This window comes from Hemitrygon akajei, chromosome 22 (genome assembly GCF_048418815.1).
Source record: "Hemitrygon akajei chromosome 22, sHemAka1.3, whole genome shotgun sequence".
In the NCBI taxonomy this organism is placed as follows: domain Eukaryota; kingdom Metazoa; phylum Chordata; class Chondrichthyes; order Myliobatiformes; family Dasyatidae; genus Hemitrygon; species Hemitrygon akajei.
The window spans coordinates 16,083,492-16,155,580 of NC_133145.1; the positions used below are offsets into that span (position 1 = coordinate 16,083,492).

Below are 72,089 nucleotides of genomic sequence, written 5' to 3' on the forward strand. Positions count from 1 at the left end.
CCCTATCTAACCAGTGCCTTAACAGGGGTGGAGTTCCTCATGTCCTCATCTACCACTCCATGAGCCACCTCACCTAACACATAATTCTCCTCTCCTATCAGATTCTTTCTTCTCCAGCTCTTTACCTTTCTCACCCACCTGGCGTCACCTATCGCCTTCTAGCTTGTCCTTCTCCTCCCTAATCTTTTTATTCTGGCATCTTCCCTCTCCCTTTCTAATTCTGATAAAAGGTCTTGACCCAAAAGGTCCACTGTTTATTCATTTCCATAGATGCTGTCTGATCTGCTGAGTTTCTCCAGCATTTTGTGTTACTCTGTATCTCCAGCTCTGCCCCTTCCAACTATTGTCCAGAATCACAGTTGATCTACTACTGAAACCCTCATCAACACCTTTGATAGCTATTCCAACAGAATGCTGGCCAACCTCCCTTATTATGACTTGATGGAATTCATAACTCTGATGTACATGATCATAACTCCATGTCAAGATCAATTTCAATGCTTCGTGACATCTATTAGTTTCCATTTTACATTACTTAAATTGTTTTCAAATGATTCAACCCTCCTCTCTTTTTCTCCACCTGTAAATTCCATCTCATGGTCTTATGTTCCTCCTTGTTGCCCCTCTTTTGCCAAGCCATTGGTCATTTGCTCAAAAGTTCTACGTGGTTCCAGCATAGTTTTTTCCTCAGCACACTCATGTGACATGTTGTGCGCTGTTTTACTAAATGAAAGATGCTATATGAACTAAAATTGTTGCTGTTGTCCCATCCAAAGTAGTTAAGTCTTTGTCAGTTACTTTGTAGATGGGGTTGATATTGGTAGACCATTCACACTGAGAATAAGCAGATGGTGGAACAGACTTGATGGGCCAAATGGCCTAATTCCACTCCTCGATCTTCTGGTCTTACGGACATGGTTTTGTCATTCTTTCTATATCCTGGATTCATGGAAGATTCCAGAAGAGGTGGGAGAGTTTTCTCTGCATGTGTTTACATGAAATACGAGCAGCAGCAGGCCACTTGGCTCTTTGAGACTGATTCACCATTTGAAGCTGTGGCTGTAAACTCAACTTTGCATTCCTTCGTAACTGTGTAATAAACATAGAATCCTGGCACACACGTGCCCTTTATTAAATAAAGGGCAAGTTGTCTCTGACAATTTAATGACCACACACTGTCATTAAATTCTCTTCAATTTAATGACAGTTCAACTTTAATTGCCATTCTACCATACATAAATACAGCCAAACAAAACAACGTTACTCCAGGGCTAAGGTGCAAAACACAGTACCAACAATCATATATAGCCCAAGGCACACACAGCACATAAGAGATAGCAGCAGAAATACAGTCACACAAAAAATATATCATCCAAGTCCAGGAGTCTGTGAATGTTGCAGTAGTCTGCAGTCGAACACAGCTTGTCTTCTGCCGAGCAAACATTGGAAAGCAACACCGACTCCAGCATGGACACATCACCTCCGACACTTTGGTGGAGCACCCTGACTCTCTCCTGGGCAGCTGTAAACAGGCAGTACCACAGCTTGAGGCCTTCTCCTCACTATGCTGTCTGCACCCACCGTTTGCCATTAAAACTGTAAAGCTAACTTGCAGCATTCCACATTATCAATGTCTGACAGAGTTTTGCAATCACAAGAAAAGATGATCACTCAAGATTGGACTGCACACCACCTTCAAGCACCAACTTCTCTCCGTCACAGGTAGAAGTACATTTCGCACAAAGTCCAGCTCCTTCAGTATGTCCACCAATGAGCAACTTGCTGATGGGACAAAATTGCAAAACTTTAAGTTCTTAATTTCCAGCAGGGTCTTGAGATCATAAAAAATATGTTTAAAAAAGACAATGACACTGTTGGTTGGCCCATAGTAGAGCTGCATCTGAGTGCACTGCCATCTTAACGGACAGAATGAGATTCTTTCAATCTCCTGAAGCCAAACATGGCTATTAAGCATAAATAGAATTACAAGAGCCTCACACTAAAAAAACTGCTCTCCTTGAAGAAAATCTATTGTGCTTTGATGAAAAGTGTCTTCCTCAGAGACCCATGCAATCAAAATGCGCAATGGGTTTTGTAATATATTTCTGATAATGTGCTTTTTTTTCTGAGAAATTGCTTTTGAGACATTTTACAAACTTCCTGAAGAAAGATATTTGATTCTTTTTTTCTTTCCTGGATTATCAAATCTTATTGCAGAATTCCTGGATTTTAATTCCTTGTTAAGTGTGGAAGCTGCAGCAAACTAAGGATTAAACATAATGCCCAAGCAAGGATAACTGCTGGCAGGGTGTAGGCAACCTATACATGAGGCGCATTGAAATGAGACCTTTGAGGAAAGGTCTATGAAGAGCATGACTTCCCTTTGTATAGTAGGGTGCCAGACCCAATTTGCTCACTGGAGATGAATTAAAAATGCAATAGAAAGTTTCAAGGAACACACACCAATAAAATGACAATTGCTTTACTAACTTCAAAGTATCACCAGTTGTTGGCTTGTAGTTTCTATTGACTTTTAACACCTGTATGAATGGCAATTGATTTTGCAAGTAAGGAATTCAAACATACACGGTTTACCTAATGTCAATATCTACAATTGCTAGTCAATACTGCATAAAAATGTATTACTTTGTTCAGAAATGAAAGGAAGTTTAGTGACAGGATCCATGCTGTTCTCCTTGTGCACATGTAAAACAAAGTGTGTTTGAGGAACGAATGCAATCTTTCACATTTAATCAGCAATGACAGGGTTAAGTTCTATGGGTGATACAAAGTTTTTCATTTTGGACCCAAAATCCAAAAGGTCCAAAGTGGACAATCGTCAAATGAGAGCCGATTTAGTGAATGACAGTTCAACCACAGAAGGCATCATTACTGTGTCAGGCAGGATTAGAATTTGTCCAGCCTTCCTTTAGACATCAATGATGCACTGAAGCATCAGTCATTCTACTCAGTCCCCCCACCACTGGAGCATACAGTGAAATGCATTGTTTATGTTAACAACCAACACACCTAATGATGTGCTGGGGGGGGTGGTGGGGGAGCAACTCACAAGTGTTGCCACACATTCTGATGCCAACATAGCATGCCCCAAATGCTCAGCAAAGCAACACAAAACACAACAGAACAGAACGCAATAAACAACAAAACAACAGCAGCACCAGGTCACAGCACCTCAATTACACATCTAAGCACTGGTTAAGTGTGGTTGGGTTTCAGCCCCTGTCTTCTGTCCAGGCAGTGAGCTCCAGCTCTTCACCACTTTGGTATTTCTTCTACCAAAGTGCACTTCATGACACTGTATTCTATCTGGTACTTTGTCCATTCTCCTAATCTGTTTAAAACCTTCTGCAGCCTCCCTGATTCCTCAGTACTACCTGATCCTCTAGCTATCTTTGTATCATCCACAAACTTGGCCACAAAGCCACAAATTCCATCATACAATGTGAAAAGAAGCAACACTGACCCCTGTGGAACACCACTAGGCACTGGCAGCCAACCAGAAAAGGCTCCCTTTATTCCCACTCTTTGCTTCCTGCCATTCAGCCAATCTTTTATCTCTGCCTGTATCTTTCCTGTAATACCATGGACTTTTAACTTGTTAAGTAGCCTCATGTGTGGTAACTTGTCAAAGGCCTTCTGAAAATCCAACATCAACTGATTCTCCTTTGTATATCCTGCTTTTTATTTCTTCTCAAGGAAAGAATGTTGACTTCAATCTAATTTGTCATGTGCCTCCAAGTACCCAGAAACCATATCCTTAACAATTGACTCCAACATCTTCCCAATCACTGAGGTTACACTAAATGGCCTATAATTCCATTTTTCTGCCTTTCTCCTTTCATGAAGAGTGGAATGACAGTTGCAATTTTGCAGTCCTCTGGCCCTACCAGAATCTATTGATTATTGAAAGATCATTACTGATGTCTCCACAATCTTTTCAGCCATCTCTTTCAGAACCCTGGAGTTCGGACTTGTAAATGACATCCAGGTGTTTTATCTACTTTCAACTTCACCCATTTCTTCCCCCTTACACCACTGCTAACATCTTCTACATTGATACAAAATACTTATTCAGTTTGTTCATCATTTCCTTGTCCTCCATTACCACCTTTCCAGCACCATTTTCCAGTGGTCTGATATCAACTTTCACTTCTCTTTTTCTCTTTATTATCTGAAGAAACCTTTGGTATCCTCTTTAATATTATTGGTTGGCTTACCTTCGTATTCCATCATTTCCCTCTTCATGACTTTTTAATTGTCTCCTGTTGGTCTTTAAAAACTTCCCATTAAGTTTTTGCCCTATTGTATTTTTTTGCTCTTTGGCTTTTATGTTGGCTTTGACCTTTTACGGGCCACGGTTGCATCATCCTGCCTTTAGACGTCCTGTCTTTGGGACGTATCTATCCTGTGCCTTTGATTATCCCTGAACCTCCAGATATCGCTGCTCAGCTGTCATAACTGCTAGTGTCCCCTACCAAACAATTCTGGCCGACTCCTCTCTTATGCCTCTGTAATTCCTTTTATTCCACTGTAGTACTGATACATCTGACTTCAGTTTTTCCCCCTCAACTTTCAGGGTGAATTCTATCAAATTATGGTCACTGCCTCCTTAGGGCTCCTTTATCTGAAGCTCTCTAATCAATTCTAGTTTATTGCACAACACCCAATTCAGAATATCTGATACCTTAGGCATTCTGCAACTCCCCCCTCTTGGGAACCAGCAGCAACCTGATTTCCCCAATCCACCTGCATATTGAAATTCCCCATGACTATTGTAACATTGCCCTTTTGACATGCCTTTTCTATCTTCTGTTGTAATTTGTAGCTCACCTCTTTGCTACTGTTTGGAAGCCTGTATATAACTCTCATTTGGGTCTTTTTACTCTGGGATCTTCCAATTCTATGTCATCTATTTCTGAGGATTTGATTTCATTTTTTACCAACAGAGCCACCTCACCTCCTCTGCCCACATGTCTGTCCATTCGACACAATGTTAAGTTCCCAGCTCTAATCTTCTTTCAGCCATGATTCAGTGATGCCCACAATGTCATACACGCCAACCTGTCACTGTGCTACAAGATCATCTAGCTTATTTTGTTTACTACGTGTGTTCAAATATAACAACTTCAGTTCTGTACTCATTGCCCTTTTTGATCTTGTCCCCCTTTTACATTGCAACTCAACCCATTGACTTGAATTTTGCCCTTTTATCAGCCTGTTATTGCTAGCAGTGCACACTGCCCCCATTTGTAAACCAACTGCCCCATCCTCAGCCCTATCACTCCAGTGCCCATCCCCCTGCCAAATTAGTTTAAACCCTCCCAAACAGCTCTAGAAAACCTGCCTACAAGGATATTGCTCCCCCTTGGATTCAGGTGTAACCCATTCCTTTTGTACAAGTCGTACCTCCCCTGGAAGATTCCCAATGCTCTAGAAATCTGAACCTCTGTGTCCTGCATCAATTCCTCAGCCACACATTTATCTGCCAACTTATCCTATTCTTATCCCCCACTAGCATGTGGCATGGACAGCAATCCAGAGATTACTAACCTGGAGGTTCTGCTTTCTACTTAGCTCCCTAAAATTTCTCTTCTCTTTTCCTACCTGCATCACTGGTGTCAATATATACCAAGACTTCTGGCTGCTCACCCTCCCTCTTGAGAATGCCATGGACCTGATTCAAGACATCCATGACCCTGACTCCTGGGAGGCAACATACTATCCAAGTGATGCTATCACGCCAACAGATCTCATTTCTATTTTTCTAACACTACTACAGTCCTCTTCACCAAAATGCTCTTCTGAAACACAGCGTCAGACTCAGTGCCAGAGACCCAGTCACTGTGGCTCCCCCCATAAGCTCATCCCCTCAACAGTATAATTATTGAGGGGAATGGCCACAGGGCTATCTGTACTGGCTGCCCGTATCCCTTCCTTCTCCTGACAGTCACTCAGTTACTTGTTACCTGAAACCTAGGGGTGACTACATCCCAATAGCTCCTACCTATCATTTTCTCAGTCTTCTGTATGAGCTGAATGTCATTGATCTGCAGCTCCAGTTCCTTAACACCTTCTCTGAGGAGTTGTTGCTTGGTGCAGATGTGGTTATCTGTGAGGCTACAGATCTCCCAGAATTCCCACATCTTACAAAAAGAAATAACACTGCCCTGAGGTCATTCTCATTGCTCAATTATGCCCTAACAGATGAGGAATGAAGAGGAAAGAAGAAGAAGAAGAAGAAGAAGAAGAAGAAGAAGAAGAAGAAGAAGAAGAAGAAGAAGAAGAAGAAGAAGAAGAAGAAACTTACTTGATATTTGCCTCACCCAAGCCTGATGAGCCAAAGCCTCCCCACTCTAACACTGGCCACTCAGACAATGGCCACTTTGCTTGCCCTTGTCTTATTTTTATTCGCCTTGATAATGAATCCCATTCACTGATTGGCTGCAGTTTGAACTTCCAAAACTGCTGCGAAGTACCGCTTTTTTAATCTTCAGCCATGAAAGTATCTAATATGTCTGCAGCCATGGCTTAATAAACAAGGCTGCAGACCATCAGGTCCAAGGCCTTCAGCTCCATTAGTTTCCAAGTAGTCTCTCCTTACTTACCTGTAATCTTTGGGTTTTTTTACTGTCTTTCACTGTGAAGACCAATCCAATGTAATTATTTCACATTTCTGCCACTTCTTTATTTCTCCTTATTATTTTGCTTGTCTTGTCTCTAAAGGACAAATGTTATCTTTAACTATTATTTTCCTTTCTATATCCCTGTCTATTTTTATGCTATTTGCCATATCACTTTCATACTCCATCCTCTCCTTCTTTATAATATTTTAGTGTCAATTGTTATAGGTTTTTCAAACATCTGGCCTCTTGCTAATTGTTTCAATGCTGTGTGTCTTTTCTTTCAACTTGAATCCATTCTTAACTTACTTAATTGCATCCTTCCCATAGACATTTTCTTCCTCACTGGAATATACACCTGTAGAAATGATAAAATATCTCCATTGGGGTCCACAACTGCTGATGTTTGACAAAGTATTAATAGAAGAGGTTGCCTTGTCAAAGCAATGCCTTAAGTGGCCTCCCACTGTGAAGTAGAGCAGGGGTCACCAACCTTTTCTGCACCATGGACCAGTTTATTCTTTTTGTAATTTATTTTTTTATTGAAGTTCATCAAACAAACATTTCCATAAGATGTATTTCAGACATTGTACATATATATCACAAAATCTCCACGAAGTATTTATCTGGGGTATACAGTTAGAGAAAAGAGTGGAAAGAAAAAACAAGCAAAAGGAAAAAACTATGTACAAGTAGGGAGTGATCTTTTTTTTACAACAGATTCATTGATTTGTGAGAATAAAATCAGGCCTATGAGGCATTATGTAGTTAAACCATTTTTCCCAGCATGAATCAAATTGTTCCAGCTTATGATTAACAGATGCTGTTATCTTCTCCATTTTGTAAATGTCCATTGTAATTTCCATCCATGTATTTAAAGTTGGGCTCTCCTGTGATAACTATTTCCTAGTAAGAGTCTTTTTACCAGCCACCAACAGTATATTCATTAAATATTTATCTCTTTTCAACCATTCTTGAGGTATATATCCAAAATATATGGTCTTACTCTCCAAGGGTATTTCACATTTAAAGATGTCTTGTAGGGCATTGTGTATCCCCCTCCAATAGTTTTTGATAACAGGGCAGTCCCAAAAAATATGATAATGATTTGCATTTTGATTTCCACAATTTCTCCAGCAAACAAGGAGGTTACCATCATAATGGGATTTCTGAGAGGGTGTAATAAAATATCCTATCAAGTTTTTCCATCCAAACTCCCTCTGTTTCTGTGAATTGGTACACTTCCATTGATATCTCCATATTGTTGTCCATTCTTCCTCAGATATAATTATCCCTCCTTCCTTCTCCCATTTTGTTTTAATGTATGAAGTCGAATGTGTTTTAAGATTTGACAACCCCTTATACATGCTTGAAATGATTCTACTACCATTATCTGAATTATATGCTTTTCTAAAGAGCTCTATGAAGCATGTATTTGCCTTGGTTACATTTTTAAGCATCTTATTAACATATTGTCGCATCTGTAAATACCAATAAAAATCTTGTTTTTCTAATAAGTGTTTCTCTTTAAGCATTTCAAAACTGAACAGTGTTCCTTCTTTCATTATGTTGCAAAGAACTGTTATTCCTTTAGCTGTCCAGTCCTTAAATCTAGCATCCAATTTATTTGGTGTAAAATCAGAGTCATATGCACACCATTTAAGAATTGCAATATCTCCCTCCAGATTATATTCTCTTTTAGTAGTTTTCCATATTTTAAGAGTCAATTTCACCCATGGGTTATCAACCGCGGACCGGTTTAATATTGAAAATATTCTTGCGGACCGGCCGACGGGGGGGGGTGGGGAGGGGGGAGGTGGTGTGGGTGTTAATCACGACTGGAATATAGGTGATAAGTCAACTATTAGTCACTTATAAATGGCTAATACACTCAATTTCGTTTCTAAAAGGGTTTATATGAACATATGAAATCATTGCAACACACTAGTGAGAGGACAAGGTAAGGGCCGGAGGTCCCTGTACCAGGGCCACGGTGGTTGCAGCCTGGAGAGTGCCCGCCCCCCCTTGTAGGATCTATTGGCCGACAAAAGTTTGGCTCGAGAGATGACTTTGAGTAGATTGCAGCGAGGTAGCTGCTCTGCTACTTACGAAACACTGAGCCCGAATTAGGTCATCTGGGAATACTTTAGCACCAGGCTCCCCACGAATATTCGGTGTGCTAAACAGATTTAGAGGCGGCACCCATCTGTCCGTGCTCCAGGCCAAACAGGAGGCATGCTCTAGGCGCAAGGCAGCCGGTTACCCGAGGCCAATCAGTGATCCCTGGCGCGAGGGTATCACTGCATTTAGGCGACTGATGACCTCACGTGCGTTCAAGTTCAACAGTGGGCGTGACAGGGAATGAGGAAAGGTGCAGCTGACTCATATCATTTCATATCGCCAAATCATATCATTTCCTCGCGGCCCGGTAGCACATACTTTGCTACATACTTCGGTGGTTGGGGACTACTGAAGTAGAGGCCTGTGATTATTGTACTAGTTTCTTGATTAGAATGCAGGATATCTTCACTAACTTAGAGTGCGAATAAATGTAGATGCTGAGACTGTACCTACCAACAGTTTGGCAACTCTTTCAGATAGCCTAACATTTTCATAAGCTTAACTGGCATGTTCGTATCATGCCAGGTGAATAGCAGTGAGACCACAGATCCAAAATCAATACCAGTTAATATTTCTGTGGTTAAAATCTACCCCCAATTCTTCCACCTCCAGATGTTCAGATGGATGGAAAGGAGGTTCCCTCTCAAGAATGCTCATTCTGACATGGATTAGGCCAGGTAGAATTAGGGAACTGAGGCAGAAAATATTGTGCTCTTTAAAACCCATGTTCTTTGATAAACAGAAGAGTCAAACATATTTAATTTCCCAGTTCAACATTCAACATCATAGTTCCATCCAGGCTCAACAGGAAGTTCAGAGACCTCGGCCTTGACCCTGCTTTGTGCAGCTGGATCCTGGACTTCCTGTCAGATCACCAGCAGGTGGTAAGAGTAGGCTCCCTCACCTCCGCCCCTCTGACACTCTGCACAGGTGCCCCTTTGGTCTGTGTCCTAAGTCCCCTCCTTTATTCCCTGTATACCCATAACTGTGTCGCCACCCATAGCTCTAATCTGCTAATTAAATTTGCTGATGACACTACATTAATTGGCCTAGTCACAAAAATAATGTGAATACAGGGAAGAAGTCATTTCTCTGACACAGTGGTGTCAAGAAAACAATCCCTCCTCAATGTCGCAAAAACAAAGGAGCTGGTTGTGGATTACAGGAAGAATGGAGACGGGCTCACCCTATTGACATCAATGGATCTGGGGTTGAGAGGGTAAACAGCTTTAAGTTCCTCTGCATCCATATCACCGAGGATCTCACGTCATCTGTACACACCAGCTATGTGGTGAAGAAGGCACAACAGCTCCTCTTTCACCTCAGACAGTTGAGGAAGTTTGGTATGGGTCCCCAAATCCTAAGAACTTTGTACAGGGGCACAATTGAGAGCGTCCTGACTGGCTGCATCACTGCCTGGTATGGGAACTGTACCTCCCTTAATCACAGGACTCTGCAGAGAATGCAGACAGCTCAGTGCATCTGTAGTTGTGAACTTCCCATGATTCAGGACATTTACAAAGACAGGTGTGAAAAAGACCCAAGTCACCCCAGCTGCAATCTATTCCAGCTGCTACCATCTGGGAAATGGTACCACAGCATAAAAGCCAGGACCAACAGGCTCCAGTACAGCTTCTTCCACCAGGCCACCAGACTGAGCTTGTTGGGCAGCATGTCACAACACCACACAGCTAGTGGAGTTTCCACTCTCCTGTAGGAGTGAAGTTTTGAAAATCTCATGGTGCTTTTGATTGGCATTCTTCTGAAATTTGGCAGAGAGATAAGGAGGCAGGGAGATCTGAGCTGAATGCTGGTGTCGTCGTCAAGGCCACATTTCCAAATGCTCTTGACTAGATAGTGATGAGAAATCACTGCAGTTCTTTTGGTGAAGATGCTGTTGAGTAGGGAGTTCCAGGATTTAGATACAGCAGTGAGGAAGGATGATAAGTTTCCAGATCTTGATGATGCGTGTTTTTTCTTGGAGGTGCTCCAACACAGATTAGTTTATTGTCATATATATCAGGGTGAAATGGGATTCCTTTCCTGTGTGAAGCTCACATGTACATGGCAATAATGAATCAGAATCAGAATCAGGTTTATTATCACCAGCATGTAACGTGACATTTGTTAACTTAGCAGCAGCAGTTCAATGCAATACATAATCTAGCAGAGAAAAAGATAATAATAAATAAATAAAATTAAACAAATAATAAATAAACAAATAAATCAAATACATATATTGAATAGGTTTAAAAACATGCAAAAATGGAAATACTGTATATTTTTAAAAAGTGAGGTAGTGTCCAAAGATTCAATGTCCATTTAGGAATCAGATGGTGGAGGGGAAGAAGCTGTTCCTGAATCGCTGAATGTGTGCCTTCAGGGTTCTGTACCTCCTACCTGATGGTAATGGTGAGAAAAGGGCTTGCCCTTGGGTGCTGGAGGTCCTTTAATAATGGACGCTGCCTTTCTGAGGCACCACTCTCTAAAAATGTCCTGGGTACTTCATAGGCTAGTACTCAAGATGGAGCTGACTAGATTTACAATCTTCTGCAGCTTCTTTCGGTCCTGTGCAGTAGCTCCACCATACCAGACATATGCAGCCTGTCAGAATGCTCTTCAAGGTACAACTATAGATGTTTTTGAGTGTATTTGTTGACATGCCAAATATCTTCAAACTCCTGATAAAGTATAGCCATTGTCTTGCCTTCTTTATAACTACATCAATATGTTGGGACCAGGTTAGATCCTCAGAGATCTTGATACCTAGGAACTTGAAGCTGCTCACTCTCTCCACTTCTGATCCCTCTGTGAGGATTGGTATGTGTTCCTTCGTCTTACCCTTTCTGAAGTCCACAATCAGCTCTTTCATCTTACTGATGTTGTGCCAAGTTGTTGCCACGGCACCACTCCACTAGTTGGTATATCTCACAATGTGCGCCCTCTCATCACCACCTGAGGTTCTACCAACAATGGTTGTATTGTCAGCAAATTTATAGATGGCATTTGAGCTATGCCTAGCCATGCAGTCATGTGTTTAGAGAGAGCACAGAAGTGGGCTAAGCACTCTCCCTGAGGTGCGCCAGTGTTGATCGTCAGTGAGGAGGATCTGTTATCACCAATCCGCACAGATTGTGGTCTTCGGTTAGGAAGTTGAGGATCGAATTGCAGAGGAAGGTACAGAGGCCCAGTTGCTGAACCTGTTCAATCAGGATTGTGAGAATGATGGTATTAAATGCTGAGCTATAGTTGATGAACAGCATCCTGACGTAGGTGTTTGTGTTGTCCAGGTGGTCTAAAGCCATGTGGAGAGCCATTGAGATTGCATCTGCTGTTGACCTATTGTGGCGTTAGGCAAATTGCAGTGGGTCCAGTTCCTTGCTGAGGTAGGAGTTCAGTCAAATCATGACCAACCTCTCAAAGCATTTCATCACTGTCGATATGAGTGCTACCAGGCGAGTCATTAAGGCAGCCCACATAATTCTTCTTAGGCACTTGTATAATTGTTGCCTTTTTGAAGCAAGTGGGAACTTCTGCTTGTAGCAGTGAGAAGTTGAAAATAAATGAAGCAATAAATGAAGTGCAAAAGCAATGGATTAGTGCAAAGTAAAGTAGTTTAAACCGAGGCAGTGATAAAGTGACAGTAATGGAAGGAGTAGAATTAAGGTGCCAAGACCCTGGAGCACCACTGGGAAGGGTATGTGGACATAGTGATTGGTTCAGAGGTCAAGAGTGGGAAAGAAGCTGTTCCTGGGTCTGGCTGACCAGGATTTCAAGCTCCTGTATTTTCTCTCATGAGCTAAAAAAGAGAAAAGGGAAAAACCAGGGTTGCAGGCATATTTCCTGAAGGACAAGCAGCTCTTGTCCTTCGATGTTGCTCCAAAGTCCTTGCTTCTGAAATGCCTCAAGAAGACACTCAGTTTCATAGTGACCGCAATGCTAAGTATAGAAAGAAACTTGAAACCTTGGATATACTAAATCTGCTTTCAGCCCAAGTGAAGTTGCAAAGTATCTGGAAACTTTTGGGCAACTGTTGTATACATTAGAAGAACTATTCCACGGATAAGTCAAACACCTGACATAATTGTTTTCACTGAATGTACATTACGTTTATTGCATCAGGTTCGTATGTGACAGACCCAGCAGAGATGACAGCAGAGGTGAGAAGGGTAGCCCGTGGATTCCTCAACGTTGAGTCCGAACCCATATATTCTCATGGTATTAAGTCAATAGACAATAGGTGCAGGAGTCGAGCCAGCACCACCATTCATTGTGATCATGGCCGATCATCCACAATCAGTACCCCATTCCTGCCTTCTCCCCATATCCCTTGACTCTGCTATCTTTAAGAGCTCTATCTAACTCTCTCTTGAAAGCATCCAGAGAATTGCCCTCCACTGCCTTCTGAGGCAGAGCATTCCACAGATCCACAACTCTGGGTGAAAAAGTTTTTCCTCAGCTCCGTTCTAAATGACCTACCCTTTATTCTTAAACTGTGGACTCTGGTTCTGGACTCCCCCAACATCTGGAACATGTTTCACAAGTCAAACCAAGTCCAAAAATTTCCTTTTACCTAAATCTTCCCACAGCTGATGAAGCATTAATCCTTTGTGTTGACCCAAACTGGAAAAAGCACTGAATGTAGCAAGGGTATATTGTGGGTGGGAACTGCAAGGTTCATTACCAAAAGGTGCTCAGTACTCACTGAATTGGCTAGGTCCTGACATAACTACTACTACATTGGGTCTCAAGCAGATGGATTCAAATTGACAAGGGACAAACCTTGTCATGATGTTGCCTGACACACTGAGTTCCTCCAGCAGATTGTTTTTGCTCCAGATTCCAGCAATCTGCCATCTCTTGTGCCTCCATTGATGTAGAAGATGTTGGACCAATTGCTGAGTAATAGGATTAGTTCAGATAACCAGGATTTACACCATGAGCTGAAAGACCCCTTTCTATGCTATATGACACTGATTTCTCTCTCTCCCTCTCTCTCTTTCTCCCTCCCCCTCTCTCTCCCACTCTCCCTCTCTCTCTCCCTCTCACTACTTTCCTTCCTCAATTCTTCCTCCCTCTCTTTATGCCCACCATTGGTAGCATCTACAGATCTATAGGAGGCGCTACCTCATGAAGGCATTGTCCACAATCAAACGCCACCCACCTTCATCCAGGTCATGACATCTTCTAGCAGCGGGCAGGAGGGTGTGAAGCCTGAAGTCCCAAACAACCAGATTCAAGAACAAGTACTTCCTTTAATCGATTCGGTTCTTGGAACAATCTGCACAACCCTACTCACTGTCTTGGTATGGTCACTTTGCGCTACAATAGACATCCTGCTGTTCTAATCGTGCTCTCTCTTGCGTAATTTTATATAACTGATGCTGTTATTTTATGCTTTTTTAACCCGTGAATGCTTTGTATCTGATGTACTGTGCATGTGGTGCTGTGACAAGGTTTTCATGGCACCTCTGAATACACATGCTTGTGCACGTGATAATAAAATCACCTTTGACTTTCAGTTTTGCGCCTTCATGCTTCTCCAATCCCCTCGCCTCTCCATCCCGCTAGTCCCTTTCCCGCTCTAATCGCTGATTTCTATCAGCAGCCGGATGACGCGGGATGCCCAGGAGACTTTAAATGCGGGGGAGAGCAGCGGGGCTGAGCAGAGAAACCGCAGAGAGGGAAATCCGGTGATCACTGGCAGAGGAACAATGGTGCTCTCAATTCGGCAGGTATCCTATTGCAGCGATTTCGCGCGTGCGAATCAATTTAATTTCAAGAGTTTGTGTAACTAATTATATGGGCAAACTTAAATATTTAGGTTTGTTTCGAGATGTGGAAATATTTCTGTTATAAGATTTTCTTTTTCGGGGTTTTAAATTCCGGCAGGTTCACGTTTCATCGTGTTCTTCCTGAAAATGGAAAAGTCGGAAAAATGGCAAGAAAATTCTTCTCAACTCGTTGGCTCAGGAACTGGATCGACAGAAAATCTGAGAAACCAGTTCGGTAAGGAGTCAGTGGCTACTAGCATTCTACAACCCGAGTGGGAGATAAACCGAACATGCCCAATTGAAGTGCAGAGAGAAAACCGAGGGAACTGAAGATGAATGGAAATAGAAAGGGGAAGCAGAGGAGGAGAGATAAGACCGAGGATAAACTTAGGGTGTTAGACTCGGTTAGTTTTGAAGGTTGAATATCGAACCTACCTATTGCCTGTACACACCCATAGATTATCCAACACCAGTAATTTTATTCAGCACATTGATCGCGCATTGATAATCAGGTAAAATATATATAGTATACCTCAGTAAGGACCTCTAACTTTACCGGCAACCTTCTGCAAATTGGTGTTAATCTCCGACTTTCTGGATTTTTGTGAGGGAGAAAGCTTTGTCCCAGTTGCACCGTAAGCTGATATATCAGGAGAAGCTGCAGATAGGAGGCTTGCACAGAGATGTAAGTTCCATTGCTCGTAGTTAGACATCTAAAACAAGGTGGTTGAGAATAGCAGAGTAGGAGTTTTGCTTTTTTTCCCTGTCTCCTTACAGCACTCAGCTCACTGAGTCTATGTTGACTTGGGGTAGTCTCATTAATCCTTTCCCCCACATCCCCTATAACCTATTCTATCTCACATGCCTATCAACTGCAACCTCCACCCCCCATTTTGCTTACCACCCACCAACACTAGGGACAATTCACAGTGGTCTGTTATCTACCAAATCACACATCTCAGAGACGTGGGAGAAAACTGGAGCATCCAAGGGAATCCCCCTCCCCCTGTGTTACAGGGAAAAGATGCAAACTTCAGGGATGGAGGTCAGAGTTAACCAGGTCCTTGGAGCTGAGAGACAGCTCCATTATCCACAGTGCTTCTCTGGTGCAGTTGGGGATGACAGAATACATGTCAACCCCAAGGGACAGGAAAAGCATAGGATGGAAGTGGGTTTGGAAGAAGGAAACAGAAGGGTCAGGAACAATAAACGGGATGAATCAGATGGGGCAGGAGATAGAATAGGAACAGTGTAGGAGCTGAGATTGGTGTGGGACTGAGGAGTGGTAGGTTGGCTTCTGAAATGTGCTCCATAAGAATCTAATCAAAATCAATGACTACCATGATTAATGGTAACAAGTTGTAGGAAATTGTTGAGAATAGAACTATGTTTTAGCTGCTCCTATCTGATGGTCTATCAGCTGCTTACTTACTGAAATTGAAATCTGCACCACATATTGTTTGAAGATGAGGAAGACCGGGAATTATGGAAAGTTAAAAGCAAAAATAAAACTATCCTGCTGGAGGAGGATAGGAATAGCCTATGTGCTGAATAGCTGTTGCTGGCAATGAAGAGCAGATAAAATAAATCGGCAATCCTCCTATACCATTCAACATCTCAATAGGTCAAGTAAGGAATTTTGAAATGTTACCTCTGTTTTAATCAAATACGTACAAAGCAATTTCTAGTAAAGAGTCAACAAACAGATAACATGGTTTAGTGATATTGGTTGAAGGATTACTATAACAAGACTAAAACTCCCTTGCTTTCTCCCAACTCTAAGGACCTAGTCATCTCTGAACTCTGTTGCTGGAGTTTGCATCTTCTCCCCGTCACCCCCTTGAGGCTCCAGTTTTCTCCCACTTCACTGAAAGGATGAGAAAGAGGCAGGTTGACACCTCCAGCAGCACCTCAGTACTGCCTCCTGATTCATGAGGAACAAAATGATTGCAACTCCAGATCCAATGCAGCATAAAAACCACAATAAACCTAAAAAAACACAATAAATATAAATATGGAAGCAATCCAATAACACACAATGTACAATCATTATTGGGAGCCATTGCATCTCTGCACACTGCTATTTTCCTTATCACCACTGGACTATCAGTTTACATTCAGTTTAGGACTTTAATCTTAAATCAAATTCAGTAGCAGGGGATGGTATTTAGCAATGATAATTAAGTGTGGATACCATATTCTGAAAAATATGGGAATTCACTAACTCATTGACTGGTTCCGTATGGGACAGTTTGAATATTGGGTTTTAGATGACTGGGATGAACTAATGCATAAGTAAATAGAGCTAGTATAGTGGAGCTCAGCAAATCTGAAGAGAAATGGACAATCGACGTTTCAGGTTGCGACCCTTCATCTGGACTGAGAGGGTAGATTGGGTGATATCTGGTGTAAGAGGGTGGAACAAGAGCTAGTGAGCAACAAGTGAATCCAGGTGACGAGGGGAGAGAGGCAGATGGAAGACGGAGAGAAGAAATAGTGACAGAGACTGGGAGGTGATAAAAGGGCTGCAGATGGTTGAACCTGATAAGAAAGGAAGGCAGGGCATTGGAACCAAATAACAGAAGCAGGGAGGGCAGATGGGAACAGTGGTGGAAGGGGCCCAGTGGAAGCAGGAGTGTGTGGGTGATGGGCAAATGGGGTGGGTGGGGGGAGGTAGAGACTGCGTGGTGGGTGTTGGGATGTTTAGGAGGAGCTTGATAAATCAAGAGGAGAGAGTAAGTGGTAATATAGTAGTGATGATCTTTGCCTATCAAACAGTAATGAACTACAATAGACTGAGTGTATCAGCAGCATAACAGATCAGTGCCGCGAGCTGCGGTGGGAACACTGGTTTGCACCAAGTAAAGCCTTCAATGCTGGGGATCTGTATGGTACATTTTGATTTTCTGCTCTTTAAATCTTGTACTCAGAAACATCAGGAGTTCTTGGGGATTTATTTCAGGGATTTTTCTTCGAGCAGCAAACACAAATCCAGGAAGACCCAAAGGATGTTTTGCTTGTGAAATGCCAGTTATTTTCCAAGCCTATCTTCCCTCTGATAAACATCATCTGACCAATATAATAATAATAACTTAATTTATATAGCACTTTTCATATATTAGGATACAGGCTAAAAGTTCTTTGCATTGATTGTAAAGATAAATCAATATAGTTGTAAGAATATGAAAAATCATAAGTAAAGACAAACATTATATAGAATAACATGCAATCCAATATAGCAAATTATATAAATCTAATCAACATCAACCATCAGTAAGTAATCCTATAATTAGGCCAAATTAAATGTTTCACAGATCCCGGCATTTCTCAGTCAGTTGAGTATTCCAGATTTTTGGTGCATAAGAGCAGAAGGCCACATCACTAGTTCTCACATGCTTGGCTCTAGGAATACTAAGCATGCCAGTATTCTTGGATCTAAGATTACGATCGGGGATGTAAGAGGATAAACATTTCAAGACATGTGGAGGAGCTACAGTAGATTATTCAGAGTCTTGTTGTTCCTTTCTGCGCCTTGTGATGTATCGGGTAGCAATTTTGCAATTTCTTCAGCATCTGTCTGTTATTTTATGAGGCCAAGTTGCTAGCTCAACAGTCAACCTAGCACGGATGAAAAGATGTGCAAGGAGCTGGCCAGATTTGAACCTGGGACCATTCGCCTTGAAGTCCGGGGAGGATGCCTCTACACCACCAGTCAATTCAGAGTATTGTAAATTTGATCCTAAAGGACACAGGCAGCCAGTGTAATGATTCCAAAACTGATCAAATGTGCCCAGATTTTCTTTTTTTTGGTTAAGATTCTTGCTGCTGTATTTTGAACAATCTGTAGCCAATTTATATCTTTCTTAGGCAGTCCTGAAAAGAGTGCATTACAGTTGGCTAATCAGCTAAATACAAAAACATCTTGAGATGTTGTAAGAAATTGAACCCGTGCAATGTTCCTTCAATGAAAAGAATGCAGTCTTAATAATCTGGTTAATATATGATTTAAAATTTAGCTCGGTCAATAATAATGCCTAAATTCTTTACCTCTGGCTTGATGTGATTATCTTACATTGTAATCCATTATTTTGATCAAGTTTATTTCTAAGATTCACACTTTTTTATTGCTAGCAATAACCAAATTTCTGTTTTTTCTTAATTAGTTTAAGGAAATTTGAACACATCCATTTTATTGCTAGTAAGACACTGGACCAGAGGGTTTAAAGCCCCTGGGTTATCTGGTGTAACAGACAAATACAGTTGTGTGCTGTCTGCATAGCTGTGGTAATTCACCTTTTGATTTAAGATAATCTGACATAATAGGAGCATGTAGGACAACAACAGTCAAGAATTGATCCTTGCAGCACACCAAACACAAAACACTGGCCACAGATCAGAAAGGAGCAGTACAGGGAGGGCGGGGAGAAAAATTACAATATCAGTGACAGTAAGTTAAAAGCAGATCAGAACATGAATCATTATCACAGTGTGAGTCTGAGTGGCTCTGGAAAGAGCAGCATTTATTGGTCATCCCTATCGCCTCTTTCTTGAACCACTGCAATGTATGAGGATGTTTCCACAGCATTAACGAGAAGCTGAGGAATTTCCATCCAGTTTCCATATCGTGATAATTTTTGAAATGTGGCTGGTGTGTAAATTTGAGATGATATCTTTTCAAGCTGTTCATCATTGCTTAAGATTTCCAGAGTATACAGAATCTCTTGTGTCTCCTTTGCTAGTTTGTCTTGGGGAAGAGTTTGCAAAGAATCACCCAATGATTTGCCTGACTGTAAGTGTGTTAGTTTGTGTATGTGCACTGTACTGTATATTGGAAAATATAAAATTTCTTGCACCCATATACAGCTAACTCTGTATTTAACTGAGTGCATACCTAAGCAAATTGCATGTGCACCTTATTAGTGTCCTGATGGGTCTTGGCCCGAAATGTCGACTGTTTATTCCCCTCTGTGCACCTTAGGTTGAATTATGAAAAGAAAACATCCAAAAGAGAAATGGAATCATGGACATTTTGAGATTCATCACTTCCTTTCCAATCAGCAGAACCCACTGTTGCCTATTCTCACATGAACATAACCAGCTTCCATTTCAATGCATTGCTACAGCTTTTGTAATATTACTTCCAGTTGTAGGAAGTTCTACGTTCCCCCAACATTCTTGATAAATAAGAAGACTGGTGATTATCTTACATTGTAATCCATTATTTTGATCTTTCCTATAACTAGAAATATTTCCTCTACTCTATCAAAAGATCATAATTTAAAGACCTCTATCAATTCACCACTTGGTTTATTCTTTTCAAAAGTAGAAACCCATATAGTTTGCCCCATTCTACATATTAATATATACCCAATCCCCTCCTTGTAAATCTTATTTACAACACTTACATCCTGCCCATTGACATTTAGGGTGGCAATGAAAGTCCTTCATCTATGTCCATACATGCCATCGCACACAGGTTCTTCATTGCTGTTTCCATAACAATTTGTTTGACCAGTCAGGGTTGTTAGCCCTAAGCTGAACCCACAAACCAGGAGAACTGGTGGACCACTCTTAATCTGGCCTCTATCCTTTGACCTGTTTGGTATGGGTGACCCTACCAAGAGCCAAAGCATAAGCCAACAAGGCTCTCCGGGTCACTTGCCTCCAAATACTATGGCAAAATTGTGGTCCTTGCAGAGGATTTACAACCCTAGTGCCTTTGTATTCTCTTTAAAGAATGTTGGTCAGAAATGTATAAATGTGGTCCAATCCAGATTTTAAATAATTTTATTGTAATTCCCTATTTAAAAAAATTAGTCATCTGAAAATAAAATGTATAATTATCAGATGTTGTGGTCCATGTAGGGACCAATGACGTGGATAGGAAGAAGGAGGAAGTCCTGCAAAGAGAGTTTTAGGGAGTTAGGTGCAAAGTTGAAGGACAGGACCTCCAGGGTTGCAATCTCAGGATTGCTCCCTGTGCCACGTGCGAGTGAGGCTAGTAATAGGAAGATAATGCAGCTAAATACGTGGGTAAGGAGATGGTGCAGGAGGGAGGGCTTTATCTTTCTGGACAATTGGGCTTTGTTCTGGGGAAGGTGGGACCTGTTCGGATGGGACTAACAAGGGGACTAAGGGGACTAACATCTTTGCAGGTAGGTTAGCTAGTGCTGCTCCGGGGGGATTTAAACTACATTTGGAGGGGCAGAGGAACCAGAGTGTTAGAGCAGATGGTGAAGTGGAGGAGGCTAAAGGTCATGTGAGGACTGCTTGTGTGGACAGAAATCAAAGGTTTGTATGTGATAGAAATGTTCTCAGGTGCCAAACTGAAGAGACTGGGGAAGAGGCGTCTGGCTCTTGAATAGAGAAAGATAGGAGACAGCGTGTAAGAGAGGATAGGCAGATGACAGAGAAGAGATGCACTCAGACCGAAGGTTTGAGATGTATCTATTTTAATGCAAGGAGTGTTGTGAACAAAGTGGATGAGCTAAGAACTTGGATCAGTTCTTGGAGATATGATGTGGTGGCCATTACAGAGACTTGGATGGATCAGGGACAGAAATGGTTAACAGAAGTGCCGAGTTTTAGATGTTTCAGAAAGAACAGGGAGGGAGGCAAAAGAGGTGGGGGTGTGGCACTGTTGATCAGAGGTAGTGTCACGGCTGCAGAAAAGGTGGACGTCATGGAGGGATTGTCTACAGAGTGTCTGTGGATGGAGATTAGGAACAGGAAGGGGTCAATAACTTTATTGGGTGTTTTTTATCGGCCGCCCAGTAGTAACAGGGATATTGAGGAGCAGATAGGGAAACAGATCCTGGAAAGGTGTAATAATAACAGTTGTTGTGATGGGAGATTTTAATTTCCCAAATATAGATTGGCATCTCTCTAGAGCAAGGGGTTTAGATGGGGTGGAGTTTGTTAGGCGTGTTCAGGAAGGTTTCTTGCCACAATACTGTATGTAGATAAGCCTACAAGAGGAGAGGCTGTACTTGATTTAGTATTGGGAAATGAACCTGGTCAGGTGTCAGATCTCTCAGTGGGAGACCACTTTGGAGATAGTGATCATAATTCTATCTCCTTTACAATAGCATTGGAAAGAGATAGGAACAGAGAAGTTAGAAAAGTGTTTAATTGGAGTAAGGGGAATTATGAAGCTATTAGGCAGGAAATTGGAAGCTTAAATTGGAAACAGGTGTTCTCAAGGCAAAGTACGGAAGAAGTGTGGCAAATGTTCAGAGTGTAGTCAAGCGCAACGCGCTTCTAAAGAAACACACGGAGGCAGAGAGAGCTGAAAGAATGCCTTTACTGATTCAAAATCGCACGCTTAAATCTCCCCTCCCATGGGCCCCTGCGACCCGCGGGGCAGACATGACGTTAGACTGTCACCGGAAGGTCCGCCCTGAGCAGGTAGTTCCAAACGCACTACCGCGTGTCTGCCCGCGGCTCCCGATGGCGGTTTGAGTCCCAGCGTGTGCGGGCCGCCACAAGGGAATATTTGTGTGAAGTTCTGCATAGATACGTTACAATGAGATGGGGAAGTTATGGTAGGGTGCAGGAACCATGGTGGACAAAGGCTGTAATAAATCTGGTCAAAAAGAAAAGAAAAGCTTACAAAAGGTTCAGAGAGCTAGGTAATGTTAGAGATCTAGAAGATTATAAGGCTAACAGGAAGGAGCCTAAGAAGGAAATTAGGAGAGCCAGAAGGGTCATGAGAAGTCCTTGGCGGGCAGGATTAAGGAAAATCCCAAGGCATTCTACAAGTATGTGAAGAGCAAGAGGATAAGACATGAAAGGATAGGACCTATCAAGTGTGACAGTGGTAAAGTGTGTATGGAACCAGAGGAAATAACAGGTACTTAATGAATACTTTAATTCAATATTCACTATGGAAAAGGCTCTTGGTGATAATAATGATGCCTTGCAGCAGATTGAAAAGCTTGAGCAGGTAGATATTAAGAAAGAGGATGTGCTGGAGCTTTTGGAAAGCATCAGGTTGGATAAGTTGCTGGGACTGGATGAGATGTACCCCAGGCTACTGTGGGAAGTGAGGAAAGAGATTGCTGAGCCTCTGGCGATGATCTTTGCATCATCAATGGGGACGGGAGAGGTTCCAGAGGATTGGAAGGTTGCGAATGTTGTTCCTTTATTCAAGAAAGTGAGTAGAGATAGACTAGGAAATTATAGACCATTGAGTCTTACTTCAGTGGTTGGTAAATTGATGGAGAAGATCCTGAGAGGCAGGATTTATGAACGTTTGGAGAGGTATAATGTGATTAGGAATAGTCAGCACGGTTTTGTCAAGGGCTGTTCATGTCTTACGAGCCTGATTGAATTTTTTAAGGATGTGACTAAACATATTGATGAAGGAAGAGCAGTATATGTAGTGTATATGGATTTCAGTGAGGCATTTGATAAGGTGCCCCATGCAAGGCTTATTGAGAAAGTAAGGAGGCATGTGGGTCGAGAATTGGCTTGCTCACAGAAGACAAAGGGTGGTTGTACGCTGGTCATATTCTGCATGGAGGTCGGTCACCAGTGTAGTGCCTCAGGGATCTGTTCTGTGACCCTTACTCTTGGTGATTTTTATAAATGACCTGGATGAGGAAGTGGATAGATGGGTTAGTAAGTTTGCTGATGACACAAAGGTTGGAGGTGTTGTGGATAGTGTGGAGGGCTGTCAGAGGTTACAGCGGGACATTGATAGGATGCAAAACTGGGCTGAGAAGTGGCAGATGGAGTTCAACCCAGATAAGTGTGAAGTGGTTCATTTTGGTAGGTCAAATTTGATAGCAGAATATAGTATTAATGGTAAGATTCTTGGCAGTGTGGAGGATCAGAGGGATCTTGGGGTCCGAGTCCATAGGATGCTCAAAGCAGCTGTGCAGGATGACTCAGTGGTTAAGAAGGTATATTGGCTTTCATCAATCGTGGAATTGAATTTAGGAGCCAAGAGGTAATGTTGCAGCTATATAGGACCCTGGTCAGATCCTACTTGGAGTACTGTGCTCAGTTTTGGTTGCCTCACTACAGGAAAGATGTGGAAGCCATAGAAAGGGTGCAGAGGAGATTTACAAGGATGTTGCTTGGATTTGGGAGCATGTCTTATGAGGACAGGTTGAGTGAACTCGGCCTTTTCTCCTTGGAACGATGGAGGATGAGGGGTGACCTGATAGAGGTGTATAAGATATTGAGGGGCATTGATTGTGTGGATAGTCAGAGGCTTTTTCCTAGGGCTGAAATGGTTGCCACAAGAGGACATAGGTTTAAAGTGCTGGGGAGAAGTCAGGGGTAATTTTTTTACTCAGAGTGGTGAGTGCGTGGAATGGGCTGCCGGCAACGGTGGTGGAGGCAGATACAATAGGGTCTTTTTAGAGACTTTTGGATAGGTACATGGAGCTTAGAAAAATAGAGGCCTATATGTAAGCCTAGTAATTTCTAGGGTAGGGACATGTTCAGCACAACCTTGTGTGCCGAAGGGCCTGTATTGTGCTGTAGGTTTTCTATCTTTCTATGTTTCTATAATTTGGCTTGTTTTCTGCTAAAAGACTTGAATAATTTGGATCCCAATTTTAATGATTATGTATCAGTATTCTGTGACTAATTTGGTGGCCTGCCCTATTTGGATTCACACTTTAACATAATTTGGAACCTTTATATTTTTCTTACTTACATGTAATACCTAAAACATATTTTATTTCCCAATTCCACACTAGTTTGCAAAGTTTATACTAGTTATGAAATATCTTGGTAACAACACACCTCCAACCAAGACATAGCTCACAAACTTATAAATTCTGTTTTTGATTTCAAAATCTGCACCATAAAAATAATTTTCAAACAATGATAAAAACATTGAACATTTTTTTTGTTCTGGTTGTGTTGCTTCTTGTAAAAATTGTGTATTAATGGTCTGGTGAATATTGCTTATCTGATGCTATGTGACTGTTATGTTGCTGCAAGTTAATTTTTCATTGCACCATAAATGTATTTGCGCATCTCATAATAAACTTGAATTTCACTTGTTTGGACAGAGTGATAGGGGCAGCTGGTGTACAAGTAGATGCAGTGTATATTGAGACTATGAGGAAGGATAGGCAATGATAGGGCAAAATTGCAGTCAGTGGGATGAGTTGAAATGTAACATGGGAGGAGAATTGAAAAAGGTGATGAATACAGGACTGAAAGTGTTATATTTGAGTGAATGTAGTGTATGGAATAAAGTAGATGATCTTGCAGTACATTTAGAGATTGATATGTATGACATTGTGGGCATCTCCGAGTCGTAGCTAAAAGAAGATCACAGTTGGGAGCATAACATCCAAGGATACTCATTGTATCAAAATGACAGACAAGTAGGCAGAAGGGGTAGGGATGTTGATAAAAAATGAAATTAAACTCTTAGAAAGCGGTAACATAGGATTAGAAGATGTAGAATCCTTGTCAGTTGAGTTAAGAAACTGTAAGCATAAAAAGACCCTGACATATACAGAATCTGTATCAGTATATACAGGAGTTATATACAGGCCTCTGAACAGTAGGCAGGATGTTGGGTACAAATTCCACTGGGAGAGACAAAAAGCATGAAAAGGGGCTATGTTACGATTGTTATGGGGGATTTCAAAATGTAGATAGATTGGAAAAATCAATTTGGTGCTGAATCTCAAGAGGTGGAATTTGTAGAATGCCTATGAGATAGATTTTGAGAGCAGCTTGAGGTTGAGCCCATTAGGGGAAAGGCAATTCTGGATTGGGGGTTGTGTAATGAACCAGATTTGATTAGGGAGCTTAAGGTAAAGGGACACTTAGGAGCCAGTGATCATAATATGATAGAATTCACTCTGCAGTTTGAGAGGGCGAGCTAAAGTCAGATGTTTCAGTATAACTATGGAGTAAAGGGAAGTACAGAGGCATGAGGGAGGAGCTGGACAAAGTTGATTGGAAGGGGACACTAGCAGGGATGACTGCAGAGCTGCAATCACTGTAGTCACTGGAAGCAATTAGGTAGGCAGAGGGAAGATACATCCTAAAGATGAAGAATTAAGTGAGGATGATGATGAGGCTGACAAGACAAGTCAAAGACAGCATAAAAGCAAAAGTGAAGGCATTTAATATAGCAAAATTTAGTGAGAAGTTAGAGAATTGGTAAACTTTCAAAAAACTAACAGAAAACAACTAAAGGCATAGACTTTTCTAAATGGAGAGAAAAAATCAGAGGTACAAGGGGACTTGGGAGTCTTCGTACAGGATTATCTAAACGTTATCTTGCAGGTTGAGTTAGTGGTGAGGAAGGCAAGTACAATGTTAACATTCATATCAAGAGGTCTCGAATATAAAAGCAAGGATGTCGAGGATTTATAAGGCATTAGTCAGACTACACTTGGATTACCGTAAATAATTCTGGGCTCCTTATCGAAGAAAATATATGCTGTCATTGGAGAAGGCCAAGAGAAGGTTTATGAAAATGATTCCAGAAATGGAAAGGTTAATGTATGAGGAGCATTTGATGGCTCTGGACCTGTACTCAGTAGAGTTTAAAAGAATGAGGGGGGGATCTCATTGAAACCTATTGAATTTGAAATGCCTAAATAGAGTGGATGTAGAGAGGATGTTTAGTGGTGGAGTCTAAGAACAGAGAGCACAGCCTCAGAATAGAGGGATTTCTGTTTAGAACAGAGATGAGGAGGAATTTCTTTAGCCAGAGGGTAGAGGATCTGTGGAATTTCTTGCAAAGTCATTGGGTATATTTGAAGCAGAGATTGATAGGTTCTTGATTAGTTAGGGTGTCAAATGTTAAGGGTAGAAGGCAGAAGAATGGGGCTGAGAGGGAGAATAAATCAGCCATGCTGGAATGACGAAGCAGATGAACATCAAAGAAACATCTTGGACATCAAAGAATCACAGTATGGTGACAGCAATGAGGAGACCATTCTGCCCATCATGTCTGTGCTGGAAATTTACTAGAACAACTCATCTTGACCTTGCCATTATTTTCTTCACCATATCCAGTCTCCTCTCGCAGGCCACAGTGGAACCTGACTGAACAATCTGCAGGCAGTACATTCCAGATTCAAACCACATGTAACATAAAATGGTTTTTCTCACCTCGTTATTCTTTTTTTCCCCATTTGTTTAATACCTGGGAGACTTTGACTACTCCAAGCCTCCCATCATCTCTCTCCAGTGCCTCTTATCATTTTACCAAATACCCTCGGTCTCCCCCTTAGAAAACAATACCAGTATCTCTTGTTTGTCCTTGAAGGCTGTCAGCCTTCATCCCAGGAACCACTCCTGTAAATTTCCTCTGGACCTTCTCCAGTACCTCCATATCCTTCCTACGATAAGGCAACCAGAATTGAACACAGTTCTCTTGTTGAGATATGATCTGTGCTTTATAAAGGTTCAGCATGGTTTCCCTGTTTTTGCATCAGCCCAGACATTTTGTAGGAATATAACATTGAATTGCTTAGCAATATGCAGTATTTGAAGAAATAAATAAATTCAAATTCAATGACCCCACTTAGAGTACTGTTCTCAGCTGGTCGCCTCACTACAGGAAGGATGTGGAAGCCATAGAAAGGGTGCAGAGGAGATTTACAAGGATGTTGCCTGGATTGGGGAGCATGCCTTATGAGAATAGGTTGAGTGAACTCAGCCTTTTCTCTTTGGAGCGACGGAGGATGAGAGGTGACCTGATAGAGGTGTATAAGATGATGAGAGGCATTGATCGTGTGGATAGTCAGAGGCTTTTTCCCAGGTCTGAAGTGGTTGCCACAAGAGGACACAGGTTTAAGGTGCTGGGGAGTAGGTACAGAGGAGATGTCAGGGGTAAGTTTTTTACTCAGAGAGTGGTGAGTGAGTGGAATGGGCTGCTGACAACGATGGTGGAGGTGGATACGATAGGGTCTTTTTAGAGACTTTTAGAGAGGTACATGAAGCTTAGTAAAATAGAGGGCCATAGGTAAGCCTAGTAATTTCTAAGGTAGGGACATGTTCAGCATAACTTTGTGGGCTGAAGGGCCTGTATTGTGCTGTAGGTTTTCTATGTTTCTATGTATCTACAGAATTAAAGAAGAGACAATAAAATGAGTGGAAAACTGTAATGTACCATGCTATAAGCAAAGACAAACCTAAACCCAATTTAACTTCACTGAACATGCTGAAAAAGGAAAGTTGAAGTATTTCAAATGAACTTGTAAGTCATTTCACTGAACTGTAAGGTGCTTTAATTATTGACCTGTTTTGCAGGATTAGGATCAGGACAAGACCAGCATTTGTTACCTATTTTTAATAGCCTTGACAGGTGGTTTTCTATGTCAGTGTTTAGATGTTTTAGAGAAGTGCCTCATTACTCTCTTCTCGGACAGAGTCATAGGGTCATATTTCATGTAAACAGGCCCATATTTGACTATACCCTTATCCCTCTAAACCAGGGGTTCCCAACCATGCTTAATAGTATTGGTCCATGGCATAAAAAAGGTTAGGAACTCCTGCACTAAAACTTTCCATGTACCCATCCAAGTACCCCATAAGAATATATGATAAAGTAGCAGAATTAAGCCATTCGGGCCATTGATTCAGCTCCATTCTCCCACCTTACTTATCAAGAACAGTGTCAAGGAACGACTGCGCAGGTACATGGATGTCAGCGAGTTAGGCCAGTGGGAAGAATTTTTTTAAAAGACAGCTTTATAGAGCGGGCATCTGAAGAGCAGGAGTCAGAGTAGGAGGTCTTTGGCTCAACAGGTGATAATGGGTCGAGGCGAGGTAAGTTACTTGTGAAGTATAGGAATAAGAAGTATGTCTGTGAGGCTGGTGTTCTGTACTGGGTGCGGATGTGAGATGTCCAGGAGACTGCTGGCCTCCCAGACGGCCACATCTTCGCCAGGTGCATTGAGCTGCAGCTCCTTAGGGACCGGGTCAGGGAAAGTGAGGAGGTGATAGAGAGGAGCTATAGGCAAGTAGTCACACTGGGGCCTCAGGAGACAGATAAGTGGGTAACAGTCAGGAGAGGGAAGGGCAAGAGTCAAATAGAGAGTATCTCTGTGGCTGTCCTCCTTAACAATAAGTACTCCTGTTTCAGTACAGTTGGTGGGGGACAACCTACCTGGGGGAAGCAACAGTAGCCGCGCTCAGAAGGGTAGGGAAAAGAACAGGATGGTGCAGTGATAGGGGACTCTATAGTTAGGGGGTCAGACAGGCGATTCTGTGGATGCAGGAAAGAAACACCGATGATAGTTTGCCTCCCAGGTGCCAGGGTCCGGGGTGTTTCTGATTGCATCCAAGATATCCTGAAGTGGGAAGGTGAACAGCCAGAAGTCGTGGTACATATTGATACCAACGACATAGGTAGGAAAAGGGAGGAGGTCCTGAAAACAGACTACAGGGAGTTAGGAAGTAAGTTGAGAAGCAGGACCTCAAAGGTAGTAATCTCGGGATGACTGCCTGTGCCACGTGACAGTGAGTATAGGAATAGAGTGAGGTGGAGGATAAATGCGTGGCTGAGGGATTGGAGGCAGGGGGCAGGGATTCAGATTTCTGGATCATTGGGACCTCTTTTAGGGCAGGCGTGACCTGTACAAAAAGGACAGGTTGCACTTGAATTTGAGGGGGACCAATATGTTGGCAAGGAGGTTTGCTAAGTTTATTGGGGAGAGTTTAAACTAGAATTGCTGTGGAGTGGGAACCGAACTGCAGAGACGAGGAAGGAGCAGTTGGCTGACAAATAGAGAAAGCTTAGAGACAGTGCGAGAGGGAGGATAGGCAGGTGACAGAGAAGGGATACACTCAGACTGATGGTTTGAGATGTGTCTATTTTAAAGCAAAGAGTATCATGAACAAAGCGGATGAGCTTAGAGCATGGATCAGTACTTGGCGTTATTATGTTGCAGCCATTACAGAGATTTGGATGGCTCAGGGGCAGGAATGGCTACTTAGAGTGCCAGGCTTTAGATGTTTCAGAAAGGACAGAGAGGGAAGCAAAAGAGGTGGGGGCGTGGTACTGCTGATCAGAAATAGTGTCACAGCTGCAGAAAAGGAGGAAGTCATGGAGAGATTGTCTACTGAGTCTCTGTGGGTGTAAGTTAGGAACAGGAAGGGATCAATAACTCTACTGGGTGTTTTTTATAGACCGCCCAATAGTAACAGGGACATCGAGGAGCAGATAGGGAGACAGATTCTGGAAAGATGCAATAATAACAGGGTTGATGTGGTGGGAGATTTTAATTTCCCAAATATTGATTGGCATCTCCCTAGAGCAAGGGGTTTAGATGGGGTGGAGTTTGTTAGGTGTGTTCAGGAAGGTTTCCTGACACAATATATAAAGAAGCTACAAGAGGTAAGGCTGTACTTGATCTGGTATTGGGAAATGAACCTGGTCAGGTGTCAGGTCTCTCAGTGGGAGAGCATTTTGGAGATAGTGATCACAATTCTATCTCCTTTACCATTGCATTGGAGAGGGATAGGAACAGAAAAGTTAGGAAAGCATTTAACTGGTGTAAGGGGAAATATGAAGCTATCAGGGAACTTGGACACATAAATTGGGAACAGATGTTCTCAGGGAAATGTACAGAGAAATGTGGCAAGTGTTCATGGGATATTCTGCATAGGTACATTCAAATGAGACAGGGAAAGGATGGTAGGGTACTGGAACCATAGTGTACAAAGGCTGTTGAAAATTTAGTCAAGAAGAAAAGCTTACGAAAGGTTCAAAAAAACTAGGTAATGATAGAGATCTAGAAGATTATAAGGCTAGCTGGAAGGAGCTTAAGAATGAAATTAGGAGAGCCAGAAGGGGCCAAGAGAAGGCTTTGGCGAGAAGGATTAATGAAAATCCCAAGACATTCTACAAGTATGTGAAGAGCAAGACAATAAGACATGAGAGAATAGGACTAATCAAGTGTGACTGTGGAAAATTGTGTATGGAATCAGAGGAGATAGTGGAGGTACTTAATGAATACTTTGCTTCAGTATTCACTACGGAAAAGGGCCTTGGTGATTGTAGGGGTGACTTATAGCAGACTGAAAAGCTTGAGCATATAGACATTAAGAAAGAGGATGTGCTGCAACTTTTAGAAAGCATTAAGTTGGATAAGTCACCGGGACTGGACGAGATGTACCCGAGGCCTCTGTGGGAGGCGAGGGAGGAGATTGTTGAGCCTCTGGCAATGATCTTTGCATCAGCAATGGGGACAGGAGAGGTTCCAGATGATTTGAGGGTTGCAGATGTTGTTTCCTTATTCAAGAAAGGGAGGAGATATAGCCCAGGAAATTATAGACCAGTGAGTCTTACTTCAGTGGTTGGTAAGTTGATGAAGAAGATCCTGAGAGGCAGGACTTATGTGCATTTGGGGAGGTGTAATTTGATTAGGAATAGTCAGCATGGCTTTGTCAAATGCCGGTTGTGCCTTACGAGCCTGATTGAATTTTTTGAGGGTGTGAGTAAACACAGTGATGAAGGTAGAGCAGTTGATGTCATGTATATAGATTTCAGCAAGGCCTTTGACAAGGTACCCCATGCAAGGCTTATGGAGAAAGTAAGGAGGCATGGGATCCAAGGGGACCCTGCTTTGTGGTTCCAGAATTGGCTTGCCCACAGAAGGCAGAGTGATTGTAGACGTGTCATATTCTGCATTGAGGTTGGTGACCAGTGATGTGCCTCAGGAATCTGTTCTGGGACACCTTGTCTTCATGATTTTTATAAATGGCCTGGATGAGGAAGTGGATGGATGGGTTAGTAAATTTGCTGATGACGCAAAGGTTGGGGGTGTTGTGGATAGTATAGAGGGCTGTCAGAAGTTACAGTGGGACATCGATAGGATGCAAAACTGGGCTGAGAAGTGGCAGATGGAGTTCAACCCAGATAAGTATGAAGTGGTTCATTTTGGTAGGTCAAATATGATGGCAGAATATAGTATTAATGGTAAGACTCTTGGCAGTGTGGAGGATCAGAGGGATCTTGGGGTCCGAGTCCATAGGTCGCTCAAAGCAGCTGCGCAGGTTGACTCTGTGGTTAAGAAGGCATATGGTGCATTGGCCTTCATCAACTGTGGGAATGAATTCAAGAGCCAAGAGGTAATGTTACAGCTGTATAGAACCCTGGTAAGTTCTTGGATTACTGTGCTCAGTTCTGGTCACCTCACTACAGGAAGGATGTGGAAACTATAGAAAGGGTGCTGAGGAGATTTCCAAGGATGTTGCCTGGATTGGGGAGCATGCCTTATGAGAATAAGTTGAGTGAAATTGGCCTTTTCTCCTTGGAGCGATGGAGGATGAGAGGTGACTTGATTGAGTTGTTTCAGATGATGAATGGCATTGATCCTGTGGATAGTCAGAGGCTTTTTCTCAGAGCTGAAATGGCTAACACAAGTGATGCACCATCAATAACTCACGCTGAGACTTAGGAAGTGAGATATCGGCTTTTATTGACTGGAAGAACAAACAACACTACATCCTGGGAAAATGAGGGAGAGCAGCAGACCACAGTCGCCTTTATACAGGGGTCTGTGGGAGGAGCCACAGGAGCAGTCAGCAGGGTCTGTGGGAGGAGCCACAGGAGCAGTCAGACAGGTATATCTAGTTCACCACAAGAGGGCACAGTTTTAAGGTTCTTGGAAGTAGGTACAGAGGGGATGTCAGGAGTAAGATTTTTACACAGAGAGTAGTGAGTGCGTGAAATGGAAGCGGCTACAACAGAGTCTTTTAAGAGGCTCCTGGATAAGTACACGGAGCTTAGAAATATCGAGGGCTATGGCTAACCCTAGGTAATTTCTAAAGTAAGTACATATTCAGCAATGCATTGTGGGCTGAAGTGCCTGTATTGTGCTGTAGGTTTTCTATGTTTCACCTATCAATCCCTGCCTTAAATACATAATGACTTGACCTCCGCATCATCTGTGGCAATGAATTCCACAGATACACCACCCTTTGGCTGAAGAAATTCCTCATGACCTCAGTTATAAAGGACCCTCCCTTTTTTCTGAGGCATAGATTCTCCTAATGGAAACTTTTAAATGATGTTAATGTGGAACAGACTTGATCGGCTGAATGGCCTTAATCTGCTCCTATGTCTTATGTACCCATCTCAATCATTTCTTCTGGCAGGTCATTCAATATACCAACAACCCTCTGGGTGAATAAGTTGTCCCTTGAGTTCTTATTAAATCTCCCTTTTCATCTTAAACTTAAGCCTCTAGCTTTTGATTCCTCAACCCTGGGGAAAAAGATTTTGCTCATTCACCCTATCGAGGTTTTATGCAAACAAAGACATGGTGATATATGTCTGCAGATGCTTGGATCTGGAGCAACAGACAAACTGTTGGGGGGAACTCAATGGGTCAGGGAGTATCTGTGAGGAAAATGGATAGTTGACATCTTAGGTTGAGACCCTTCAACTGGACTGAAATAGTTTGTGGTTATGTTATTTGGAGCATTGAACCTTTTGCGGGCATTTCACTTAACCCAAGTTTCTGATAACTCCACCCACTCTCACCATAGATGTCCTGTGAGATCCTCAGCTGGCTCCACTCACTGCACCAAGCTGACCATTGATGATCCAATGCATCACCTTAAAATCTGTGCTCCCACTGCATCCCTGCCCTGGCCCACTGGGTACCAATACCCTCCTGAAAATCTGATCTTCCCAAGCACAGACACCCAGGCCTCTCTGAGGCACCACAGAAACCACTATATATGACTAATTGGTGTAAGTGACACCTCCAAGACAATTCAAGTTCATTGTCATATGCACAAGAATGGTGAGGTACAGGTATGATGAAAAACTTGTTTGCAGCAACATCACAGGCATATAGCTTCAGACAAAACTCATGACATAAACATAAATTATATTTAACTTATATAAGACAGAGAAGAGTTTGAAAGACTCTTCAATATAAGATATTAGTGCAAAGGAAAATACAATCAGCGACAAGACTTTCTAATCCAGGCAACATCTTTGGGAAGGCAAAAGAGACAGCAGATACGGGAATCTGAAGGGACACTCAAGATGCTGGAAGAGCTCAATGTGTTGAGAATCATCTGTGGATGGTTCAGTTCTTTGCTGAGAGTGATGGGCTCATGCATTGGCACCTTATCCTCATCAGGATGGTGTTACATCAGATGTTATAACAAACTTTAAGCTTTAAGGTGGCATCAATACGTTGCACCGCTGACTGATGGACTTGGAGTCCTTGTCAAAGGTGCCCTAAACAGTGAACCTTTGCCGTTCTCCACATTATAAAATTAAATCTGGCTGATGAATGATGCCGATCACCACAACAATAGGAGAAAGGCGAGAAGTGCTGGCTTTTCCCAGATCCCAATACTGAAAAATGAATAAACTTTTAAAAATAAAGTGAGTTCCTGTGAATGGAAACTCGCATACCAATAAAGCACCATTGAACTGCTTGGGTGAAGAAGAAGCTTAGCCCTCAGATCATACAATGAGAAAGAACAGCATCCCAATTCTGTAAACAAGTTCACCATATGGTTACCACCTGGGTGTAGTGCAGAATCTTTCTTCATTCTGTGTAGATGTTCTCGGGGATGTATAATATCTGGTTTAGAGCATCTAAGAACTGTTTTAAAGGGAAATGTTTGATCTCTCTGTGTTTCAGGAGCAGAGCGGTTTACACCATACACCAACGTTATCATGCCAAGCCTATTTGGGATCATCAGTTTTTTGGGCATCATAGGCAACTCCATTGTAATCTACACCACTGTAAAGAAGACCAAGTTGAGGTACAAGCACACAGTGCCCGATGTATTTATTTTCAACCTGTCCTTGGTTGATCTGTTGTTTCTTCTGGGAATGCCTTTCCTCATTCATCAGCTTGTCGGGAATGGATCCTGGCATTTTGGAGCAGTCATGTGCACCATCATAACCAGCTTAGACAGCAACAGCCAAGTCACCAGCACCTATATACTGACTGCAATGACCTTTGATCGTTACCTGGCCACAGTTCACCCTCTGAAATCAGCCTACATGCGCACACCATCCATGGCTACCTTGGTGGTCTGCTTAGTTTGGCTGGTGTCCTTCTTAACCATCATCCCAGTGTGGCTGTACAGTGGATTAATGCTACGACCCGACGGCACGGTTGGTTGTGCTTTACTTTTGCCCAACCCAGCCACTGACATTTACTGGTTTACACTTTACCAATTCATACTGGTTTTTGCCACCCCTCTGGTTATCATCTGTGTTATTTACTTTAAGATCCTTCAGCACATGTCTACAACTGTCGTCCCACTACCACAGCAAAGTATAAGATTGAGAACAAGGAAAATGACCCGGATGGCAGTGGCTATTTGTTCAACTTTTTTCATATGTTGGGGACCTTTCTATATCCTTCAGCTGGTACACCTAAGAATTGAACAGCCAAGCGTCACTTTCTTCTGTGCCTACAACTTTGCCATCAGCCTGGGCTATGCCAACAGCTGTATCAACCCTTTTTTGTACCTTGTCTTGAGTGAGACCTTCAAGCGGCGCTTTCTGGTGGCGATCCAACCCACTCGTCAGCAGGTCCAGGTGGCTAACAGTGAGGCAGAAGGAAGCATGTCTATCAGGCTCACCGGTGAACTCTCTCAACGCACTCGTTTCACAGGAGAGTTCTCACAAAGTGTTTTGCCCGTAACAGTCACAGTTCAGTGATGGTCCATCCAGTGGTGAATATTTGAAAGATATCCTACTTTCATTAATACCACCAAACTCATGATACTAATTTGAAGGTATACATAACTGAAGAAATCTCTAGGAAGCAAAAGACATTGGAAACCTTGTCAGAACTGCTCTCACCTTATTACTGTTAATGTCAGAAGCATTACTGAACCCCACTTGTGCAAAAGCAACCAACATTTTCCTCTTGAAAAACTGGTGGTAGCTAAGATAGTTATAAATTGCTCCTCATATAGGTAAGTGGCAAAGGAATGAAGGAGGGGAGAGGGACAGGGAGGAGGGCAGTGGGGGGAGAGAGAGAGGAGAGTGAGAGAGAGTGGAGGAGAGTGAGAGAGAGTGCGAGAGAGGTACAGTGAAGTAAGCAGGGAAAAAGGACAAATGGGACTGTGTTGCTGGGACCTGGCATGGACACAATGGACCATTCCTTCACACTGTTGCAGAATTTATATGTACACTTAGTGAAGTGGAGTAGCCTCTGACAAATTTTCCAGCAATCAGCCTTCCCTCTTTCCCACCATCCCTCAGCTGAACTCAGATCAAAGCCCAACAGGGATGAACAGATGGAAGGAAACCTGCACAATACGAAATGGGGGGTTGGTCATATGTCACTTTAGTGGGATTCGTGATTCCCAGATGATGAAGAACATTTTAATGTCTGTTCATGCTGACACTATCCCAGTGTGATGAAAGAGATGTCCTGTGGAAATCAAGGATGAGTAAGGGGGAAGGTGAATGAGAGAGTGTTAGTTATAGTACAGCTGATAGAAACATTATCAATGATAAGCATGAAATTTACTATGGAATTGTAGCTGACAGAACACAGAGAAGGGTTTATTGTAACCACATTTGATGACTAAATTGTGCTGTTGTGCTTTTTGTGTGTAGAATGAACCAAGTGCTAGCCATGTCAGTACTGCCTGTGATACATTGTGATGCTTTGTATGGGCACACGTCCAGTGGCAGGTATGCTTTTTGAGCAGCTGGTGAGATGAGGGGGGTGTGGGGGTGGGCAACGGTAAGAAGTTTGATCTGAGATTCTAATGATCCATGACTGCTGTGGAGTCTGACAATATTCCTCTGCCTCCACTATCTGCTCTTGAGTACTTCAGTTGGGTGAGTCGCAGATGACTATCTTTCTTAACGGCCACTCCAGTTTATGACTATTTGAACACGATGGCAGGCAAGAGCCCTGTGCCAGTTCACTCCACCCACACCTCCCCCTGCCCATCTGAGTAGCCTCTTCAGAGATGATTCTTCTCTTTGTCTTCCTAGAGTGGGAAACAGACCCTTCAGGCCAACTGGTCCATGCCGACCAAGATTCCCATCTAAGCTATTCCTATTTGCCTATGTTTGGCCCATATCTCCTTAAATATTTCCTATCCATGTACCTGTCCAAGTGTTGTTATTGTACCTGCCTTAACCATTTCCTCTGGCAAGTTGTTCTATATACTGACCAGACACTGGGTAAAAAGGTTATTCCTCAGGTTCCTATTAAATCTCTGCCCTCTCATTTTAATCTGATGCTTTCTCATTCCTAATTCCCGACCTTGGGAGAAGACCTTGGGTATGCCCCCAATTATTCTATACATCTCGAAAGGTCACCCTCATTCTCCTATAGGCCAAGTATAAAGTCCTAGCCTGCTTTTCCGCTCTCTATAACTCAGTCTCTCGAGTCCTGGAAACACCCTTGCAACTTTTTTTCAGTTTAAGCACATCTTTGTATAACCTAGTGACGATAACTGAACATAATATTATAAATGTGGCCTCACCAAAATCTTGTGCAACTACAATATATCATCTCAACTTCTATACTCAATGCCCTGATTAATGAAGGCCAGTGCAGCAGAAACTGTCTTCACCACTCTGTCTACCTGTGATGTCACTTTCAGAAAACTATGTACTGAAATTCTGTTCTACAACTCCTGCATGTGCTTTACCTGGTTTTCTAATTAAAGTACCTGTTCATACTGCAGCCTTCTTGAGGCCAAAAATGGCATTAACTTTATACATTATTTTTTCCATATATCAGGAATTAAATGGGATGATTGCAGCATTTAATGATGGGTGTACATGAATACATAAACTGTACTCCTCACTGTTCCTAAATCTTTGTTCTGTGAAACTGTTCAATTGTGTAATATCATTATGTCAGTTCAGAATGAATGCCTTAAAGGGATATTGCTTTTATGAAAAGATGCTCATCAAATTTCTCCTCATGTTATTGTAAGTGTTCAAAGTTAACTGCAACAATTTTGATTTGTAGAATAGAAATGATTGGGAGCAATTCTGTGAGGATGTTTCGCAAGGATGAATGTGCAAATATGCCCAAGTTCTAAGACTGTGGGAGATGAAAATCCCTTCCAACATGTGCCTATCTAGAGATCCATTCTAGTCAGGGTCTCAGATGGTTTGGCCTCTTCAGCACTCCTTTGAGAGCTGAGGATGATTTGCTTCCACTGCAGTTCTGAGGCGTTTTTATGTGATATTCTTTAAAGTAATGAGGTCTAGACAGAGCAAGCTTCTTGTCCAGTGGTACACAAATGCACACACATTTCCTAGGATCCCCTTCCTTTCATTACCTGCACCCTTCTTCAGTCTCCTTTTCTCCTAACTCTCTCTCTCTCTCTGCTTCCCTACCCTTCCTTTCTGCCTAAACCCACTTGCTGTTCTGTCACTCACTGGTTGGTTGCCCTCTTGGAGAGTGAGATAGCCACCTTCCAACCAAGTCCCGGCAGCCACACGATGCAAGGTTAGTGGCCTGTCTAAGCCACACCAAACCTGTAGAAAATCACAGAAGATCCTCAGTTGCCTGCCTAATGTTTTGACTGTGGTCACCTACTGTGAGGGTAGATGGTTTGATATTGATGAGGGCTTTTCTATTGGATGAATGTTCACTCATCTTGTGGGAGCAGCAGTGTCCCAAGTTACTGCAACCTGGGTTTGCCAAGAGGTGCTGAATTGAGAACAGGAATCACTAGAAACGCTGGACAGATCAGCAAGTATCTATGGAGTAAAAAATGTCAATATTACCAAGTAATAATCTTTCTGCAAAGATATTTGATCTTAGAAATCCAAGAGTTTGTCATCACTTGCAGAAATGGGAAGAATGTAGAAGCAAAGAGACTGATAAACAAGTAAGAAAAGCTCTGTGATAGAAAGCTGAGAGATTGTAGTTCAGGCAAAGGGGTTGGTATTAAGTGCCTCTTCTCTGTGAAAACACAGGGGAGAGATTCCTCTCCATTAGTTTTATGCTGAAGTTGGTAAATCCATCATAACCTCTGTAGTTATAAAATATCTTCTATTTTGCCTTCTAAAAAAAATAGAAACATAGAAAACCCACAGCACAATACAGGCCCTTTGGCCCACAAAGTTGTGCTGAACATGTCCCTATCTTAGAAATTACTAGGCTTACCTATAGCCCTCTATTTTTATAGACAATAGACAATAGGTGCAGAAGTAGACCATTCGGCCCTTCGAGCCTGCACCGCCATTTTGAGATCATGGCTGATCATCTACTATCAATACCCGGTTCCTGCCTTGTCCCCATATCCCTTGATTCCCCTATCCATAAGATACCTATCTAGCTCCTTCTTGAAAGCATCCAGAGAATTGGCCTCCACTGCCTTCCGAGGCAGTGCATTCCAGACCCCCACAACTCTCTGGGAGAAGAAGTTTTTCCTTAACTCTGTCCTAAATGACCTACCCATTCTCAAACCATGCCCCCTGGTGCTGGACTCACCCAGCATCTGGAACATATTTCCTGCCTCTATCTTGTCCAATACCTTAATAATCTTATATGTTGCAATCAGATCCCCTCTCAATCTCCTTAATTCCAGTGTGTACAAGCCCAGTCTCTCTAACCTCTCTGCGTAAGACAGTCCTGACATCCCAGGAATTAACCTCGTGAATCTACGCTGCACTTCCTCTACAGCCAGGATGTCCTTCCTTAACCCTGGAGACCAAAACTGTACACAATACTCCAGGTGTGGTCTCACCAGGGCCCTGTACAAATGCAAGAGGATTTTCTTGCTCTTGTACTCAATTCCCTTTTTTACTCAATTTTTCTAAGCTCCATGTACCTATCCAAAAACCTCTTAAAAGATTCTATTGTATCCGCCTCCACCACCATTGCCGGCAGCCCATTCCACACACTCACCATTCTCTGAGTAAAAAACTTACCCCTGACATCTCCTCTGTACCTACACCCCAGCACCTTAAACCTGTGTCCTCTGGTGGCAACCATTTAAGCCCTGGGAAAAAGCCTCTGACTATCCACACGATCAAAGCCTCTCATCATCTTATACACCTCTATCAGGTCACCTCTCATCCTCCATCGCTCTAAGGAGAAAAGGCTGCGTTCACTCAACCTATTCTCATAAGGCATGCTTCCCAATCCAGGCAACATCCTTGTAAATCTCCTCTGCACCCTTTCTATGGCTTCCACATCCTCCCTGAAGTGAGGCGACCAGAACTGAGCACAGTACTCCAAGTGGGGTCTAACCAGGGTTCTATATAGCTGCACTCTCTTTAACTTCCCATTTGGTTCACTGTCTCATTCTTTTACATTCCTTTTTACCCTCTCATTCTCTCTCATGTTGTTTCCACAGCTTTGCTCTGTCATTCTCTCTGGGTTCCTCACATTCTCTTTATAGAGTTGTACATCTCCTACAGTCTGTTGAAGCCAGAACCTGAAGAGAGGGGTTGCACCAAGGTCAGAGTCCATTGACTTGCTGATTTGACTGAAAAATGTGTTAAGCATGTCTGTAACATCGAACCTGGATGTGATCAGGTCAGCATCAAAGTCAAAGTAAATTTTATTATCAAAGTACATATATGTCACCATATACAACCCTGAGATTCGTTTTCCTGTGGGCATACTCAGCAAATCTATAGCATTTAAATTGTAACAGGATTAATGAAAGATTAAGCAGAGTGCAAAAGACAGCAAACTGTGAAAATACAAATATAAATAAATAGCAATAAATAATGAGAACATGAGATAAAGAGACCTTAAGGTGAGATCATTAGTTGTAGGAACATTTCAACAATGGGGCAAGTGAGTGTCATATCCTCTTTTATTCATGAGCCCGATGGGTGGGGGATGAGGTGTAGTAACTGTTCTTGAACCTGGTGGTGCTTGTCCTGAGGCTCCTGTACTTTCTACCTGATAGCAGCAGCAAGAAGAGAGCATAGCCTGTGTAGTGGGCATCTCTGATGAAGGATGCTGCTTTCTTATGACAGCGTTTCATGTAGTTGTGCTCCATGGTTTTACCCGTGATGTACTGGGCTGAATCTACTACCTTTTGTCGGATTTTCCATTCAAAGGCATTGGTGTTCCCATAGCAAGCCGTAGGCAGCCAGTCAATACACTCTCCACTGCACATCTGTAGAAGGTTGTCAACATTTCCTTAAACAGATAATGTTGTTGGAACGATTATCTGGAGCAAGAAAAGAATTTCCAAATGCGCCTATGGAAATAGTGCACTCTGGGCTGGGTAGAAATAAATTTTGAGAGCAAACAAACTGAATTTTTTGCCTTAGTTTGGGCAATTGAAGTAAAGCCTCTAATGACCCTGAGTCCAAAACAAACAACCTTAAACGTTAACCGTTGTAAATTGTAACTGTGCCCAGTTTCATCACATTTAGTTTGTAAATATGAAGGAACAGGATGAGATATGTGAGCATATGAATAATAGGCTGTTCTACCTTGTAGCTTTCAATTGTCTCAGCTGTGGACCGAGACACTAATGCATCAACATAGCAGCAGATCTACTAACAGACCAGTAGGAACTCAGGAAGAGAGTTGAACACTCTGCAGGGTAATTACTTCAGCAGCAGCCCAAGGGCAAAACTTTGATACAACAGATGTCAGATTAAGTAATAAAAATGTTGAGATCTGCAGAAATCAGCAAGAGACTAAAAATCAAAACAGAATAAGTTGGCTTTTGCCAACTGTATGTTCACAAATAAAGCAACAGAGGGTTGTTTCAAAAAGGAATTCCTACTGAATTACAAATTCCTGTGATTCAGCCATAATTGCAGTCAATAACTAAATCACAGGCCTAGAATTTTCCTAATTTTCTTTCATCCTTTTCTTAAACAGTGGATTGACACTGGAAACCCCCATGTGGACAATTCCTGAGGCACAGTCTGGACAAGATCGACTAATTCCCCAATCCACTTGGTAAAGGAAACCAGCAGCTCTTGGAGTTTTAGAAACATAGAAAACCTACAGCACAATACAGGCCCTTCGGCCCACAGATTTGTGCCGAACATGCCCCTACCTTGGAAATTACTAGGCTTACCTATAGCCCTCTATTTGATTAAGCTCCATGTCATTGTCGTCTGAACCCTTAGTGCCTAGGTGGCACAGGGGGTCTCCACTAAGATCCATGTACCTATCTGAAACCCTCTTAAAAGACCCTATCGTTTCCGCCTCCACCACCATTGTTGGCAGCCCATTCCATGCACTCACCACTCTGTGAGTAAAAAACTTATCCCTGACATCTCCTCTGTACCTACACCCCAGCACCTTAAACCTGTGTCCTCTTGTGGCAACCATTTCAGCCCTGGGAAAAAGCCTCTGACTATCCACATGATCAATGCCTCTCATCACCTTATACACCTTTATCAGGTCACCTCTCATCCTCCTTTGCTCCAAGGAGAAAAGGCCGAGTTCACTCAACCTATTCATGCTCCCCAATCCAGGCAACATCCTTGTAAATCTCCTCTGCACCCTTTCTATGGCTTCCACATCCTTCCTGTAGTGAGGCGACCAGAACTGAGCACAGTACTCCAAGTGGGGTCTGACCAGGGTCCTATATAGATGCAGCATTACCTCTTGGTTCCTAAATTCAGTTCCACAATTGATGAAGGCCAATACACTATACACCTTCTTAACTACAGAGTCAACCTGTGCTGCTGCTTTGAGCGTCCTATGGACTCAGACCCAAAGATCCCTCTGATCCTCCACACTGCCAAGAGTCTTAACATTAATATTATATTCTGCCATCATACTTGGCCTACCAAAATGAACCACTTCACACTTATCTGGGTTGAACTCCATCTGCCACTTCTCAGCCCAGTTTTGCATCCTATCAATGTCCCGCTGTAACCTCTGACAGCCCTCCACACTATCCACAACACCTCCAACCTTTGTGTCATCAGCATACTTGCTAACCCATCCCTCCACTTCCTCATCCAGGTCATTTATAAAAATCACGAAGAGTAAGGGTCCCAGAACAGATCCCTGAGGCACTCCACTGGTGACTGACCTCCATGCAGAATATAACCCATCTACAAACACTCTTTGCCTCCTGTGGGCAAGCCAGCTCTGGATCCACAAAGCAATGTCCCCTTGGATCCCATGCCTCTTTACTTTCTCATTAAGCCTTGCATGGGTACTTTATCAAATGCCTTGCTGAAATCCATATATACTACATCTACTGCTCTTCCTTCATCAATGTGTTTTGTCACATCCTCAAAAAATTCAATCAGACTCATAAGGCACCTGCCCTTTACAAAGCCATGCTGACTACTCCTAATCATAAATCCTGCCTCTCAGGATCTTCTCCAGCAACTTAACCAGCCACTGAGGTAAGACTCACTGGTCTATAATTTCCTGGGCTATCTCTACTCCCTTTCTTTAATAAAGAAACAACATCCACAACTCTCCAATCCTCCAGAACCTCTCCTATCCCCAATGATGATGCAAAGATCATCACTAGAGGCTCAGCAATCTACTCCCTCGCCTCCTACAGTAGTCTGGGGTACATCTCATCCGGGCCTGGCAACTTATCCAACTTGATGCTTTCCAAAAACTCCAGCACATCCTCTTTCTTAATATCTACATGCTCAAGCTTTTCACTCTGCTGCAAGTCATCACTACAATCATCAAGATCCTTTTTCATAGTGAATACTGAAAAAGGTACTTAAAGTACCTTTAAGTACTTAAAGTATTCATTAAGTACCTCTGCTATTTCCTCCGGTTCCATACACACTTTCCCACTGACGCACTTGATAGGTCGTATTCTTTCACATCTTATCCTCTTGCTCTTCACATACTTGTAGAATGCCACACACAAAATGCTGCCTGGCCCGCAGTGTTCCACCAGCATTTTGTGTGTGTTGTTTGAATTTCCAGCATCTGCAGATTTCCTCGTGTTTGTTTGTAGAATGCCTTGGGGTTTCCTTAATTCTGCCCGCCAAGTCCTTCTCATGGCTCCTTCTGGCTCTCCTAATTTTCTTTTTCAGCTCCTTCCTAGTGGCCTTATAATTTTCTAGATTTCTAACATTACCTAGCTCTCTGAACCTTTTGTAAGCTTTTCATTTTTTCTTGAAGCTTTAACATTTGCAGTTTGCTCATTCTTATTTTCAGTAACATATTAAGTTTTATTTTCACTTTATCTTGCACTACTGGCCCTTAAATGTAATGGCCAACAAACAAAGTGACAGATTAATCTGGAATCCGAGTCAGGTTTATTATCACTGCCAAACTGTATATTGTGAGATTTGGTGTTTCGCAGCAGCCATTCATTGAAATATATAATTAAAAAGTTATAAATTACAGTAAGAAATGTATATAAAAAATTACACTAAATATGTAGTTCAAAAATAGAGTAAAAAAAATTTTAAATGGTGAGGTAGTTTACATGTGTCCATTGTCCATTCATAAATCCCTTACACATTGAGTGTGTGTCTTCAGGCTCCTGTACTTCCACCATGATGGTAGTAATGAGAAGAGGGCATGTCCTGGGTGACGGAGATCCTTAATGATTGATGTCGCCTTTTTGAGGCATCACCTTATGAAGATGTCCTTGATGCTGAGGAGGCTAGTGCCAATGATGGAACTGGCTGAGTTTGCAACTTTCTGCAGCTTTTTCTGATCCTGTGCAGTAACCCCTCCATACTAGATGGGGATGCGACCAATTAGAATGCTCTCCACAGTATATCCAGATTCAGATTCAGATTTCAGAATCAGTAGAAATTTGTGAGATTCTCTGGTGACATACCTCCTCAAATTTTTAATGAAATATAGCTATCGCTGTGCCTTCTTTGTAAAATTAACAATATGTTAGTCCCAGGATAGATCTTCAGAGATTCTGACTCCCAGGAATTTGAAACTCTTCACCTTTCCACTGCAGATCCTTCAATGAGGACTGGTGTGTGTTTTCTCGACTTCTCCTTCCTGAAGTCCACAATCAATTCATTGTCTTACCGACTTTGAATGCAAGGTTTGTTTTGCAACACTACTTAATCAGCTGATCTAACTCATTCTTGTATGCCCCTTCATTATTATCTTAGATTCTGCCAACAACAGTTATTAATGGTGTTTGAGCTGAGCCCAGCCACACAGTAATATGTAGTGAGAGTACAGCAACGGGCTGAGCATGCCCTTGAGACCTGCCTGCATCAATTGTCAAGAAGGAGAAAGTGTTATTTCTGACCCACACTGACTGTATTCTCCCAATGTGGAAGTAAAAGATCCAGTTGTAGAGGGAGGTTCAGTTGCCCATGTCTTGATGCTTGTTGATAAGTACTGAAGGGATGAAGGCATTGAACAATGAGTTGTAATCAATAGACAAGACTCTGAAGTAGGAATTTCTGTTGTCCAGGTGGTCCAAGGCCAAGTGGAGATCCAATAAGATTGCATCACTGTAGACCTGATGTGGTTTGCAGTGGTCCAGGCCCTTGCTTATGCAGGAGTTAATTCTGGCCATGGCCACCCTCTCAAATCACCTTCATCACAGTTGATGTGAGTGTTACTGGGTGATAGTCATTGAGGCAGCTCAATCGGTTCCTCTTGGCCATCAGTATGGTTGATGCCCTTTAGGAACAGGAGGGAAACTTCAGTTGCAGCAGAGAGAGATTGAAATTGTCCTGGAACACTCCAGTCAGTTGGTTAGCACAGGTTTTCAGTACCCTGTCAGGTATACCATAGGGTCAAATGCCTTGCAAGATATCATCCTCTTGAAGGATGTACTGACATCAGCTTCTGAGACAAAGGTAGCAGGGTTGCCACATACTGCAAGGAATCACCATCTATCTGCCTGATCCAAATTGCGTCCACTGAATACATTATCCACTTCTCATTCTGCAGGGTCTATACAGTCTGGCAGACTCTCCCCTCACCTTCCATAATCCCCATAACACTGTTTCACGTGAGTAGAGGAGTTGTAACACCTTCACTTTTGCCTCTTCCCTTGTTGCATCTACAGACCCACAAAACAGCATCAGTCTTCTTTGCTGCTGTCACTGGCCAAGACGTGGCCTTCAAGGTGAACAAGTCTTTGTAAAAATTTCCAACTGGTCCAAAAATCTGACTTAGCTGCCCTTTGAAATCCAGCACCCATTCTAACCTGTGTCTTCCGCCTCTTTAGAGATCATTGGAAAACTCAGCAGGACAGGCAGCATCTGTAGAGGTAAATTAGTTTCAGGTCAAGACCCTGCACTAGTTTGAGAAAGAAGAGGCAAATTGGCAGTATATACAGTAGCAGGTGAAGTGGGTTAGGGTAAAGGCTGATGGGTGGAATCAGATGGGGAGGGTTCTTGCCTTTTAGGGATATGTCCAGGTCTTGAATTTCATTAAATGCTTCTCTCTCCCTGTCCCTCCTACCCTCCTCCTCTCTTCCTCTGAACCTACCTTCTCCTTCTCCCCCACACCCCTCCCATCTCCCCATCCTCCCTCTCTGTTCCTTTCTTCCTCCCTCTGACAGAACATTCAGAAATTTGCCTTCCATCAGGACTTTCCTTTATACAAAACCTACCTGGAAGACAGTAGCTGTAGTCCAACATAAAATCTGTCTCTAGTGAAACTTTCTACCTTATTTGTCCGAAAATTGCCAACTCTTGCTAAATAGTAAGGTTTTCCCAATCCCATTTTCCCCAGAAACCATGTTGCTTAAAGAACCAACTCTCACAGTAGATTCCCTCATTGTCCTCACTGAGATGTATAACCTCCTACAACCTCAAACAGCCTCACACATCAGTCCTTTGCCTGTGGGGATTAAGATTACAGTCACTCTCGTGCCACAGGATCATTCCAGACTGCTGCTGCTGCATTAGGGAGATCTCTCAGACTCAAGGATAGAGAGCTCCATATATATTTCCTTCAGCGGCAGGTGCAAGCACAATTTGTCTTCAGAATCAGGGTTAATATTACTGAACTGTCATGAAATGTGTTGTTTTGCAGCAGCAATATAGTATAAAACATAAAATTATACTAGATGTAGAGGCTGCACTCATGTCCTTAGAGTGACATCACTGGTTACCTCCTGCTAGAAACACAATTTGATGTGGTTTCATAGGTTTTCATAGCTCTCCTGCAGAAAGAACATACTTCCTGTAAAAATGATCCAATACCACTCTTTCCATATCATTCCAGCCCTCTGTGTGCTCTCTTGCATGACTCACTGCTACCAATGCAGCGTCCATTCAGATGACCACTCTGACAAATGCGAGTGTGTTAATATTGTGACATGTTCATTTAAGAGCTGATTGCAGAGAGCACACCTATTAGACTAAATGTTGGCAGTTGCAAGAACCTGTTGTAGATTAATAGAGAACATTGCCCTGAGGTATCAGTTTCATCTTGACGTATACATGGGAACCTAACAATATCGGTCTGTGAACATTGCAGTTGAAGAATTTGCTCTTACTGCAATTTTCAGACTGATAGGACAACTCTCAGCCTGGCTTTAATGCCATTAAAAGTAGAAAATTAAACCCTAGCTGAGTATACTGGAGTTAAAGCATCCACAAGTTGGGACATCTTTGTAGGTATGTATTTACAGTTTGCTTGTCTGCAGCCCTCTGCTCTGTCTTTTATTACTTATCCCTTTTCTATCTAGATTAACCTTTGCCTGGCAACAGTGCATTTTGCTATCTAAAAGTGTTTCATTGTTATTGAGTGGAGTAAGGATTTGGTTATGGAATGTCATCATAATTGAGCCCTCTCCCAAAACTCCCCGTAACTCAGTCCACTCTGTTTACACTATACTTACCCTGGCCCTGGTGTCATCTTCCTGAACTGATGGATGAGCTGATAGATTTTATTCGTCACTCGTTTGCTCTCCCTCAGCTTTTATTATATGGCATTGTATCATGTTGCTGGATGCTGTTTGACAGTCTTAAGTGTTTCTTTTCAATGTAGCTTCCTGTAAATACTTGTATGTTGATTGTAATTCTTCAGACTTGTGACACAATGTGACTTCAATTTATTGCTACATTCATGTTATATTTTTCAAATGAGCAAAAGCAAGTGGATGTGTTACTTTTCTTCAGATTAAAGTTTGTGCTAACATAATGGACTGACTTGTGAATTGCGAGGTCACTGCACAGATGGAGTGTGAGGAACAACAGGCACTGGCGTCACCAGCCAGGTGTACAATTAGCATTCAGGTTGCAGAAAGTCAAACAGGGTTTACCTGGAACCCGACACTGAGGTTGAAAGTACAATCACAGTTTGAGTATGATATTGCCCGCTTTATTCAATGCAACAAACTATTGATATTTTGAGGACAAAGGCAACCAAACTAAAAATAAATGTTGTGATTTTCATATGAACCACCATAATCTAAAAATACAAAGTTCAAAGTCAATTTATTATCAAAATACATATATGTCACCATATACAACCCAAAGATTTATTTTCTTGTGGGCATACTCAACAAATCTATTAAAAAAATAACTACAACAACTTCAACCAGAGTGCAGACAACAACAAACTGTGCAAATACGAAAGAAGGACCAATGATAATAAGAAGTAAATCTCAAGAACATGAGATGAGACTCCTTGAAATTGAGTCCATTGGTTGTGGGGGAACATTTCAATGATGGGGCAAGTGAAGTTATCCCCTTCGATTCAAGAGCCTGATGGTTGAGGGGTAGTAACTGTTCCTGAACCCAGTGGTGTGAGTCCTGAGGCTCTTGTACCTTCTTCCTGATGGCAACAGTGAGAAGAGAGCATTTCCTGGGTGGTGTGGGTCCCTGATGCTGATTTCCTGCGACAGCGTTTCATGTATGTGCTCAGTGGTTGGGAGGGCTTTACGCATACTGGACTGGGTCATATCCACGACTTTTTGTAAGATTTTTCATTTGAAGGCATTTGTTGTTTCCATACCAGACTGTGATGCACCCACTAAAAATACTCTCCACTACACATCTATAGAAGTTTGTCAAAGTTTTGGATGTCGTGCTGAAAATCTGCAAACTCTTAAGGAAGTAAACATAGAAACATAGAAAACCTACAGCACAATACAGGCCCTTCGGCCCACAAAGTTGAGCTGAACACGTCCCTACCTTAGAAATTACTAGGCTTACCCATAGCCCACTATTTTTCTAAGTTCCATGTACCTATCCGAAAGTCTCTTAAAAGACCCTATCGTATCCGTCTTCACCACCGTTGCCGGCAGCCCATTCCATGCACTCACCACTCTCTGAGTAAAAAACTTACCCCTGACATCTCCTCTGTACCTACTCCCCAGCACCCTAAACCTGTGTCCTCTTGTGGCAACCATTTCAGCCCTGGGAAAAAGCCTCTGACTATCCACACGATAAAAGTAGAGGCACTGTCGTGCTTTCTTCGGCGTTACACTAACATGCTAGGCCTAGGACAGGTCCTCCAAAATTATAACACCTAGGAATTTAAAGTTGCTAACCCTCTCCACCCCTGATCCTCAATTCGGACTGGCTCAGGGACCTCTGATTATTTAGTCCTTTTTCTTTCTGCTCTGTGAGCTTACGATAATTAATTTGAAGCTAAATAGTAGATGTGAAGGGAGAACCTATTGTGTCAAACCTCATCCAGTTGAGTCATTGTCCCATATGAATCTGAATTCCCCTGATTGCTACAATTTATTTTAGTTCTTCTATATTAAACATAACTCACATTTCAGAGTCATAAAGAGGAAAAGAATGTATAAATACATTGGGGAGACCCGCCGCAGACTGGGAGACCGTTTCGCCGAACACCGGCGCTCAGTCCTCCAGCAGTGGCGGGATCTCCCTGTGGCCACACACTTCAATTCCACAGACCACTCCCACTCCGATATGTCTGTCTCTACCGTCAAGATGAGGCCACACGCAGGTCGATGGAGCAATACCTTATCTCCCGCCTAGGTAGCCTCCTACCTGCCGGCATGAGCATTCAACTCACAGACCTCTGTTGATACCACTGCCACCCCCTTACCCCATCCCTATCTATAATTTTAGTCTGGTTCTCTTTCTCTCTTTTCCCCCCCTTACTATAATCTCCCCCCAGCCCTACCTTTCTTTCTCTTGTATTTCCCATGATTCTCCACCTTCCCTCTAGCCCATTTCCCTCCAGCCTATCACTTCCCAGCTCTCTACTTCATCCCTCCCTCCACTTCTTATCCCCCCTCGACCATCCCATGTTTCTTCACTCCTGATGAAGGGTTTCAGCCCGAAATGTTGCCACTACCTGGTGCACAATCAATAACTCTTGGAGACAGGAGGTGAACGATAGGCTTTTATTAGCAGCAAAACAGAGCACGTCATCTCGGAGACTGAGGGAGGAGCAATGCCTCCAATCGCCTTTATACAGAGGTCTGTGGGAGGAGCCATAGGAGCAGTCAGCAGAGGGGTGTGTCCAGACAGGTATATATAGTTTACCACACTACCTCCTCCCATAGATGCTGTCTGGCCTGCTGAGTTCTGCCAGCATTTTGTGTTTTTATAAAGACACTTGCCTCATTGACTGCACACTTTAATAACCTTAAAAGAGAAAGTGTGAGGAAAACTACTACTATTTTCCTTCCTTTCAGAAGTTTTCAAATTTTAGAACCTCCTACTTATTGTTCATGATGTTTTTGGACTTCTTTGCATCAGATGATCCCCACATATCTTCTTGGTCTTCCTGGGCCCTTAGATCCCAGTGAAGCATAGGCCTTTGTTGACCTCCTGTCTCCATCGTCCAAACTTGGAGACGATGGTTGGAGTTCATCAATATTTCTGTAATCATTTGTATCCACCTTACAGGGAACTGGGCTATATAGCTTCACCAGAGCCCTGTTGGCTAGCCTTATCCATTTCTGCCTCTCACAACTGGGATATAGGGTTGGGCTTTGAGTGGCGATTTCCACATACAGTCAAAGTTTACAAGCTGATTGCTGTAATTTTCTAGACACTAGACACTAGAATACTACAGCGCAATACAGGCCCTTCAGCCCTCAATATTGTGCCGATCCATATATTCCTTTAAAAAAAGTGCTAAACCCATACTACCCCGTAACTGTCCATTTTTCTCTCATTCATGTGCCTGTCCAAGAGGCTCTTAAATACCCCTGACTCCTGATGAAGGGTTTCGGCCTGAAACGTTGTCACTACCTCCTCCCATTGATGCTGTCTGGCCTGCTGAGTTCTGCCAGCATTTTGTGTTTTTATTTATTTCCAGCATCTGCAGATTCACTCGTGTTGCTCTTAAATACCCCTAATGTTTTAGCCTCCACCACCATCCTTGACAAGTCATTCCAGGCACACACAACTTACCCCTGATGTCTCCCCTAAACTTCCCTCCCTTAACTTTGTACATATGCCCTCTGGTGTTTGCTATTCATGCCCTGGGAAACAGGTACTGGCTATCCACCCTATCTATGTCTCTCATAATCTTGTAGACCTCTATCAAGTCCCCTCTCATCCTTTTACACTCCAAAGAGAAAAGTCTCAGTTCTGCTAACCTTGCCTCATAAGACTTGTTTTCCAATGCAGGCAACATCCTGGTAAATCTCCTCTGCACCCTCTTGATAGCTTCCACATCCTTCCTATAATGAGGTGACCAGAACTAAACACAATTCAGCTTTTTTACTTTTGAAAGTTCAAAGGCATCTTTCTCTCCTGACACAAGGACTTAATGTCGAGCTGAACAAATAAAAAAAAATCTGAGATCACCCTGATCAGCCTGGCTCAATTTAAGGTACAGCAATTTGTCACATACCGTAACTTCAAACGTCAATTTCAAAAACCTCGTGGTGTAATCTAGTCTGGTGCTGTAGTCCTGAACTGACTGACTATAGCATGCTGGAGAAGCTGCGCTGCAGGTCATGTATGTGGTGTCTTTACAGTACTTAAGCATTCAACCATGTGACTGGACATGTCATCGTCGTTTCACTTTATACTGAATAACCACCTCAATGTATGTCCTTTACTACCAAAAGCTCTTGATCTATATGCATCTGGCTGTCAGCCTTGGAATTTTACAATAAAGGTGTGTCATTGTTCAAGTATCTTTGGTGTTTTGGTGAGCCATCAGTCTGTCACACCTCCTTATCAGTGTGGGTAAGTGGGTCCGATGAAGGCCACCAGCTGAAAAGAAGACAAATGGTAAGCTGCAAAGGGGTTTTATTTAGTGCCAGGTGAAAAAAATGCAAAAGCTGCTCAAGAGCTGTGAAGAAAAAAGGACTTACAAATAGACAAATGAAAACACAAACATGTACGTACAAAAATTTACAAATATACAGAGGTTTTCTCTATGACACACCCTGCCTTTAACTTTCCAATACAACTATTCACCAACCATCAAATGCAACCTCCACACCTCTCTAGAAACAGTCCTGCTGAAGGGTCTTGGTCTGGAGTGGGGTGGGGGGGTTGGTGGAGGGGGGTAATCACGTGACCAGACCATAGTAATAATTTCAGATGCAGAAACTGAACAATTTAAACAGGGATTCTAACATCCTACAGCTTTATTCTGCAACAAATGCCTCAGTTAAACTCATAGATGAGCATCCACATGCTCAGATGAATATAAAAGAATAATACCTCCCCCCAGTGGTGTTGCCTGAGCAGGGTGCAGTGCGCTTGCACCCACTAACCCAAGCATTACTTTAGGACGTTCCAAACTGTCCCTCGGGATTTTTGGGTCATTCTGCTGTCTACAAACTGATGTAATAGTGTGAGTGAAATAAATAAAAACTGTTTGGAATTCCTGTGTCTAGAACCCTTATTTTTATGAGTTATAAACCAAATAAAGCACGTTAACTGAAGGGATTGTTTTGATTAGCGTTTGTTTTACTGTTAGGGTGTGTAAATGGTGAACTGAGAACTGGAGAATGGGAGGGCGAAGTGTGAGAACTACTGGGGAAATTAGACCAGGGGCAGAACGAGGAGGAGTGTCTAACCGGGCAAAGTGGTATTATTAGAGGGGAAGAATTAGCATTGCCAACTTCTTCTGTCACAGCACCCCTAATGCACTTCAGGTGAGTCTGGATAAATACAGCAGGTAGATAGGATTAGATCAGATGATTGGTGAAATGAGGTATTGGCGGTTACCTCATATGGTGCATGACATTGGCGTGGTCTATTTGCCTCAAGAGACTTGCAGTTCTATAAGTTCCATGCTATTGCATGGATAAGGGAAATGGATCCTTTAAATACATGGAGACACAAGGAACAGCAGATGCTGGTGTGTGTGAAGCAAAGATGAAACCACTGGAGGAGCTCAGCTGGTTAGGCAGCATCTGTATGGCTAAAGACCTAAAGTGCTTCAACCCAGAGGGCTCAGTAAATGTAACACTGGGAGTGACAGACTAGGCCATTAAACCATATGAAGAATGTGGGGATCAGAAGAGAGAATAGAGGGTCTGCTGTGGTGTTGTTGAATGGAGGAACAGTACACACAAAATACTGCAGGAACTTAGCAGGTCAGGCAGCAGCTGTGGAGGGAAATAAACAGTTGATGTTTCAGACCAAGACCTGTTTATTTCCCTCCACCGATGCTGCCTGACTTGCAGAGTTCCTCCATTTTGTATGGGTTTTTCAAGGTTTCCAGCATCTGCAGAATGGAGGAGAAGGCCTGAGGGAATGTAGTGCCTAATAACAATACTCTTTCTTTTGCTCTTGTGCTTTTATTTGATTCTCCTCAGTTACCCCCTTGTTGAGGCACAGTACTTCCACAGTTTGGCATTGGCCTAGGTCAAGAAGTTTCCCATTGGGAGAATTAGAGATTACTTATGCTGATGTGCCCTTCTTCTGGTTATTCCCTTAGAGCAGTGATTCTCACCCATTTTTAGCACCTTCATACTTGCCAGCACCCCCCTTTGGCATAATATTCTTTCCGGTGCCTCCATAATATAAAAACACACCTACCATATGCTGACATAAGACAAAATAATTCTGTTTTAAATTATTATTTGTCTTTAAACCTAGCTTACATAGTACCTATGTGCTGTACTCCAGCTTCACTATCAATGTGATCCTTGAGCTTCATGGGTTTCAGCAAGAGTTGAAATATCTGGTTCAAGTTGTGACAACAAAAGCCTTTAAGTCCCCATGAGTAACAATGTCCAAGCAGTTTCTGTTTTTTGTGAGTATGTGGTTCACTGCACTGAAACCTCTTTCAGCAAGGTAGGAGGATGGAATTGTAATGAAGAGCAGTTTGGCTCTTCTCCAAAGACCAAGAAACTTCATATGAGAGTGTGGCCGCATACCACAAAAGCAAGCACTTTTGCTTCTTTGTCATTCTGAATTTTGATCATTTCTTCTCGCAAGCTCTCTTCTCATTCATCCAGCTTGCAAATAAATGGGTTAATTACCCAGTCCAGAATTTCCAGATCACCTTGAATTGCATCTGAAAATTCTTTAGTGACTGCAGGTGTAAGCAGTACTCTTACAAATCACTGTCTGTGAAAGAGAGTGCTATACTTTACATGCAGGAAAACTGTGAGATTCTTCTCCCAACATTTTGTTTATATATTTCCAGTTTTCTGATAAAGGTGGATGCTGCAATTTTGCCTGGATTAAATTGAAATTCTCACTCTGCAGTTTCATATTCAGAATGTTCATAGAAACATAGAAAACCTACAGCACAATACAGTCCCTTCAGCCCACAAAGTTGTGCCGAACATATCCCTACCTTAGAAATTACTAGACTTACCTATAGCCCTCTATTTTACTAAGCTCCATGTACCTCTCTAAAAGCCTCTTAAAAAACCCTATCGTATCCACCTCCACCATCATTGCCAGCAGCCCATTCCACTCACTCACCACTCCCTGAGTAAAAAACTTACCCCTGACATCTCCTCTGTACCAACTCCCCTGTACCTTAAACCTGTGTCCTCTTGTGGCAACCATTTCAGCCCTGGGAAAAAGTCTCTGACTATCCACATGATCAATACCTCTCATCATCTTGTACACCTCTATCAGGTCACCTCTCATCCTCCTTCGCTCCAAGGAGAAAAGGCCGAGTTCACTCAACCTATTCTCATAAGGCATGCTACCCAATCCAGGCAACATTCTTGTAAATCTCCTCTCCTATGGCTTCCACATCTTTTCTGTAGTGGGGTAACCGGAACTGAGCACAGTACTCCAAATGGGTCTGACCAGGGTCCTATATAGCTGCAACATTACCTCTCGGCTCCTAAATTCAATTCCACAGTTGATGAAGGCCAATACGCCTTCTTAACCACAGAGTCAACCTGCGCAGCTGCTTTGAGCGTCTTATGGACTCGGACCCCAAGATCCCTCTGATCCTCCACACTACCAAGAGTCTTACCATTAATATTATTTTCTGCCATCATATTTGACCTACCAAAATGAACCACTTCACACTTATCTGGGTTGAACTCCATCTGCCACTTCTCAGCCCAGTTTTGCATCCTATCAATGTCCCGCTGTAACCTCTGACAGCCCTCTACACTATCCACAACACCTCCAACCTTTGTGTCATCAGCAAACTTACTCACCCATCCCTCCACTTCCTCATCCAGGTCATTTATAAAAATCACGAAGAGTAAGGGTCCCAGAACAGTTCCCTGAGGCACTCCACTGGTGACTGACCTCCATGCAGAATATAACCCATCTACAACCACTCTTTGCTTTCTCTGGGCAAGCTAGTTCTGGGTCCACAAAGCAATGTCCCCTTGGATCTCATGCCTCCTTACTTTCTCACTAAGCCTTGCATGGGGTACCTCATCAAATACTTTGCTGAAATTCATATACACTACATCTACTGCTCTTCCTTCATCAATGTGTTTAGTCACATCCTCAAAAAATTCAATCAGGCTCGTAAAACACGAACTGCCCTCGACAAAACCTTGCTGACTATTCCTAATCAAATTATACCTCTCCAAACATTCATAAATCCTGCCTCTCAGGATCTTCTCCATCAACTTGCCAACCACTGAGGTAAGACTCACTGGGTTATAATTTCCTAGGCTATCTCTACTCCCTTTCTTGAATAAAGGAACAACATTCGCAACCCTCCAATCCTCCGGAACCTCTTCCATCCCCATTGATGATGCAAAGATCATTGCCAGAGGCTCAGCAATCTACTCCCTGGCCTCCCACAGTAGCCTGGGGTACATTTCATCCGGTCCCAGTGACTTATCCAACTTGATGCTTTCCAAAAGCTCCAGCACATCCTCTTTCTTCATGCTCAAGATTATCAGTCTGCTGCAAGTCATCACTACAATCACTAAGATCCTTTTCTGTAGTAAATACTGAAGTAAAGTATTCATTAAGTACCTCTGCTATTTCCTCCGGTTCCATACACATTTTCCCATTGTCACACTTGATAGGTCCTATTCTTTCACGTCTTAACCTCTTGCTCTTCACATACTTGTAGCATGCCTTGGGGTTTTCCTTAATTCTGCCCATCAAGGCCTTCTCATGGCCCCTTCTGGCTCTCCTAATTTCCTTCTTAAGCTCCTTCCTAGAAGCCTTATAGTTTTCTAGATCTCTAACATTACCTAGCTCTCTTAAACTTTTGTAAACTTTTCTTTTCTTCTTGACTAGATTTATTACAGCCTTTGTACGCCATGGTTCCTTTACCCTACCATAATTTCCCTGTCTCATTGGAATGTACCTATGCAGAACTCCACATAAATATTCCCTGAATATTTGCCACATTTCTTCCGTACTTTTCCCTGAGAACATCTATTTCCAATTTAAACTTCCAATTTCCTGCCTGATAACCTCATAATTCCCCTTACTCCAATTAAGTGCTTTTCTAACTTGTCTGTTCCTATTCTCTCCAATGCTATTGAAAAGGAGATAGAATTATGATCACTATCTCCAAAATGCTCTCACACTGAGAGATCTGACACCTGACCAGGTTCGTTTCCCAATACCAAATCAAGTACAACCTCTCCTCTTGTAGGCTTATCTACATACTGTGTCAAGAAACCCTCCTGAACACACCTAACAAACTCCACCCCATCTAAACGCATTGCTCTAGGGAGATGCCAATCAATATTTGGGAAATCAAAGTCTCCCATCACAACAACTCTGTTATTATTACACCTTTCCAGGATCATTTTCATTATCTGCTCCTTGATATCCCTGTTACTGTTAAGCGGCCTATAAAAAACAATCCCTCCATGGCGTCCACCTTTTCTGCATGTTGTCATGTTCCCAAGCTCTGGTCAATTTTGAGCAAAAACTAAAAGATCAAAGAAACATTTTAAGCAACAGCCTTTTGACAGCCCTCACATTTCAGTGTGAAGAAGCAAATGGGCAAACTCTTCATCATTATCTTGACACAACTGGTGAAATATTCTGGTATTCAATGGATGAGTTTTAATTTTGTTGATAGTAGATATTACAAGACTCATGCTTGAAAAAGTCACTGGCTGAGGTTTTTAGCTGTGAGATGTTGACGATGAATTATACAATGAACTGCAAACAGACATGGAATTTCTTTTTTTCATAACTGCCACTAAACCAGCATGGTGACCTGTCATATCTGGTGCTCCATCTGTTGCACAAGAAATCATGTTCCTAATTGGAATACTTTTATCCTCAATATACATTTTGAGCTTGTTGTAGTTTGATTCTCCATTGATATTTGTTTTTTACTTTTTTATAAAAGAGAAGCTCTTCATAAACTTTTAAATTTTTTATTAACTATATATTTGCCATTAGCAGTGCCTCATTGTTTTGCACAGTTGACTCATCCAGTTGTATCCCAAATTCTGTTCTTTGTAGTTCTGTGCATATTTCATCAATATAATGAGCTACAGGAATATTACTCAGAGGAATTGATTTTAAAATACTGGCATCCATTTTGAGAACTGTGGTGAGCACTTCATACAACAGCCATTATTAACCTTTCTCAAGTTGTATCAGATTTTCCAGTATTACAAAGAAGACATATAGGGTGTCGCTGATCTGACAGGGACAGAATAAAGTCATACTCCAGGTATGTATCATAGTATTGATGAACTTTCTGTAGTTTCTGTTTCTTAGTAGGTTTAGAATTCAAAGCTTCACCGCCTTCAGACTCAGGGATTTATCCACCCTTAATGGGGCTAGATGAGAATAAAACACTAACACAAACTGGGAATGCTGTTGGATGTTGATGATGGGAGCGAGTTGACATGGATGGAACAATGGTAGTGGTAGGCAAAGGAACGGCGAGGGAAAGATGAAGAAAATCACAACAGCGAAAATTACATTGACAAGGATTCAGATTGGAATCTGAATGTTAGTTGGGAGGCAGTGCCTTCTCCACTGGGAATCACTGCCAGAGAGGGGAAGATCTTCTCTCTGTATATCCTATCAAACCACCTCAAAATCACAAAAATTGTCTAAAATCCTCAATCCTCAATCCTTGATCCTCAATCATTTCTTGTTGGGAAGAAGAGCTGAAGTTTGCCTGAAATTACAGGCTTTCCCCAGCTTACAAGCTTTCGATGTATGTATAGTCTGTACTGCGAGGGAATATTTGAGAGATCGGTAGGATGGGTTTGCTTGCTGCTGTGGGGCTGCAGTCATCATCTGCCAGGTACAGGTTATACCGTGGGGACTGTTCAGGTTATGAACAGCTCACAAGAACAGAATCCTGTCATAACTTGGGAAGGATCAGGACACTGGAGGACTAGGCATTGTGCAGAAACTGAATAGCCAGAACATCAAACCTTACCAAATTGTTCATTTCTCTTGGGGATTATTCTCTTCCACTGCAGGTAGACTCTCAAGGGAAAAATTGATCACGAGTTTCATTTATTCTTCAAGATAAAGCACAGAATGGTCCCTTCTGAGCCTTCGAGCCATTGTACCCAGCAACCACCAATTTAATCTTAGCCTAATTGTGGGACAATTTACAATGACCAATTAACCTTCCAACTGGGAAGAAACTGGGACACCCAGAGAAAGCCCACACAGTCATGGGGAGAACATACAAGCTTCTTACAGGTAGTGGTGAGAATTGAATCTTGGTTGCCTGTACTGTAAAGTGTTGTGCTATCATGCCACCTCAGTATGGTATGGAATTTGTGTAGTCGAGGAGATAGATTCAAAGAGACTCTTCTGGATTTTCTATCTCAGAGAGCAGTGGATACTTTATTCTCAACTATATTTAAAATCTTGAAAATCAGACACTCGAACAAAGCATCACAAGTAGCGAATTCAAGTAATGCCAAAATAGATAACAATGAAAACTTTTTAAATTGTGATTTAGGATTCATTAGAAAACTTCATGGAGAGGAATGTGCCTGGTCTAAAATTTGAGGCTACTACATGACACCGGTTTCAGTGATTGATGCAAAGTCCTGGATTTTCCTTTAGACAGTTGCCCTGTATTCACAGAAATCATTGAAGCAGTTTGGCTGGAACTAAAACTCCACCCCTAAAATTAGCCACCTCAATTTCTTTCCTACAACATGTTGAGAGCATAAATGATCTGTGTGGAATTGAACACTTAAAGGAGCTCTCTGTAAAAATGAAGTGAAGCATTTCTCTAGGACAGTGGAATAGTGGATTGTGATGTCTGGTAAAAAGATGATGAGGCTTTTGGAAGAAGAATGAATGGTAAGTGATTGTTGTAGAATGCACAGTTTCTACCTGGTCCACAGGTAGGCAGTGTCAGCAAAGAGCCTGCAAACTATGAAGCAGCCATTAAGATTTAACTAGGTAATATCTCAGTAATATTGACATCTCAATCAATGTCAGCAAATCCAAACAGCTGATTATTGACTACATAAGGAGAAAAACGGAGGTCCATGCGCCAGTCCTCATTAGGGTACTGGAGGTGGAGTGGGTCAGCAATGTTAAATTCCTTAGCATTATCATATCAGAGGATCTGACATAGGACCAGCATGGTAATCATCACAAAAAAAGGCAAAACAACATCTCTACTGTCTTAGAAGTTTGCACAGATTTGGCATGTCATCTAAGATGTTGGCAAACTTCTATAGATGAACAGTGGAGATTACTCTGACTGGTTGCTTAACAGCTTGGTATGAAAACACCAATGCTACTGGATCTCTGTTTTAAAGAGGAAATCTTTACTCTTCTCTCCAAAATCCTGAATGAAGGCATTGATGGAGAGGAAGCTTCCCCCAGTACAGCAAACTGTGTCATTGACAGAGAGGAAGGTTCCCCCAGTACAGCAAACTGTGTCATTGACAGAGAGGAAGGTTCCTCCAGTACAGCAAACTGTGTCATTGACAGAGAGGAAGGTTCCCCCAGTACAGCAAACTGTGTCATTGACAGAGAGGAAGGTTCCTCCAGTACAGCAAACTGTGTCATTGACAGAGAGGAAGGTTCCCCCAGTACAGCAAACTGTGTCATTGACAGAGAGGAAGGTTCCCCCAGTACAGCAAACTGTGTCATTGACAGAGAGGAAGGTTCCTCCAGTACAGCAAACTGTGTCATTGACAGAGAGGAAGGTTCCTCCAGTACAGCAAACTGTGTCATTGACAGAGAGGAAGGTTCCCCCAGTACAGCAAAGTTTGTCATTGTTTTTATTTGTAGTCTGCATTTTGCATATTGGTCGTTTGTCAGCCTTTGTATGTAGTTTTCATTGATTCTATTTTATTTTTCTGTTCTACTGTGAATGCCTGCAAGAAAACTAATCTCAAGGTAGATATGGTGGCATGTATGTACTTTGATAATAAATTTACCTTCAACTTTGAATATTGAGCATAATGCAGTATGTAGTTATTTCTAAATGCTTCTTCATATTCTCTAATTGTGCCTGGCAATGGTAACAGATTCATTCAACTCATTAAACTGTTATAATTCTGTGTTACCTGTTATTCTGATCCTTAAACCCCCCTATAATTAGAATATTTAAAATGATTTTAAAGCAAGCAGCCAAGAGGGAAGGATTGCCCTTGTAAAAATATCCATCAAAAGCAACAAAAATTTTATCCTCAATAATCAATAAGTTCAGCCATTTGGTGTTCAGAATATCTCAATGCTAATCTTCAGTACATTCATATATTGAAGGAATCGATTTGGTCTATGGAGTCAGAGTCGCTCTTTGAGCCAAACATCTAATTCTTTTCATTCCCATGCCTTTTCACAAGAGCTTGCAAGTACTTTTGTTCATCAATTCCCTTCTAAAAGTTTATCTGGGTGGATTAGGAGAGATGGAGATGGAATTCCGCTGCTGTTGGATCTCTATCTGAAAGAGGAGAATTTTTCCTCTTCTCTCCAAAATTCTGAACGAAGGCATTGATAGGGAGGAAGGTTCCCACAGCACAGCAAACTTTGAAATTGGCTCCACTTCTGTTCATTCTCAATTCCCACATCCTCCAATCTACAGAGGTAAAGTTTGCATAGATTTGGCACCCAACTTTTAACAAACTTTATAGATGCACAGTGGAGAGTATCCTAACTAGTTGCATCATAGTCTGTTATAGAAACACCAATGCCCAGAAAGTGAAAAAGCTGCAGGAAGTGGTGGATACAGCCCAGTCCATCATGGGCAAAGCCCTCCCTGCCATTGAGTACATTTACATGGAGCACTGCCCTAAGAAAGTAGCATCCATTATCAAGTTTCCCAGCATCCAGGCCATACCTTCTGCTTTCTCTAACCATCGGGCAGGAGGTATAGAAGCCTGAAGTTCCACATCATCAAGTTCAGGAACAGTTACTTACCCTACAACCATCAGGCTCTTGAACCATCATGGAGAACTTCAATCACCACAACTCTGAACTGATCCTAGGACCTACAGACTCACTTTCAAGGACTACTTACAGCTCCTGATCTCAGTATATTTTTAAAAATTTGTGCTGTTTGTCTTCTTTTGCACGTCAATTGTTTGTCGGTTTTCATGTATAGTTTTTTGAGAAATTCTATTGTATTTCCTTTTTCCTGTAAGTGCCTGGAAGAAAATTAATCTCAAGATAGTACATGCTCACATATATGTACTTTGATAATAAATTTATTTTGAACTTGTATACAAGTGGGTCAAACTAACATCATAAACTCCTGAAATCCAAAGTCTGAAAATGATAAAATTATATAGCAGAGAAACACGCCTTTGCTGACCACGTTGTCTGTCTGAAATAGTCCCATTTTCCTCTAAATCCAGGTCTTCCCTGTCCTTCAGTGAGACTTACAGTGAGCTATATTGTCTCCTCGGATTCTCAATAGGTCATCCAAACTCCACTTTTGGTAAGTTCCGTCTACACTACTCTACCCTTCTATTGCTATCCTACCTTTATTCCGCTTGTACATCTTTTGCTAGCAGATAAAATTCCCCCTGACCTTTGGAAGATCTTGGACCTTGTCTGCAGAGTATATTTGCTCAGAATTTTTTTTACCCCCAATCCCCTACTCGTTTTTAGCAAGCAAAGGCATATCCATTGCACCAAGAATTTGTTACATCATCTAGCTCCTCTCATGTTCTTTCTTCTGCCAGCTCTTCTCCAACCCTTGCTGGAGTAGCTCAGGGTGTTTGTTTATATGAGTCAACATGAAGAAACTCGACAAGCATTGTTGTGAAGTTATAGCTCAACAAAATATGCTGCACCTGTAATATGGATTTACTGACTGATATAAAATGCTTTCTTGGTGAATGTAAAATTAAAGCTGAGTGTTAATAATTATCAACCGAAAAATTAATAGCAAATTAAACCTCTAATGAATGGGAGTGCTGGGTAAGATATGGCATGATAATAGGCTGCATTTGCAGATGCTGTGATAATTGTACAGATTCCACACTTTCACACTTTAAGTATTCAATCATTATCCCAAGCGCTATTTACATAGAGTGCCTGAGAGCACATCTACATTTCAGTAAACATTATTATTAGCTCCATTTAATTGAAGGTTTGATGCAGCATAATTAGGTTTCATATAATGAGTCACTCATTTCCTCGCCAGGCACTCCCGGTCCCCTTCCTCACTTTAACCCCTATGGTGCCAGCAATATCTCAGTCCTTCTCTGTTGTAATATCAAATGATTAATGCAATGAAATATGAATATTATTTGTACCAGTGATTAAGCTTGCATGTTCATGATTTCCCAGTTTTGATGCTGTTGTGATGTTGAAAACTTACTAGCCAAAGTAGATAGAGAATAGATGCAAAATTGGCAGGAAATAAATACCCAAACCGTCTATTCTAGGTCAAATAAGAAAAGTTTGACCTAGCTCTGGTAGGTTTGCAGGCTGTTACTTCCTACATGGCAAAACCTAATATTGTGAATGGCTGTGATGCTTCACTCCCAGATGAGCCCAATGCCTTTGATGCACGCATTGAAAGGGAGAATAAAACTACATCTGTGTGAATCCCCTCAGCATCTGGTGACCCTGTGATCTCTGTCTTGGAGGGTGATGTCAGATTCAAGAGGCTGAACCCTTTTGCAATGTGTCAGGTCCTGATGGCGTACCTGGTAGAGCACTGAAAACCTATGCCAACCAACTGGCGGGAGTGTTCAAGGACATCTGCAGTCTCACTGCTGCAGTCAGAGGTACCACCTACTTCAAAAGCACAACAATCATATCAGTGCCCAAGAAGAGCATGGTGAGATGCCTCAATGACTGTCATCAAGTTGCACTCACATCTACTGTGATGAAGTGCTTTGAGAGGTTGGTCATGGCCAGAATCAACTCCTGCCTCAGCAAAGTCCTGGACCCGCAACAATTTGTTTATCAGCACAATAGGAGTACAGTGGATGCAATTTCATTGGCTCTCCACTGGGCCTTGGATCAATTGAACAATAGCAATACCTATGTTAGGATGCTGTTTGTTGATTACAGCTCAGTGTCCATCACAATCATACGCTCAGCTCTAACCAACGAACTCCAAAACCTGGGTCTCTGTACCTCCCTCTGCAAATGAATCCTTAACTTTCTCATCAAGAAACCACAGTCTGTACAGATTGGAAATAACATCTCTTCCTTACTGACAATCAACACTGGTGGACTTCAAGGATGTATGCTTAACCCACTGCTCTGCTCTCACTACACTCACGATTGTGTGGGTAGGCACAGCTCAAACGCCATCTATAAGTTTACCAATGACACAAATATTGTTGACAAATTTTCAGATAGTGACAAAAAGATATACGGGAGTGAGATTGATCAGCTGATTGAGTGCTGTAGCAGCAATAACCTTGAGTCAACGTCAATAAGACAGCAAATTGATTGTGGATTTCAGGAAGGAGAAGCTGAGGAAACATACACCAGTCTTCATCGAGGGATCAGCAGTGGAAAGGGTGAGCGGTTTTCAAGTTCCTGGATGTCTACATTGCTGAAGATCTATCCTAGGCCAAACATATTGTTGCAATTACAAAGAAGGCACAACAGTGGCTATATTTCACCAGGAGTTTGAGGAGAATTGGTATGTCACCAAAGACTCAAATTTCTACAGGTGTAACCTGGAGAGCATTCTAACTGGTTGCATCACCATCTGGTATAAGCCACAGGGCATATCCGGAGTCCTTGCAACCTTCCCGTGGGACATGTGGAAGACCATGGGGGATGTGGAGGAGTTTGGAGTTTTGGCGTATGTGGATGATCTCATAGTATTTGGATCTGCCTCGGAAGAATCTGAAGTGAGACTGTTGCAAGAGTGGCTGAGAACTAAAGCGCTAAAGCTTTCTCTGGACACATGCCAGGTCTGGCGAAGGTCGCAGCTGGTGAGTGACTGTCTCTATGGAATCAAGTTTGAAGTGAAGACGCAGAAATTGAGGAAAGTGATATGGAACCAGTTGGAAGACTTACAAGTTGGGGAAGACAAAGAAAGTTGTCTGGCTAAGAGTAACAGTAAACCGAGAGCCTGGAGAGTGGAGTTCGCAGAGGTGAAGAAATTGCGGATGGATCTCGGAAGAGGGAAGTGGAAGCTTGAAGGGAGTCTGAAGATGACCATCGACAGTCCAAATGAAGTGGAAAACCTGAAAGTTGACCTGGAAGAAGTCATTAGGAAGAAAAGGCTGGAGATAAGTTCAGTGAACACTGAACTGGAGGCTGCCCAATCTTTAACTGCTGCTTTTCAGGTCGGGGTGGAAGAAGCTGGTGGAGTAATTGCGACCCAAATGGAGATGAACATGAAGCATGAGTCAAAACTGCTGAGACTGTGGCAAGAGTTGGAGGAGCCAGAGGAGAAGCTGACGTCTTGATTGCAGAAGGCTGAAGAGGCTGCAGGTGCAGTCCAGGTCAAGTGTTTCAGTTTGGAGAAAATCAAACAGCAGCTACTGATTGCAGAAATGAGGAAGAATACGGATTCGAAGGATGATGTGCTGGATGGGTGGTACATGTTGCCTTTTGCTAACTTCCCTTTGATTGAGGAAGAGACCTTTGGCCCTTCTCCCACTGAGTCAGGTGTAGTGGGAAGGGCTAGTTGTGGGCAGCCTGGGTTACAGCGGGGCCTGGGACACGGGACAGGGGGGCTTCGAGTTGCAGTGAGGGCACGAGTGAGAGGTTGAGAGAGGAGTTGGCAAGCAGACCCGAGGTATCCCCAGTTGAGTCCGAGCCTGAAGGGTTTAAGTGAGGGGGTACGGAGGTCTCGGAGGGTTAGGAAACTCCCAGATAGGTTGACCTATGTAGCGCCTGAGGAACAGGGCATGAGGTCAACTGTTTGGGGAGCAATGTCACTGATTGTGCCTGGGTTAAGGTGTATGTTGGCAGGAAGGGTGGCAAGTTATTTATCAGTTGTAAGGACATGACTAAATTTGGTGGGGGGAGAGTGTAAGGGGGTTTCTTCTTTTTTCTTTGTTACTGCGTATGCTAATCAAAATGGCTTCTTTGTTTTGTTAAAAGTAGGAATGCTTCTTTGTTACGTTAAGTGCTTTCGCTCGCAGTTTGTTTGGGTTAAAATTTACTGATAATGAGAATTGTATTCATTTGTTAACCAATTGTGATTAATGCTATTCCTTCTTCTGGGTCTGTAAGCTGGTGTTGGTGGGCTTTTGGGTAGTCGGCTCGAGGGGATGGGGGGAGAGAGAGAGAGAGAGAGAGAGAGAGAAGAAAGAAAGAAAGCTGGGCGAAGGAACGGACCCCGAGCGGGGGTCCAAGGCCAGGGTTTTCGGTGAGGAGAGGAGATGAAGACAGGGGTACTTGGTTGATCACTTCCAGTGGTCCTAAGCTGCAAGGAGAGGAGGTCTGAGGGGATCGAATGGTGGCCAGAAGACTTTGTTAATTGAGCTCCAATGGTTGTGCATGAAGTGGTTTGGACTTTGATAAGTTTTGGCGCCTTTTCTTCATTTTCTTTTCCTTCATGTATACTGTATCATTATTAATCACTTAGTTCCAGTAATATCTATAAAGTGAAATTATTTTATCGCATATGGTGTACTGTTATTTGGCGGGGTGGGGACATCACACAGCATCCACACAAGCTGATTGTCCAGTTTGGCAGGGCTGAAGTCTCCTCCCCCTAAGTGGAAGCGAGCTGAGTGAGCCTAAGGCATGCCAGGGGGCTACACACTCAATAGACATCAGTAGGTAAGTTGGCTCCAGAGATTGAGACAGAAAGGGGAAGGAGGTGTCGGAAATGGATCAGGAAATTTGAGGGTAGGGTAGAAGTTGGAGGCAAAGTAGATGAATTCGAAGAGCTCCACATGAGTGTAGAAAGCAATACCAATGCATCATCAATGTAGTGTAGAAAAACTACAAGGGGCAAGAGACCCCAGTGTAGTGGTCCACGATCCATATAGCTGACAAACAGGCAGACATAGTTGGGACCCATGCGAGCGCCCATGGCTACACCTTTTGTTTGAAGGAAGTGGGAGGAACCTAAGGAGAAATTATTGAGAGTGAGGACAAGTTCTGCCAAGCAGAGGAAAGTGGTGGTGGAGGGGAAATGGTTGGGTCTGGTGTCCTGAGAAAAACAGAGAGATTTGAGGCCTTCCTATTGGGGGATGGAGGTATATCAGGACTGGATAACCATAGTGAAAATAAGATGCTCAGATACAGGGAACTTTTAATCATTGAAAACATCCAGAGTGTATGAAATGTCATGGATATAGGTAGGAAGAGACTGAACTGGGGCATAAAACTGAGTCGAAATATGCGGGTTTGTGGATCTTGGGTAGGAGGTAGAAATGGGAGGTGCAGGGTGAGGGACCTATGAGGTTGTTGGCAGTGGATGGGAAGTCCACAGAGTTGATAAGGTCAGTGATGGTGTGTGGAGGGAGTAGAGAGCAGAGTGTTCAGAAGGAGTGTTGGAATTGGAGAGAGGGGTGGTGAAGTCAAGATGGTTGATGTCCCATCAGCATTTGGCAATGAAAAGTTCCAGAGCAGGCAGAAGACCAGGGCAGGGTGTTCAAGAAGAGGAGGAAGGTTGAAGATGGGAGAAGGGGTCATCTGTGCCGGGTGGGGAGTCCTTGTCAAAGAAGTAGACACAGAGACAGAGGTGGTGAAAGAAGAGCTCAGTGTCATGGTGGGCACGGAACTCGTTGAGGTGTGGGAGCAGGCGAACAAGTGTGAGGCCCTTACTGAGGACAGAATGTTCTGCCTCAGAGAGGGGTAGGTCAGAGGGAATGGTGAAAACCCAGCACGGATGAGAGCTGGAATCAGAGAGGGGAAGGGGGGTTGATAGTGTCAGAGGAGAGGGAAGAGTTGGGGTGTTCAGCGTTGGTGGTGTGAGAGGATTATGGAGTCTCTGAGGACTCAAGATCTGGCTGTGGGACCTGAGAGAGACGGGATTGCAGAGTGGTGGTGGTGCAAGGGAGACGGAAATTCCAGTGGCAGCCTGTGAAGACCGGTCCTGGAGGTGCTGTTGGTCAAGGTTGTTGGAGCCCTCATTGATGGTGGGAGAGTCTGGGTTTTGAATCTGCTCTGGATCATTAGAGCTGTTGAGGTCAGCAGCAGGGATCGCGGTCTGGGGACATCCATGCCTGCCGGCGTTGGTATTGGCAGATTCTGTAGTCTGTAAGTGGATGATCTTCCAATCCTTGCATGACTACCACACCAGCCTCCACGTCCAGCACATAATTCTGCATAATTCCATAACTTCCAAAGGATCCTACCACCAAGCACATCTTCTTCCTCCTCCCCCCCCCCACCCCACTTTCTGCTCTCCGCAGGGATTGCTCCCTAAGTGACTCCCTTGTCCATTCATCCCTCCCGATTGATTTCCCTTCTGGCACTTGGATATGGAGAACAAGCTGCTACCCATGCAGCAGGCCTCCCCCCCTCCACGCAGCTGATGAATCCAAAGGAACGGCAGAGGCCAATACGGTTTGGCACCATCAGCATTGCAAGAGTTGCCAGTCAGCGTGGAACTCAACACCGGTCTGCCTTAGGGACTCCAGCTCCGGATTTTTCACTCGGGGTTTACTCCCAAAGTCTTCCGCATGTGTGTGTATATCCGCAAGGCAGTGAGGTTTGAGATCAGAGTTTTCCTTCTCCTAGATGAGCAGCCACCCATGGGTGGTGAACCCCATCTGCTCAAAATGACTGGTTTTAAGGAATCACTAAACCAGCTTCTGCCTCTTCTGTCAGTAGAAGTGGTTCTGCCATGCTTAATAGCTCAGCCTCACGTGAAGGCCAGTAGCTGGACTTGGTTGTCAGAGGTCATTGGGAGCATTTAATAGGTAATGGAAGCCTGGCTACAAGAACCTTAAGGAACCACATTGATATCAATGACACAGGAATCAGTGACAATAAAAGAGGAATGAGACCCTGTAAAGTGACTTCAGCAATTTGGCAGAAGTCCATAAAGTAGGACCTCGAGGACTGTAATCTGAGGATTATTCCCTGTGCAGGTGCTGGTGAGGTAGAAATAGGATGATAGGACAGTTGAACGACTGGCTAAAGATCTGGTGCAGGGGGAAGAACTTCAGGTACTAGGATATTTGGGATAATTTCTGTAAAAGGCAGATGATCAAGGAGAGGAATGCCACAGCAGTCAAGTCTCCGGCACTGAGTCTGGCTCTGGCTCAGAAGGGAAGGGGGAGAAGAGATGAACTGTCGTGATAGAGTAGGAGACAGAAGGTTCTATGGACCAGAATAAGATTCTTGAATGGTATGTTGCCTCCTGGGTGCCAGGGACAGGGTAATCTCAGATCAAGTTCACAGCATTCTTAAGTGAGAGTGTGAGCAGCCAGAGGTCATGGTCTGCATTGGTAACAACAACATGGGGAGGAAGGGTTACAAGGTCCTGCAAAATAAGTTCAGGGAGTTAAAGTTTCTGTAGGTGCTAGGTTAAAGGATAGGGCCTCTGGAGTTGTTATTTCAGGATTGCTACCTATGCCACATGTTAGTGGGGCCAGAAATAGGAAAAAAGTTAAATCTAATTCCTTCTTGGTATATGCTAAAATAAAATGGAAGTCTGCAAGACAGTGCTGTTTGCTTGGAGAGAGATTGGTTTGGAAAGTACTAGAGACCACAGCAATGGTTTGAGAAAGTTAGGGGATTACAAGTCTACAGCCGTAACAGTGGAAAATGGTGAAAAATGTATTTCTGGGAAGGTGAGGTTATTGTGCAGGTGCAGGTACCAAATGCATGGAGAAGCACCAGTGTAAGGGGTTTTGAAGGGTACAAGATGGGCACTTTCTTGGTGCAGGGGTGAGAGAGTTTTGTCTTAGGTTGGATCACAGCTGGTGCTGAGATAGGTACCAGTACACTGAGAGAGTCAGAGTAAAACAGTGAGATAGAGAGGGAAAACAGGCTAGGTGTAAAATTGTCAGATCTGTGGCCTCCTCCAGATTGCTTGCTTAGTGAATGAGTATTATTCAGATTTCTGTACTGCTACTGTAGAGATTTGTTTTTTTCTTTCTGTATTGTATTGTTCTGTTAAAGTATTTTTGTGACCTTGAACATGTGTTACCTCCTTTGTTTGAAAATACATAGTGAAGACCCTGAGTTGAACCAGGAAAAACCTTCAAGAGGACCTCAATCCTCTTGGATTGAGGCTTGCGTGTCTCAATAACCCAGAGAGCTGTGTTGACTGGGGTCAAAGCTTTATGCTTTGCTCTTGGTATGGCCACTCATTTCAAACAGGTCAAAGGGTAGAGGCCAGACTTAGAGTGGTCCACTGGTCTTTGAGATTTGGGGGTTCAGCTCAGGGCTAACAACTCTGAAAGATCAAAAAAATTGTTACAGAAACAACAATGCAGAATCCTTCTGTAACCTGAGTCTCCACCTGGGACCTGTATGGCTGACAGTGGTGAAAACTGAGAGGAAGTTACTGGCGTGAACACAGCCAAGACCAAGTACTTCATTGGACACTTGAAGGGCAAAGAAAATGAAGAGGACCAATGAGAACTTAGCACTGTATTGTAGAGGTAGAAATAAGGATACCTGGGGCACAATAGAAAAGATGGCCAAGGACAGACAGAGATGGAGGATCCAGTGGCATAACAGGCAGTGTGTGTGTTTGTGTGTGTATACGTGTGTAGCAGGAAAGAAGGCAGAACAACTTTTAAAATAATTTTCACTTACAGGAAGATAACACACAGCTAAGCGGATGGTGCAACATCTGTCTTCAGATGTTTTGATTGTTGGGCTCTCTTCCAGGGAAGTTGGTACTTGTTCAGGGGGAACTATTTACAGGAATCAGACTAATATCCTTGTGGGAAGGTTTGCCAAAGCTGCACCAGGAGTTTAAACTGGAATTGTAGGCCAGGGGCACCAGGGTGATAGTGGAGTGGTTGTTGGAAAAGATGTTGTTAAGCCTACATACAAAGACAGCTTAGAGCATGAATCGCGACATTGTAGCCATTAGTGAGACTTGGTTGCAGGAGGGACATGGCTGGCAGCTCAATTTTCTGGGATTTCATTGTAGAGAGGGAGGGATTAAAGGAGGAGGGGTGACATTACTTGTCAAGGACAATGGCACAGTAGTGCTGAGACAGGGCAGTCTGGAGAGTTTATCTACTAAGGCTATATGTGAACAGAGGAATAAGAAAGGAATGATTGTGTTCATGGAATTATACTATAGACCATTGGGATTTAGAGGAACAAATTTGTAGAGAGATTTGCAAGAAACATAATGCTTTGATAGTAGGTGACTTTAAATTTCCATATATTGATTGGGACTCCCGTACTGTAATAGAGTTGGATGGGATAGAGTCTGTTAAAAGTGTTCAGGGAAGGTTCTTTGATCAATATATACAAAGGCTCCTTATTAGTGAGAGCACAACACTGGATCGCCTACTGGGGAACGAGACAGGGTAGGTGACAGAAGTATGTGTAGGGGAGCATTTTGGATCCTGTGAACATGATTCCATTAGTTTCAAATAATTATGGAGAAAGATATGTCTGGTCCTCAAGTTGGGATTCTAAATTGGAGAAAGACCGATTTTGATATTTATTAAGGAAGGATCTGACAAGTGTCAGAACCTGTCGGAATAAATGTTAAGGCTAACGGGTTTAGGGAACCTTGTTACCTGGGTTTCAGCACCTAAGTTACAGGGAAAGGTTGAGCAAGTTAGGTCTTTATTCTTTGAAGCGTAGAAGGTTGAGGGGGGACTTGATAGAGGTATTTAAAATTATGAGGGGGATAGATGGAGTTGACGTGGATAGGCTTTTTCCATTGAGAGTAGGGGAGATTCAAACAAGAGGACATGAGTTGAGAGTTAGGGGGCAAAAGTTTAGGGATAACATGAGGGGGAATTTCTTTACTCAGAGAGTGGTAGCTGTGTATAATGAGCTTCCAGCAGAAGTGGTAGAAGCAGGTTCAATATTGTCATTTAAAGTAAAATTGGGTAGGTATATGGACAGGAAAGGAATGGAGAGTTATGGGCTAAGTGCAGGTCAGTGGGACTAGGTGAGAGTAAGCGTTCGGCACGGACTAGAAGGGCCAAGATGTCCTGTTTCCGTGCTGTAATTGTTATATGATCATATGTGGATTGGGACATGTTGTTTTCTGGCAAAGGTGTACTTGGTAACTGGGACGCCTTCAAAGATGAAATTTTGAGAGTACAGAGTTTGCATGAACCCGTCAAAATAAATGTTAAGGCTAACAGGTTTAGGGATCCTTGGTTTTTGAAGAGATGTTGAGGCCCTGGTTAAGCAGAAGGAGGTGCATAACAGGTATAGGCAGCAAAGAACAAATGAAGTGCTTATGGAGTATAAGAGATGCAAGAGAACACTAATGAAAGAAAGAAGGCTAAAAGAAGGTACGAGGTTGCTTTAGCAGACAAGCTGAAGGAGCTAATGGATATATTAAGGGTAACCTAACAGATATATTAAGGGTAAAGGGATAGTAAGGGACAAAATTGGTCTTCTTGAAGATCAGAGTGGTCATTTATGCATGGAGCTGAAAGAGATGGGGAAGATCTTAAATAGATATTTTTGTACCTGTGTTTACTGAGGAGACAGACACAGAGTCTAGAGAAGATAGAGCAAAACAGCAGTGAAGTCATGGACTGTGTGTGGATCCCAGAAGAGAAGGTGATTGCTGTCTTGAGGCTTATCAGGGTGTGTAAATCCCAAGGCCTGAGAAGGTGCTCCCTTGGACTTTGTGGAAGGCTAGTGCAGAAAATGTAGAGGCATTTAAACTATTCTGAGCCAAGGGTAAGGTGCTGGGCGATTTGAGGATAGCTAATGTCCTACTATTGTTTCAGAAAGGCTGCAAGAATCAACTAGGAAATTATAGGCCCATGAACCTGACATCAGTAATAGGAAAGTTACAAGGGGTGATTGATAAGTTCGTGGCCTAAGGTAGAAGGAGTCAATTTTAGAAAACCTAGCACATTTACTTTTCAACATAGTCCCTTCTTACATTTACACACTTAGTCCAGCGGTTGT

The 72,089-nt window shown here is 42.7% G+C and overlaps 1 protein-coding gene across 1 annotated transcript; it reads left to right on the plus strand.

Annotated features, from left to right (window-relative positions):
- The first annotated feature begins 14,434 nt into the window (after positions 1 to 14,434).
- Positions 14,435 to 35,180, plus strand: LOC140714923 (melanin-concentrating hormone receptor 1-like). Its single transcript, XM_073026591.1, has 3 exons — positions 14,435 to 14,497; positions 14,655 to 14,771; positions 34,147 to 35,180. Exons 2-3 carry the CDS (start codon positions 14,684 to 14,686, stop codon positions 35,178 to 35,180), a joined length of 1,122 nt encoding a protein of 373 aa, XP_072882692.1. The 5' UTR covers positions 14,435 to 14,497; positions 14,655 to 14,683.
- The last annotated feature ends 36,909 nt before the right edge of the window (positions 35,181 to 72,089 follow it).

Excerpts from the sequence above, each read along its gene's own strand:
- LOC140714923 (XM_073026591.1), top strand. The coding sequence starts at position 14,684 with ATGGAAAAGTCGGAAAAATGGCAAGAAAATTCTTCTCAACTCGTTGGC. Across the intron at positions 14,772-34,146 it reads AAATCTGAGAAACCAGTTCG|GAGCAGAGCGGTTTACACCA; the intron begins GTAAGGAGTCAG and ends TCTGTGTTTCAG.